Raw genomic sequence first — 72089 nt, forward strand, 5'->3', positions numbered from 1 at the left:
AATTAATAAAATAAATAGACTAAAAATTGAGGTGTCAACAAAGTGTTTACGTCAAATACATTGGTAATGCAATATTGAATGTTGCAATTACTGCCTTGCCTCTAAATGATGTGCTGATTGTTCCTGAGATTAAGAAAAATCTTCTATCAGTGTCAAAATTCACTGACGATTACCCATGTTCCTTTATTTTTGACAAAACTGGTGTGTATCTCAAGGACAGCACAACCAACACAACCATGAAGCTAGGAAGGAAGGTTAGAGGGTTATACAAAGTAGACCCTTATGCTGCAGAAGCTTATTTCACACAAAGACAAAGAATTGTTGCAGAGAGTATTTGGCATCAACGTCTGGCTAATACAAATAGAGTATCTTGAAGCAATTGAAGGCTCAAAATTTGATTCAGTATAACAAAGAAACACAATCTGTATGTAGAAGTTGCCAAATAGCTAAGAGTACTACTCTACCTTTTCCATTGTCGAATTTTACAGCTACAAAACCTCTACAACAGATTCACTGTGATATCTGGGGACCTTCTCCAGTTAAATCTTTTCAGAGTTTCAAGTACTATGTCATTTTTGTTGACAATTTCTCTCGGTTTAGTTGGATATACCCATTAAAGTTGAAGTCAGATTTCTATAGTATTTTTCTCATGTTTCAAAAATTAGTAGAAAATCAGCATAACTGTAAGATCAAGACCTTTCAGTGTGATGGTGGAGGAGAATTTATCAGCCAAAAATTCAGAACCCACTTATAGAACTGTGGCATTCAATAGCATATCTCCTGTCCATATACACCTGAGCGGAATGGGATACCTGAAAGGAAGCATCGGCATATAGTTGAACTTGGTCTGGCTATGCTATACCATGCAAAAATTCCACTGAAATTTTGGGTAGATGCATTTGTAATAGCTAACTATATTGTTAACATTCTCCCTACTCAAAACTACAAGATGCAGTCTCCTTTCAGCAAATTATATCAGCATAACCCAAGATATGACCATCTCGTAACCTTTGGCTGTGCTTGCTATCCTTGTCTTCGACCGTATGCACAGAATAAGCTTGATCCACGGTCACTAACTGTGTCTTTCTTGGATACAAAGTGATCACTATAAGGGATATCGATGCCTTCTCCCTACTACTGGTCATGTCTACATTAGCCGGCATGTAGTGTTTGATGAAACATTTTTCCCATTCTCTCAGAAATTAGCAACAGTCTATCCTCCCTATACACACTTATATAAATTGTGGACAGAAGAAGAGCAGTTTCTAGCTTCCTCTACTACAAATCACACAACTCATTCAACTTCTCAGTATACAAATTGGGAACAAGAAGCCATAGTGAATCACACAAATGGAGTAATCTCACCTGAATGCACAGAACAAGCAGTTTCTATCTCACCAGCTGAAGTTACTATGGAACAAGTATCCACCACTACTCAAGATAGTCCACAACAAGTTGAAGTACCTGTTTCCATAATTGAGATATCAGATTAATCAAATCTGGAACAACACACTTCAAATAATCAGACAGATTCTCAAGGTACATTACCTACTCACCCTATGAAGACTAGGTCTAAGTCTGGCATTATTAAGACCAATCCTCGGTATGCATGTCTTGCTATATATGAAGTACCTCCTGAGCCAAAAACAATCAAAACAACATTAGCACATAAGGGTTGGTATAAAGCAATGACAGAAGAAATGGATGCACTTTATCATAATAAAACTTGGGAATTAATCCCTCGAACTGATCAAATGAATATAATCGGCTGTAAGTGGGTATTTAAAACGAAACTTGCAGCCGATGGTAGTCTTGATAGACTTAAAGCTCGGTTGCTAAGGGGTTTCATTAGGAAGAAGGCATTGACTTTATAGAAACCTTTAGTCCAGTCATTAAGCATGCTACAATTCGCATAGTTCTATCAGTAGCCATGATGAAACACTAGCCAATTCATCAACTAGATGTCAAAAATGCATTCTTACATGGTACATTGAATGAGGTAGTCTACATGGAGCAGCCTCCTGGTTTTCAAGATCCCAAGAAACCTCATCATGTATGTCTTCTCAAGAAGTCTCTCTATGGACTTCGACAAGCTCCTTGAGCTTGGTTTGACAAGTTCAGCAACTTTCTGCTTGAATATGGGTTCTTTTGCAGCTCAACTGACCCATCCTTATTCATCTATCATACTGATATAGGCACCATTCTTTTACTACTATATGTTGATGACATTACACCGACCGGAAGCTCCTCTCGTCTCTTTCCAACCTTATTCATTCTCTAAGTCTTCGTTATATGAAAGACCTTGGACCATTACATTACTTTCTTGGCATTGAAGTTAAAAATACCTTCGATCATCTATTTCTGTGCCACACTAAATATGCCAAGGATCTTCTTACTCGAGCTCATATGCTTGAGTGCAAACCAATCACCACTCCTGTATCATTGAAACCAACTATTCTGATAAATGATTCTGCTCTACTCTCCAATCCTGTCGAGTATCGAAGCTTAGTAGGTGGCCTTCAGTATCTGACTTTAACAAGACCTGACATTGCATATGCTACAAATCAACTATGTCGAAATTATAGAAACCAATCAGAGAGACTTACATAAACTCAAGAGAGTTTTGAGGTATGTAAAAGGGACTCTAAGTCTTGGAGTCTTCATTCACTCGAAGCTCTCTTCACTTATATGGGTTCTCGATTGATTGGGCAAGATGTGTTGAGACAAGAAGATCAACAACAGGTTTTTGTACATACCTTGGCTCCAATCTCATATCTTGGGCAGCAAAGAAACAATCCACGCTTAGTCGATCTTCTGTGAAGCCGAGTATCGTGCACTTGCTTTCGCATCTGCCGAACTTACCTAGATCAGCTTTGTTCTTCGTGATATAGGATGCTCATTGACTTGTCCAACACAGCTCTTCGTGACAATAAATCCGCCATCTCTCTCACTATTAATCCTGTTCTTCATGCTCGGACCAAACATATTGAGATAGACTTTCATTTTGTCAGGGAAAAAGTCTCATCAGGGTCATTACAAGTGAAATATGTTCCAAGTAACTATCAAATTGCTGATATATTTACAAAACCCCTCTCTCATACTACACATTATCAGCTACGAATCAAATTAGGAATCGGGTTTTCACCCATTCCCAATTTGAGGGGGGCTGTTAAGAAAAGCCAGAAGAACAAAAGCGAGGAAAAAGAGGCTTCTCAGCTAATGCTATCAGCGATACCAGGAAGAACAGGGGAAGCTAAGAACAGAGGAAGCAAGACATACAAGAGTGATAAAGAGAAAACATATGTAGAAGAGGAACGAGAATATGTACATGCTGCTAAGAAGAATGAGAAGAAAACCGGTTGTGAAAACTCTGTATAATGCTGCGAGTCTTGACTAGTCTCGGCAGTTAGTCTAGAATAGTTCAGTTCTGGAAGTTAGTCAATGTTTGCTTCAGTTAGTTACTTTTTCTTCAACTGAATCAATACCTGTAAAACAGTGTTTCAGAGTTAGTCCTTGTATATAAAAGGATAACTCTCGATTGAATAGATCATTAAGGAAAAACAGAATAGAAAGGAAGTTCTTCATCTCAAGATCTCTGTACAGATTCTTCATCCTATTTTTCTTCTCTGCGCATAAACTTCTTCAAGTTTCTGTTAAATTCGAAGGCATACCAGTGGAGTTTGCATATTATTGATTGATCGGTTGGTCATTAAGCATGATTTAGTAGAATTTTACTCATCGACCCAGACTGACACACCTATTCCCGTTCTATTCCTATGTTTGTCTCTGTGGTGATGGATGGCAATCGATGACGAGTAAACGGATTCGAGTTAATGGCCGGAGCGTTGATCCATTGAAGCATTCGGGTCAGTCTGTTTCTCCAATCTTATGTTCTGTCCATTTCCTTTACTGTTGCGATTGTGGAGGATTGAGTTGATGGTGACGGAGGACGGCCGTAGTCACTGAATTGTACTGATTTAGGTGAATATCTATTGATAATTTTAGTGTTTCATCTCTTGAACTTCGACAATAAATGGATCTGGGAATGGTGGACTCGGCGTCAAGGATGAACAACGATCATAAAAAGAGAGGAGAATAACAAAAAAGAGAAAATAGGTCATTTTCAATGGAAAATAAGTTTAATGTGGGCTTAGTATGTATTTGTCATGGGGATGGGTTTAGTGCGGTAATGTTCAGGAATGGGTTTAAGATATGATTGGGCTGAATCCGGTTCTAGCAAATTTGTATTGATATAAATGCATTGAAAATCCTAAAACTTACCATGAAAATATAATTTTTTTTTTGGTAAGTACCATGAAAAATATAATTGAGTTCTAAAAATTTCAAAAGTGTAATTAAGTCATGAAATTTATCATAAAGTATAATTAAGTCCTAAAACTTTCAAAAAGAATAATCAAATTTATCTTTAGGGATGGACCTCTCAAGAAAAGATAGGTTTAGAGGTAATGAATTTGTTACGAAAGTAAAATCAAGTCTTAAAATTATTGTTATTGGCGTGAGTGCGGGATTGAATTTTTATAGGTTGATATGGCGATACATCTTTGGCCTCGTGTGCCTAAATATTTTTTGGTGTTACTCACCGGATTGATTTGAAAGTTCTGAGACTACAGAGAAAGATGACATCACTACTTCTATGAAGGCCTATGAAGCTTTTGAAATAATTGCAAGCATCACCCATGACTCTTGCTCTTAATAGATGCAGAAAATGTTACTTCCTGCGGTTTTTGCGCATCTATGCCACGAAAGAGAGATGCATAGAAGTCGAACGCAAGTTCCAATTCAACGGCAAAGTCAACTATATGCTAGTAAACATCACATTCTTCAACAAACCTTCAGCGGAGTACAACCAACAGTCGATAACGGCAAGTTTTAAATTGGACAACTGACATAAAAGTTCTCGAACTTGAGGGCTGACAAAGCAAAAGAAAATTTCCCGTGCACAAGGTCAACTTATTAGATTTCTAGCGACCAGAATGGAGCCTCGGCGTCAGGGAAATCAAAAGATACGGTGTATCCCGCAATCAAGCAAGAACTTTCGTATATATCCTTTGCCAGACGTATGTAGCAACCACGCATGAGCCTCGTGGTCAGGTAAATCAGACAAGAAGCACACGGCAAAGAGAAGTCCATAGGTAACACAAACAGAGACTCACATCCTCGAAACTCTGGGGGAATCTCTCCGATGCCAGACTCAGCGCCACATGAAAGGCTACGAACAGCCCGTGCATAGCAATTATAATGCAACCTTCCACGGTCGGAATATATTTCGGCTTTTGACCATAGCTGTACGTTAAACTTACAAAATGTAAGAATATTGCCGAGACGGAGAAAATGAACGCCAAAGAGTTAGACGTCACAAAGGTTCTAAAAAATGGCCTGCCATTATGAACTGCCATTCCATCGTCATTATAACCTCCGGGAACTGTGAAGGCCGCGGCGAAGCTTACGGTGGCTATCAGCCCTGCCACTAGTAGTTGAGCATCCATAATGCCTCCTTTTGACAAAGTGAAATTATCTCTATTGGCAATATTACTTCCTGTAGTTATCAATATAGAGGGTTGACCCTGAGCAAATTGATTGTCTAATCTCTTCTTGCCATGTTCAACAAACCAGCCTTGAAAACCCGGGAGTCCATGAGATCCTTTCAACAGGTAATAAACTTTCGTAGCGTCGTAGCCAATCTAAAAATGTACAGAATATATCAATTAACATGTGAAAGTTTTCCAATGAAATAATTCAAGAGCCTCAATTTACACACTCAAAATCCATATATAACAAATAGAACTCCTATCAATTATTAAAACGTCATGGAGAATTCATTCATATCATCTCTTTTAGATAAATAGAGTTTCCTAAAGTAAACATTCTAATTACAAGTGTGCTATCCCGGTCCTGATTTATTCTCCATTTTTCTTCTCTTTTTCCTTTTCTTTTCTTTCTTTTTACTCTTTATGGTATACCCTAAATTTAGAGAATTTCCATACTAAATGTTTGCCATGTTTTCAAGATAACTAAGATTTAGACAACTACTTTTGAACTAGTTGAAGACCCCTGTGTTGCTCGGATTTGAAACTTATTGAAAAATTTTGCTTATATGATATGATATGATCATACAACGTAATAGTTACATATGTACATGTATCTATCAACTAATCAACAAAATTAACTAATATTCAAATTGCTTTGCTAAGTGATTTGTCATAAACTATACCTTCCTATTTGAATAATTTGTCACTGAATAATTTTAATAAAGCAAAATATTCAATCTTAAAATTGTTTTAAACAGCGTATATTTAATGCATTTAATTGTTGGATATTAATACAATTTTTTTTTTTTTTTCATGAAATCGGATTGTAAGTTGGGCTTTAATATGTGGGAATGAGTTAGATGGTTAAAAACTATAAGCATTAAATGGATTATAAAGACTTCTATTTTGAAGATTTTTGCAATAATAGCTACTGGTAAGATAATTATTATGCCTATAAAATTTCTATACGACAATGCAAATTCCTAGCTATGTTATAGACTGGAAATAAAAATTCGGATACAACTTTTCAACTACAAATTTTTGTTATTTTGCAATACTCATAAATATTGCCTAATTAATTTTTCCATTAGTCTATACATAATTCACTTTTTACTTCGTCAATAAGTCGTTTTTGTCCACACATCCAATTTATAGATAAATTAATATTTTTAAGAAGAAAAAGACGAAGAAGAAGATATGACAATACACATTTAGTTAATGATAAAAAAAATACAATATATACCAACTCGTATCCAAAAAAAAAAAAAACATAGAGACTTCAAATCATGAGTTTAGGTTTGTTGACTATTATATCAGATCACTTCTAAATTCATAAGCTATATGAATTGATGTTGATATAATGTTCCTTCAAATCATGAGTTTAGGTTTGTTGACTATTATATCAGATCACATTTAAATTCGTAAGCTATATGAATTGATGTTGATATTTTGTAGGAACGTTAATGATAAAGAAAGACTTTATTTTTTGTCCAATTAAAAATAGTTCGTTTGCTAATTAATGTTAGGTGAGGTGGGAGGCCACGAAGCCTTGTGATAATGAGGCTCAACCACAAAGTTCAATTCTACCCAATTTTCTCATTCTTTATTGTAATTTATGAATTGTGAAATCACTTCACTCCGAGGCCCTTTTTCAAATGTGTGTCCAACTGATTTGGAACGAGAATTGAAAATATAGTTAATATGCTTAAACATTCGAATAAACAAAACAAAGTTGACGCAAAAAGACTTCAATTGGGTAGTTTGTTTGCACATGAAATGAGTATCACTCGGGCCACAGTTTCTAAATGATACTGAAGAAATTTCTCTAAAAGTGAACAAATCGAGCTCTATAATGTTCAAGCAAGCATACCTCCTTATAAGTATCAAAAATGTCAATTGCGGTCAAATGATCCTTATTTTTAGCCAAATGGTCCACCCTCTTGTCTTGTGCAAGTATGAATATGATGTTGTAACTTCTATGAAGTGCAGCCAAATGCAGAGCCGTGTTTCCATCGGTGTCTTGTTCGTTGATGAGATACTTCAGGTTTGGCATTCGTAGTATGTACTTAACTACATTCACTCGTCCACCGACAACAGCTGCATGAAGAGCCGTCTGCCCTTTGGTGTTTATTATGTCAAAAGCATCAAGACAGGATCTAACAAGCTCATCAATGACCTTGGCATGGCCTTGAAATGCTGCAAGGTGAAGAGCCGATTCCCCCGCATTGTCTAAATCGTATGTCACAGAAGTATCATGTTGGAGGAGTACTCTAACTGCTTCAACTTTGCCCAAGTAAGCAACGTAATGAAGAGGAGTCCACCCCATATCATCTCTTTCTCTGATCGCTTCTGGTCTTTTCTCCATGATTTTCTCCCAAACTTTGCATATAAAATAGGAAAATGTTATGATTTAGTCTGTTTATAGCATCTAGACATAGATACTAAAACTGCGCTTCATCGTGTTAAGTTTTTCCCATTTTGTGTGTACTAGGAAGGACTATGTCATGGTAATTTGAAGTTTTTTCTGGCGATCTTGTGTAACACTTGTAGAACCTGACTGCTTTCAATCTAGCATAATGCAGAAATTCATAAAGTTTATCAATTGAAAAGTGAAATTGTTAGAAATTCGTTAAGCAGTTTGAGAAGAAGTTTCTCATATTTTTGGCAAGGCATTTGCACTGTCAAGGCTAGAATAAAAGGCTAAAATTTACTCCAATGCCAATCATTTTATGGAAAATATCCTGTCCAACTCAACTTTATAAGAGGATTTAGATAATGAAAGAGGACTAGCACCTTCTACATTTTCAAAAGTAAAATCATTGCATCCCTTTCCTTTCAAGTCATCATAATTTACCCTCAAGGATTAAGAAATTTAGCATATATACCCTGATCCTTTGTATATATATTGCCACGTGCCTCATCATCACTTGCAAGCTGAAAATATTGGTATAGTTTAGGAAATAAAAAGTAAGAGAACAAGATCTAGAAAAACGTGTAGAAAGAAATTAGCGTGTGCGAAATGCTATTACGAACATTGTAAATAGCAATTTTTCCGAATTGATGGATAATCTAAAATGGATACTATTTTTTTTTTTTTTTTGGTCCGTGTTTCAAGAGAAGATGAATCGGTTGGACTTATTTTATAGTCGATAAGTAAAACAATAAAGAAAATGCAATGAGAATTACAACTCAAATCTTTCCAAAACATAACCCTCGTATATTACTAATCAAATAGCGTGTTCGACCTCTCCCCAAACTAAACATAATAATAAATAAATATGTTTTGGATTTGCTATCACTGGGCTTATTATCTTGTAATACTTACTGGTCAATGAGAGAGAGATTCCGGCATGCAAAGCTGTCAAACCCTTAGGGCCCTTATGTGAGGATGACCATGAGAAAACACCTAAAATCAGCTCAGTGGCATGAGAAAGTTCTTGATCTGTTGCAAGATAAAGTGGAGACTCATTAGCAGCATTAATAATATCACACAGTTGAGAATCCTCTTCAATCAGCAACTGCACCACCAAATTATGGCCTCCTCTTATTGCATGGTGCAGCGCCGTATCCTTATGCAAATTCTACTTTCGAAGTAGCTCTTTGCATGCATCAACTTGTCCGTTCTCAACAACCCAATGAAGTAATTTTGTGAAATCAGTGAAGACTCGAACCGCTTCACAACTTCCCACTTTAGCAGCAAGATGCAGGGGAGTGTCTCCTTTGTCGTTAACTTGCCAACAAAGGGACGGTCTTGATGAACATTGAAGAAGACCTTCAATGAAATTTACTTGCCTGTATTGAGCCACAACATGAAGAATGTTGTTCTCCTTTGGTGTTGTTTGGGGGAAAAGGTCCTCTCCATTTCCTGAAATTATTGTCTCCAAGGAATCAAAGTCTCCCGACTTTACAACCTCATACACTTTAGGATGCACTCTCACTGTCTCTCTACCTTTCTCAAGATATAGAGTAGTTGTGAGTGAACTTGTGTATATAAAGAATGGGGAAATTGTCCAAAAAGTCCTAAACCTATTGCATTATTACCAATTCAGTCCTAAACCTTATAACTTTGCCAATTTAGTCCTAAACATTTTTACTTCTTGTTGATTTAGTCCATCCGACCAATTTTGGCCGGGAAATGCTAATGTGGATGCCGGCGATGCCACGTAGGACTATCGGTACTGACGTGGATAATTTTTAATAATTTTAAATATTTTAATATTTTAATATTTTTTTATTTTTTCCCTTTTTTTCTTTCTTTTTTCTTTTTGGCTTTTTCTTGGCCTTTTCGGTGGCTGGCCACTAGCCACAGATAGCTAGCTAGCCTCACCCATCACCGGCAAGACCCGGCCGCACAAGGAGGAGCCCCGGCAGGGGAGCCCTCGCCTGTGTGCGGCCCGACAAGGTTGCCGGGTGAGGCCGACCCTCACCCAAGCCAAGGCAGCCTCGCCAAGAGTCAGCCGGGCAACGGCGACGCCAGGCAAGGCCGCCCTGGCCTGGGCAAGGGCCGGCCTCACTAGATCTGGTGAGAGGAGCCCTCACCAAGGCTAGCCCCCGCCCAGGCATGTGTCAGCCTCGCCTAGACCAGATCTGGCACGAGCTTCGCCTGACGGCCCCTCAGTCGACATCGTCAAGTTGAACCTGGTAAGCCCTTGCTTGTGTTATGTTTTCGCCCTGATTAGTGCACATCAGGCCGAAGCCCGCAATCGTTCGACTCACGTGAGCTCCAGTCCCGCTAATTCCCGTTGAGTTGTTATGTGTTACCATTTGCTTGTCGAAAGTTCCGGTGTGTACTTGGGTCTCAATCAAGCCGAAATCCCTCTTTCCCATAGCCTACACTAGGTGTTCGATGTAATGCCACAATGAGATTTAGTTTTCTTTCGTTGTCTTGGCCATAGTCAAGTCGTCCGGGTTTCGTCCCGGTGAACCGAGTTTTTTTCTTCACGTGATGGTTAGCATTCCAAGCGTCTGGTGGCGGTCGGACTGAACGACCGACGTTGGATGGTGGCTCTGATGCCTTAAAGGTCGGTGAAGGGATCGTCATAGTGGTGGCGCTAGTTTAGGCAAGGGAGCTATAGAAGAGCATTTGGTGAGGAGAGGGGGCTCATCGAGGAAGAAGACAAGTGTGGAGAACAAGAGAAAAAGAAATAAAAAGAAAAAAAGAAAAGGAAAAAAAGCCAAAAAAGAGAGAAAGAAAAGACAAAAGGAAAAAAAAAAAAAAAAAATTACATAAATTCAATAAAATAATAAAATATTATTAAAAATTATCCACATCAACGCTATTGGTCCTATGTGGCATTGCTGGCGTCCACGTCAGCATTTTCTAATCAAAATTGATTGGATGGACTGAATCGGCAAGAACTGAAAAGGTTTAGAATTGAATTGATAAAGTTTAATGGTTTATGACTGAATTTGCAAAAAGTGCAATAGGTTTAGGACTTTTTGGACAATTTCCCCATAAAGAATGAGCTCAAGTGGGAGGAATTTATTTCATAATATAACTTTAGAAAATCCATATTGCTCTAATTCTTGGAAGTTTCCGTTCTGCCACACATAAATTAAAAGGAAAGCACAGATCTCCCTGTAGCTTTTTTTTTTTTTCTAAACTTCTAAGGCATCTTGTCTTCAACTTTTCCATAAGAAGCAAAACCATTTCACATCCAGGATACTTCCTGGAACGTGGTAACTTTAGACTTCTATGCCTTCCCCATGTGAGGTAGGTAGCAACGAGAACCACCCTTGATAGTTCTTCAGCCAAATGAATGTCTAAGCAACCTTCAAGGATGGAGTCATTGGATCGTCTCATCAAGACTAAATCAACTACTTATGAAATTACCAATTACTATAGCAACCACTGTTGCCGTTACCAAGCACCCGCCCTACCCCCATTTCTAACATCCCACTATCATTCCAAATCTAACAACATGCCACCTTTGTCACTAAATTTAACATTGCCACCAAAATTATGATTTTTTCTAGTCATTTATTACACTAAAAATTAGGGATTGGGTTCAATCCCTAAACAAATAATATCAACATAGCATAGTTTTCATAATGGGGAGTGCGTACCATGGAATATTACGCATGTGACTTTTTCTTATTGGGTGGTGCCACTTAAAATTGAAGTAATTTTGTGAAATCCGTGAAGACTCGAACCACTTTGCAACTTAAAAGGAAAGCATAGATCTCCGTGTAGCTTCTTTTTTTCTTTTTCTTTTTTCTTTTTTCTAAACTTCTAAGGCATCTTGTCTTCTGCTTTTCCCTAAGAAGCAAAACCATTTCACATCCAGGATACTTCTTGAAACGTGGTAACTTTAGACTTCTACGCCTTCCCCATGTGAGGTAGGTAGCAACGAGAACCACCCTCGATATTTCTTCAGCCAAGTAAACGTCTAAGGAACCTTCAAGGATAGAGTCATTGGATCGTCTCATCAAGGCTGAATCAACTGCTTATGAAGTTACCAATTACTATCACAACCACTTTTGCCGTTACCATGCACCAGCCCTACCCCCATTTCTAACATCCCACTATCATTCCAAAGCTAACAACATGCCATCGTTGTCATTAAATTTAACATTGACACCTAAATTATGATTTTTTCTAGTCGTTTACTACACTAAAAATTTTGGATTGGGTTCAATCCCTAAAAAAATAATATCAACATAGCATAGTTTGCATAATGGGGAGTGCATACCATGGAACATTACAATGCGAATTTTTCCTATTGAGTGGTGCCACTTAAAATTGAAGCAATTTTGTGAAATTAGTGAAGACTCGAATCACTTCGCAACTTAAAACGAAAGCACAAGTCTCCCTGCAACTGCTTTTTTCTTTTTTCTAAACTTCTAAGGCATCTTGTCTTCCACTTTTCCCTAAGATGCAAAACCACGTCACATCCAGGATACTTCCTGGAACGTGCACACTTTAGACTTCTACACCTTCCCCATGTGAGGTAGGTAGCAACAAGAACCATCCTCCATAGTTCTTCAACTAAGTGAATGTCTAAGGAACCTTCAAGGATGGAGTCTTCGGATCGTCTCATCAAGGCTGAATCAATTGCTTATGAATTTACCAATTACTATCACAACCACTATTGCTGTTACCATGCACCAGCCCTACCCCAATTTCTAACATGCCACTATCATTCCAAATCTAACAACATGCCACTGTTGTCACTAAATTTAACATTGACACCTAAATTATGATTTTTTCCAGTCGTTTATTACACTAAAAATTAGGGATTGGGTTCAATCCCAAAACAAATAATATCAACATAGCATAGTATGCATAATGGGGAGTGCGTACCATGGAACATTACGCATGCGACTTTTTCCTATTCAGTGGTGCAACTTAAAATTGAAGTAATTTTGTGAAATTAGTGAAGACTCGAACCACTTCACAACTTAAAACGAAAGCACACGTCTCCTTGCAACTTCTCTTTTTTCTTTTTTCTTTTTTTCTAAACTTCTAAGGCATCTTGTCTTCCACTTTTCCATAAGAAGCAAAACCATTTAACATCCAGGATACTTCTTTGAACGTGGTAACTTTAGACTTCTACGCCTTCCACATGTGAGATATGTAGCAAGGAGAACAAGCCTCGATAGTCCTTCAGCGAAGTAAATGTTTAAGGAACCATCAAGGAGAGAGTCATTGGATCGTCTCATCATGGCTGAATCAACTGCTTATGAAGTTACCAATTACTATCACAACCACTGTCGCCGTTACCATGCACCAGCCCTACCCTCATTTCTAACTTCCCACTATCATTCCAAATCTAACAACAAGCCACCGTTGTCACTAAATTTAACATTGACATCTAAATTATGATTTTTCTTGTTTATTACACTAAAAATTAGGGATTGGGTTCAATCCTAAAAAATAATATCAACATAGCATAGTTTTCATAATGGGGAGTGCATACCATGGAATATTACACATGCAACTTTTTCTTATTGAGTGGTGCCGCTTAAAATTGAAGCAATTTTGTGAAATCAGTGAAGACTTGAACCACTTCGCAACTTAAAAGGAAAGCACAGGTCTCCCTGCAGCTTCTTTTTTCTTTTTCTAAACTTGTAAGGCGTCTTGTCTTCCACTTTTCCATAAGATGCAAAACCATTTCACATCCAGGATACTTCCTGAAACGTGGTCACTTTAGACTTCTACGCCTTCCCCATGTGAGGTAGGTAGCAACAAGAACCATCCTCCATAGTTCTTCAACTAAGTGAATGTCTAAGGAACCTTCAAGGATGGAGTCTTCGAATCATCTCATCAAGGCTGAATCAACTGCTTATGAAGTTACCAATTACTATCACAACCACTAAAGTCGTTACCATGCACCAGCCCTACCCCTATTTCTAAGATGCCACTATCATTCCCAATCTAACAATATGCCACCGTTGTCACTAAATTTAACATTGACACCTAAATTATGATTTTTTCTAGTCGTTTATTACACTAAAAATTAGGGATTGGGTTCGATTGCCCACTGGGAAAACCTGGCTCTTCCCCAGACCAGTTCAAGTAAACCCCATCGAGCTCTTGATGCGTTAACTGAGTCCAGTAGCCTCGGTCGAGCTTCCACCGCGCCTATAATTTTCCTGCAGTATCCAAAGCTATTCCCGGTGAACCAGCGAATTTCAGCAAGCCCTGACCTTCAGCCTTGCCTTCTTCGACTTGCTGAGTTCCCTGCGGTCAACTTTAGGTGTCTCCACCAATCTCCGGCGATTCCTGCTCAGCCCCGCTGCATCCCCAGCTACATTTGGACTTGCTGGCTTTGCTTGGAACCTCTTCCTTGAGTCAACCTAGCTTTTTGGACATCCCTGCAGCAGCTTCACGAGCGTTTATTACCTTTGTCGCGCTACTTCGATCACTTAGTTGCCACTTTGATTCTACGTAAGCTAAGTCTTTGATGTGGTGGCTTAATTTTTAGTATATAATGTTAAGTTCGTGACATTTAGTAAAGCCTTAGGATATCTAATTCTGCTTTTTATATTTTCCTGCATTAGTCAAGGAATATTAGAGCGTTGGACCTTTGGGCTTAAAGGTCAGTTCCTTAGTGTCGCCCCTTCATTATTTGTGACTATCACATATCTTTTTATGCATGATTGGTTGGAAAATTTTAGATGCATCACAATAATGTCTTTGATTTTTAATAATAAACTTCGGTAAAACATATAATTTGATGCTTGACGATCATCATGTATAAATTGCATATCATAATCTCGCATACATATTTAGAGCTTAGGGTGCACTCATAATTTCATATTTGGGGCAATGCACTTAATCTTAAAATGCATATAAATTTAGGATAACGCCTAGTTTTCATTAAAATAAAATGTCATTAGAATATGTAGATTGCATGTAGGTTTCGAGTTAATCAGTCCCATAGCATGCGTATCATATAATACAAGGCTTTTAGCAGTAATCATATGGATAACGTTAACTATTAATGGCATTACATGCATCATCCATAGCATATAATTCCATAATCACTAATTGTTCGTTAGGTCTCGGATTTTTAATTTAAAAATTGCACTCCATATGGTCTTCATATAGAATAGATTCATGATTTCTATAGACCACTCATTTTTGCTAATTAACTAAGAATAGAGCATACATTATTTAAAATGTTCCATATTGCATATATAATATAAATCGCATGCTCATTTAATTTATAGACTTTACGGTCATCTGTCTTGTTGTTAATTTATAAAAGAAAAAAAGAATAAAAAGTCAAATTAGAGAGTCTCACGTAGATTGCATTAATTAGGCTAACTTTTTCTAAAATTCATATCGCCTACTATTCAGTAGATTCAGTAGATCATGTAGGATTAATTCTGACTAATGTCCCACATAGATAAAATTAATTCCATCATATGTCATTTAAAACTAATCATGCATATCATGTAGCTGCATCATTCTTGCATGTCATTTAGTTGTTTTATTAGGTCCTTGGCTTATCGGTAAATTTCTTTTAACATAGAACTCTAGGGTTTATTTGTGTTTTTCTTCAATCATTGTGTTGGTTAAATAATAAAAAATTAAAAAATTAGAATATATTGCCTATTAGTTAGTCATTGACTCATGCAAATCATAGACACCGTTCATGCATTATGTATGCATATATTCCTAGCTAATAGTTTGTAGAAACCACTTGGTGATGGATAGTTATATGCTTTGCTTTGGTTTGGTGAATCCAGGTTCTTTAAATTTTTTACAATCTATTTACTGCTTTGATTATTGAGTGTTACTTTCTTGATTGCACACTCACATGATCACTATCTCTCATACTAGCGCATTGCATAAAATCAACTAAGATTGCTTGCAAAAATATTTTCAAAATAATAAGAAAAAGTACCAAAACGGCATTGGATTAATCTAGTGTAATTAACTCCTCAAATCCATTTGAATATATGATTCGAAGAAGCAAAATATACTCTCACGTTTTACTTGTGTGTCTAATCGACCCATGAAGATTAGCGGCGGCTCCAAAAGATAAGATAAGGTAAATTACATGTCTAATCCCAAGTTAAGATTGGTGGGGCTTGGGAAGAGCCCATGCTAAACACAAGCAATTGCCTCATGAGGAAACCTTCATTCCCATTAATAATCCATTAGCCTTCCCCTAGTGGTTCACTATTGGGAAGGTCGCGAAACCTACTACCACTTAGCAACTCCCCCACCATAATTGCCACTTCAATCTCCACTATAACCCTATTTTTGTTGTTTAATATTAAAGTAGAAAAATTGTGGAATCATGACTAGCTGTATGGAAAAATTAAAATGTTAGAGTATGATGTGTACCAAATTTGATAGTATTATAATGCATGTGTGAGTTGTGCTAGAAAAATTTACATTGGAGAATTGGTATGTTATTGAATAGTTAATAATCTTAGTTGACCTATAACTTATTAACTTAATTTTTTTAATGAATATAGGTATAACTGAATATATTCACGAGTTCAGACTTTGACTCTCTCTTAGTGATCTTTCCAAATGAAGGTATTGATTTTGATTAAAGATTGATCCAACTGAATATATTGATAAACTCAGACTTATGCTCACCATTGCTAATCTCCCCTAGACAAAGGTATCATATGGTGATTTTAGTGCAAAGAAAGTTTACATCTAATTGAGACATTTTCTTCATGGAGACATGAGTTTTTCAAGCTATGAGATAATTCTCAGTGATTTCTTTTATCATGTTTTATCGAGTAATTACATGAAACTAAATAGTGTATGTTTGAGTGTAATATAGGGTCGGAAAACACTTAAGCATAGGAGTAATTATAACTCTATAATTCTGTAATTGATTAATAGATTATTTGTTATTAACTCTCTCTGTGGAGTAGAATTAGACACTTGGATCAAATCATGTGAATCTCTCATTTACTTTTTTTGTTTCTCATTTATTTCACCGGTGATTTCATTCTCTCGTATTGATTTAATTGCAAGATCCATTATCTTTAGCAATATTTTACAATAGATAGCTTAACATTATCATTGTATACACCATATAAAGATCTCTTAATTACTTGTTGAATAACATTTCAAGTAAAATAAGAATATAGATTTATTCGTAGATTTAAACCACTCAACTAAGTGATATTTTCTTTTTGGTTGTGGAATATGAAATGCTTTGAACTCCAAAGGTATTTTTCAGTACACTAAAATAAGGTTAATCGGATGAGACCAAAGAAAGCCCTTTTTCGCCCAGAAAAACCTTCTTAGTAGAAATCTATCATTCAAATTGGAATTTAAAAAAAAAAAAAAAAACTTGGGGTACGGATGTGGAGATGTAGTTATTCCGAGGCTTATAAAATATCTCGTAGTCGGTGAGATTTGAATATTTAGTTTACGATCTGGAAATCTCTGTTGCCATAGCTTTATGCTGCTATTGACAACATCTCCTCTAGTTGATCAATTATGAGACAAGAAATAGAAAAAAAAAAAAAAACGCTTTCTTCCCGTCATATCATATTTCTTTATGTGTGCCAATCGATTTCATTGATCAATTTTTTAGAGACTTGATCAAGATACCAACTCGAATATATAGTGAACAATTGGCCTAAAACTTCTTGTAGTTCTGCAGTATTCATCAAAATCTTCAGGTATTTGATTAATCCCCACTAGATGAAGGTAGTCCTCACAAACAGACAATTTAAATTTGAATACACATTCAACACTACAAGAAAGTTAACACGAATCCGAAAATCTGTTACGTGATAACCTTCATAGGATGCTTAATGCACCTGAAAATACATCATTCAAAGACCATGTCTGCTTTTTGAACAAGCAAACAAAGCCAAATCAAAACTTTAGTTGGACAAATGGACCCTCTATAAAGAATAGATAGACTTGCTTTGAGGTGCCAAAAGAAAGTCAAGCCTTATCATGTTCTTTATTTTCAAAGTTGTCATAGTTTCTAGAGATAAGTGTTTCGTAAGTCCTAAAACTTATTATAAAAGTGTAATTGAATCCTAAAATTTTCAAAAAGTACAATCAAGTCTTAAAACTTATTAGCGCTTTCCATTTGCTAAATTGGATAGAGTTAATGGAATGATTTAATTGCACAAGTTCAATAAGTTTTAGGACTTAATTAGACTTTTTGGAAGTTTAGGACTCAATCACTTTTTCATAACAAGTTTATGACTTGGTCACACTTTTTGAAAATTTTATGATTCAATTGCAATAAATTTTAGAACTTTCCATACTCTTATCCCTATATTTTAATATGAAGCAACGTTGCGTGGTAGACAATTAGGGGTACTTTCTAATCAGTTTTAATTTTTCATATGCAACTATTAATGGACAATGAAGATATTAAACTTCATTTAAATAGTACATGCTTTGTCAAGACATTACTCTGGTTACCATTCCCCCACTTGTTAAATTTCGTGGATAGACAAATGTAATGTGTTGACCCAATAGGTCATGAGTTTTAATTTAGATATGTAGGCTACTAGATATCCCTCTGATCTCACATTGCCATATATGAGTTGTAGTTGATAGATAAATCTCGTGAAATCTCAAATTAATATGGTAGGCGCTTCCGCCGTGTCGGCATGAGTGAGCTAAAGCCAAAGTTAGAACTTTATGTGTTGGCGCAGCGGGCTTGTGTGTCATTTCCTATAGTGGTATAGGCAAGTTAGTCAAAATAGAGATGTTAGTGATTGTTTTTAATTTCACAATCCCATAAATGTAAGACATATTGTACTGGTTAGGAGTGTGTAATAGGAATTGCCCAAATTGAGAACTGCCTAGACCAGACCGGACCGGCCAATTCTGGGTAGTTTCCAGAGAGGGCAGTCCGGTTCTCAATTCTAAGGTGGGAATCAGACCAACGGGACTGACTGGACCGGACCAATTAATATAAAAAAATTTAAGAAAAACCCTTTTGCCCATTTGAGGTTTTCCTTTCCCCTCCTTCCCTTTTTGCTTACTGCTTTCCCCTCCCTTCCGCGTTTTGCTTTCCCCTCCCTTCCGATTAACACAAGCTGATAAAAACCCACTGAAAAAACCGAAGCTTTAAGCTTGATTCTTGAAGACAGAATCGGTCGTTGTGGTCGCAGTCCTCCTGAGGCTGGGCGAAGGACCGTCGTGCAATCAAAAGACACGCCGAACTACACCAGTTTAGGCGTGGGATACATGGACGTGGGAGAAGGAAAAAGGAGAAATCATAAGTAAAGGGAGCAAAAGGGAGGAGCATTTGGAGGTGCGCGTCGTAGTCGGAAGGATTGTTGTAGAGCTGGGACTCCAGGGCTTCAATCCGGAGCTTGTCCTCAGCCTTGGAGTCGAAGTCGGAGTTGGAATCGGAATCAGAATCGAAGGCAGAAGGGGAAGAATCGGCAAGGACACCCACGGGCTCGTCTGGAGGTGAAGGCATGGCTGAATCTTGACCTTCGCCGGCCATCTCCTTCTGGTCTGCCTCTCCGACCATCTCCATCTCCGTCTTTCTTTCTCCTTCTTCTGGATTGACGATGGCGGACGCTTTTTGGATCAGAGAACACCTCGCTAGTCATTAGTCACTGCTCTACCGGCGACAAACTGAGAAACGTTGCGACGGAATCTATGAAAGGCAAGTTTATTAGCATCACACCAGCTCCTTTGCAATTATGCTGCGGTTTATGAATTGACAACAAGGCCATGCAGCCACTGAACAAAATACTTTCTGGATGATCTACAGAAAAAGACAGAGCTATCAACAAAACAGTGCACTCTCGTCAGCCCATCGACAAGACGGGGTCACTAAAAAAGGACCAATCCAATTGAAACAACTACTTATCTCCTCATCCTTCACTGCATAATCGGAAGATCCTCAAGCCACAAGCACTAACTCATCCAACACGGCGACAAACAAATGACAAATTATCAATTCCACCAAACCGAACTGGACCAATCAGTCAGTCCGATTACTAGTTTCAGGACCGGTTGGGCTCATTTCCCGATCCTAGAGTCTGGGAATTGGTCCGCCTGGTTTGATTCCTGGTTCTACCTCGCAACAGGATCGACCTGGGAACCGATCAGTCCTAGTACTGGTATATAACTCTAGCGCAATGAAATTAGAATGATGCATTTTAATGCCGTGTGAAGGTAGATGAATCGCAGTTAGAAAGGGCAATATCATGTTGATGGTAAGGTCGCAATATTTATTGTTTTGGCTAGAAAATAAAGCATACATACTGGAAGACATCCTTGTAGACACCGCCAATAAACCCATTTACAACTTTGTCCTCTCTCACTTCACTTTACTAATCAAAAGAAATTCTTGCAAACACTAACGTGTTGAAATTAATCAATTTGTAACTTTTCTCTTTATATAATCTAGGGCTACGAAAGTGAGAAAACCTGGTTATCTGGAGATTCATAAAATAATGTACAAGTCTCGTATACCGATTAAACTTATACTTTAGCATTGCAAATAGCTAGTATTCAAAATAATTTGCACACAGTTACAATAAATGAGGTTATAGATACGAAAGTGGGATTATATCCTTTGGAAAGTTAATTTTTGACCTTCGGCAAGCAGCACCCCCACTTCGCGCTAGATTTGTCCTTGTTCTTGAATAAAATACTAAGATAATATGAGTTTGCGAATTACTCAGTAAATCAAGAGAATTTTTTTTTTAAATTTTTAAACATGACATTCCCGTCTATTTAAGTTGATCACTACTCAGACCAAAAAAAAAAAAAAATTGATCGCTACGTGTTAGTATTATTAAATTTTATTATGTTTTTTTTTTCAAAAAATAATATATCGCTGTAATTAATCTGGGAGAACGAAAGAGAATCATGGTATCAAAGAATCACAATAATCTCTCCATAAATTAACCTCAAAAAGATAAAAAGAAAGTAAAACCAGCAACTTTTTAGAATCTTCTTAGTCACTAGAAGCCAATGTTATTGTGTATATTTTATTGGTTAATGATAAGTAACTGGTATATGGTATTAGGCCTTAATTTTCTTTTAATTGAAAGGTTACATTTCATTCATTTCCACAAAAAGACAACGCATCCAACTGCAAACCAAAATAAACCCTAGATAGTTTCAAAGCAAAACAAGTTCCAAATAATAAGATGAATCATCAAAACAAAGTTAAGAGCCACATGTTCAAAGAGCATATCCGTGATTTTTTCAAATCAAAATTGTTGATCGATCACTGAATCCGTCTTCAATAATGAGCACACATCGAGAACTCCACAAATTGCTATGGCTTTGTCTTTCGGTGGTGTGCGTCTAGGTTCGATGTCCCCAGCCATCGCCATTCAAAGTAAAAAGGTTGTTCGAGCACATATCTAATTGAACAAAGCCTTCACAAAACTACTACAATGTCTTGCAACTCTAGATTTGTACAACAACTAAACTCGAGAGAAACGAAACCATGAAAACATAAATGCAAAAATCTTCAAATCTAAATTAAATTGGAATGTAAACCTTCACAAATTGGGAGAGAGAAGCTTTTAGATTTAGATTAGATCAGAAGAGAAAAAGCCCCCCAAATGAGAAGGAAACAACAAAAAGAAAACCAAATCAATCAAAGAAAAAGGGAGTGAAGAGAGATCGAACTCAAGCCCTTCCCTCTATGGAGGTTGAAGAAGAAAGTTGCATGGAGATGAGAGAGAGAGGAGAAGAGGAGGCCGGCAGCTAGGGCTTGATACAATCTCGTATTAGGCCTTAATTAAATGGTGATATAAGTATGTGGTGACCTATAGGATAAGCAATTGCTTTTAATTTGAGTGATTCAAACTTTAGAATTTGTTGTCCCATCTTTACAGTAGGTGTACTCAGTCGATTAGGCATGCCACTGGGTTGAACGGATTATTTGATAATAAAACTTGCACCTTTCGGAGCAATATTTTTGTTAGTTTTTTTTTCTCATTTTTATTACTTGGAAAAATGATAAGAAAAATCAGAAAATATCAATTCACTAGGGAAACTACTTGCCATGTGGCATTTGCAGTCTCGGATTTATAGGAAAAAAGATTTTAGTGTAAGAGTGGTTTGTAGGAGGAATTGTCATGGAAGTTTTCAATCAATTAACCTGTCCCATGCTACCGTCATCAAAATCTTTTGGAGCTAATTCACATTGTTATTACCAAATATTTTTCTGCCATTCAGCAAAAGAGACCGTGCGTGTATCGCGGAGGAATTTCTTTGGGCTTTCGAAGAGGAAAGGCCAAAATAGTTGAGTGGGAATTGGGGCACTGCAGAGCAGTTTCTTCGAGATTTCCTAGTGGATCGGACAGCATAGTTAGTACATGAAGAAATTTCCTTGAGTTTTCGAAGAGGACCGGGAAGGAGGTTATGACACAAGACTACTGTACGGACGGTCCCCCCTTGGACGGTTGGTGATGCTTTCCTGATTCTTCGCTGCGGTGAACCGGTGCGCTCTCTCCCTACCTCCGGAGTGAGTGCGCGCCTTTCTGGATTCAACTGCATTGTCCATGCAGCATGAGTTTTCGGTGTAACTTCTCAATATTTATGGAGCCACTCTCCTTGTTCATTTCCATGGGGATGTTTGCATGGTGGATTAAGGGCACATTGAATTTTCTCCGACCAAAAGCTAGGATCAAAGTGAACGCCAAAATTAACCCAAAAAAAAAAAAAAATCATAAATCTGTTGTATGAATATCAATTCAACCTTCCAAACAAATTTTTTTGCCTTATCAAAAAAATATCAATTCAATATTAAAGCTTTCAATTTGATTAATCTAGCTTTAATGTAGTCATTCCAGCCAAAGGTGATGTGGATGACAACTATCCTACTTAACATAACTAGCACTAATGTAGATAATTTTTACAAATTTTTTTTTATAATTTTTGCGGATTTTATTTTTTCTTTCTTGTTTTATTTTCCCTTTTACTTCTTTTATTTTCTTTCTCCATTTTATCAAACTCTAACCCGGCAACCCTTGCCGGCCACTAGGTGAGGAGTGCGAAGCCCTTGGTTGCCCATGCCACGTAGGAAAGCGGCATCCATGTCAATAGTTGCCGATCAAATTGGCGGAACAAATATACTAATAAATTGCCAAAGGTTTAGAACATAATTTGTCAAATTAAAATATTTAAAACTGAATTGACCGTGTACAATAGGTTTATGATAATTATCCCCAATTATAACTATTGGGGGTTCCAAGAAATCTTTTTGATACTTATTGTTTTGTGGATGAAAATGTGATTGGTATCAGCGATCAAAATGATATAGAATATATCCACATATCTATTCCTACGTATGTGGATATATTCAAATGTATTTAGGCAATTAGGAACAGCTCCTTTTGGATCTCGCACCAGATACCCAGAGAACTCATGCAATGAGAGCTGGTGTTTTGCCCGATCACTTCTGTCCATTTATCTCTCGATCTACATGCTTCTTTGGCAGACCTTTCAACAAAGAAATCAACATACATGATCAAGGAAGGGATTCTCATCCCAAAGCCAATGTATTAATCATGAAGCATACCTTGTGCATCAGCTTGAAAGCATCATGCACGATCGTCCTTACAAATTCAACATGCTACTTTCACACATCAAAAGAAAAGGAAAAGCAAAAAGCTTTGGGCCCATTTTCATCTCCATGGGTCTTCAAACTACACCTGAGCCTTTCCAGGGCCAAGGGGAAAAAAAACCAGGATTTTAATTTTTAGGGTTCTTGGTGAGTTGGGCTTTTTAGTGATCGTCGTTGGCACATCTTTTTAGGGTCAAAATCGTCGTTGTCACTTCAATTGGCAAATTGTCTCCGCAGTCTCTTTTTCGCTTTTGATAAATGGCTCGTGCCCTCACCCTTTCAAACCTTTCGGTGGTCTTCTACACGGTGGTCTCTCATACGATCTGCTTATATCCTGCGGCTGAGGCCCTTTCAGCTTTTTTTTTTTCTTTTTTATTTTTTTATGATCGAGAGACCGCTGGAGATCACCCTTCGAGAATCACATGACCCTCTGGTGTTTGGTAGCACCGATGGGATCTCGCCACAAGCTGCTATTTAGATGTAAACCCTTGAGAAGCTGGCCAATAAAGGACCCCGACTTTAGTCGCGAGTATTTGGAGATTCGAATTTTTGTTTCTTTGGTGATGAGGTAGTAAAGTCCAACCATCACGGTTACCTACGAGTAGGTCCCTTTCAGCTTCTTTTATATATCTGCAGTCGTTTAATGTCCTCAGAGGCATATTCATATCTTTTTGTCTATAGATGACTTGCTATTTTGTTTCGAGCCTACTAGCAGGGCCATTAACATTGTCTAAAGCAACATTATTGTGGCCTCGCAAAGAAGTTACCAATTTCATAATAGATGAGCTGTTTTTCAACAGTTTACAACGATTCAATGTCTATGATGATGTTGAATTACTGGAGTCAACGGGAGAATAAAATTAAGGATAGGAGGTTGGTAACCCCAAAATCACATTTAGATATGTAAAAGAAGAAGGAAGAAGAAAAAAGAGTTTGATGAAGTCAGTGTGGGGCCCAGTGTGCACACATGGCAACTAATGAATGGACTACTGTAAATCCTATATGATACTACTCGAGCACTCAATATTTTCTTGACCGGAGAGTGGAGACTGTCCTCCCACAATGGATAATTATGGAAAAGTTCTAGTAAGTCTGCAACAGATTTTCATATATGGGACACTTGAATTTCCTAATGACCACAATCATGATCATGACCATTGGAAAACGGAGAACTTTGGATGGAACTCGGTAGTTCTGTGAATTTTCCTTCTTTGCTTGTCGATATCTCAATGATTTGTAGCAAATATTTTCCGACATTGCAGACGTGAAGCAACGTGACGTCACAAATTAGATCAGCTGCAGAGCTTGCTAAGTTCTTCTTGCTGCAACTGTACCCAATATAATTTATCAATTTGCTAACCAACCTTCTCGACATCGTGGTCCTTTTTGCTGTTATTGGCAAAGGAAAAGAGTATCCTATTGCTTAACCCGCTAAGAGAGCCATGTAGATTCATACTATTTCGCTTGGATTGAAATTTGCAATTCGATGGATGAAAGGAAGAGCATATGGTAAAAGAGAAACAGGGTTGTGATGGTACAACATCATACCACGTCTCATTTAGAATTTCTGATGTAAAGTGAAAAATTAGTGGACTTGTGGAAAAGAAATTCAGTCTCTTATATTTTGGATAATCCTCCGATCCATGTAAATGGGGGGAAGAAGGAAAAGAACAAAAGAAAACAACAAAGTTATGTGTGCTCCACTTGTCTTTTTTTTTTTTTTTGGATTGAATAGAGGAGTTTGCCATGGTTCAGTTTCTTTGCTTTGACATCAACTACCTATTTGATGGTTTTCATATTGCCGTTTTAGTCAAATACCAAGCAGCGAGTCATTCTCTTAAATTTTTTTATCCTTATCACTCAATTCATAAGTAAGCAAAATTACTCTTCCAGATTGCTTTTGTTAATGGTCCTAACAGAGGAGGCTTGCTTCTCTGTTTGTGGAATACGTGAAGAACTTCATGACTATGGCAGGTATCCACGCTGGAATTGCATCTATACCGTTTTGTGGAGTAAGTACTTCATTCCTTTCCCGTTTGATCCATTCCTTTCACCAATTATTAGAAGATAAAAGGAAGCTTGTTATATTTGTGATCTCATAAGCGAGAAAGTTAAATAGCCTTTCACAAAATGCAAAAGACTTCTTGGTAAGTTGATATATTTGATGAAGAGATAATCTGTTTGGCTATTCTAGAGTAGTTCTCTCTGGTAGAATCGGACATGACAAAGGCAAGAAGAAATTGTCTTCTCAAGTCTTTCCCAGATTTATTTCCAAATATCACTAATTGCATTTGTAGCGAGGTTTTAGATTGATTTGGCATTAGGATGCACCATTCTCTAGTGGTCTCTTGGTTGAGGATTTGTAGCGAGGTTTTAGATTGATTTGGCATTAGGATGCACCATTCTCTAGTGGTCTCTTGGTTGAGGTCAGACTGGGATTGGAGTTTGCTTTTATCACTGCAGTTCAATTTTTTTGCCTTCTTTTACAGTCTGTTATCTTCCGCATTCTTATGGACTATTTGATCGGGCTACGAAGGGTCTCCTCTGAATATGTCCAGATTTTGCTCAGTCTTCCTAGTCATTTTCTAATTTACATTACCCTTTTGCTATATCCAGGCTACTTTTTCTACAGCATCAACAACTAGCTTCTTTGCATGTCCACATGCAGAAACACTGCGCCAAACTAATTGAGTCTCTTCGTTCATACTTCACTGTGTAACCGTGTCTTCTTGTTTTGTTCGGGGACCTTCGTACAAGCACAGGAGCACTTGGCACCCGCTGGTTATATGAAAATTCTGACTGCTGTGTTAAGATAGCATATATTTAGATAGGATGATTTTTGTTTATATCTTCTTGAGGGTCCTAATCTTCTACATCTTACCATATTATCCAGTCAGGAAATTGTATAACCATCCCAAAATAGGTGTGGCCCACGATACTCTTCGTATAAGATAGGAGCTATGCATGTGTTCATAATTTCCTGTTTTTAGCTTCATGTGTTTGATTTGCCAGTGATTTTTCTCAATGCGAAAACTCATTTCACTTGCTATTGTGTCACAAGGTCTACATGTTCTTTCAATTAAGCATGGCGTGAATTGCTTTTTGTTTCTGCTGGACCTTGCTAACTATCTAAAAGATTGTAGATTTCTCCCAGAATTAAAACAATGAGAACGTCCATCACAGAATCTCAACCTACAAGGGAAGATTTGCTAGTTCGCAGAACCTAGTCCTTATTATGGTGATTTTTTTTCCTTTTTTTCTTTGCACTTTGCACGGTAGGAATAGAGAACAAGTTGAAACATTTTCTAAGCCTTATATATGAATGATTGACCATGTTGAAAGTAATAACATAATTAGGAAAGCAATATCTTTAGCGAGCTCTTCCTCTACAATCTTATGGTGTAGGAGGTGTATATCCACGACATGGTCTGCAATTACGTTTTGTAGTGATTTATGATTTTCATTTGATCACTGAGCATTCAACTTTGAAAATTCGATAATCTAAGCAATATTACATTTACATGAGACAAATGAACTGAACAGAATGGGCAAGAGAACATATTGTAAGGTGGTATTGTCGTTGTGGGGTAAGATTGTCTTCACATGCTTTTGCCCTTACTCGATGCTACAATTTGCAACCTCTCACCATTAATCCAATGGAAAAAAAAGAAGATGAATGTGCCTTACCGATCCATTTCCTGTAGAATGAACTTTACATCTAGGACTGGATTGGATTGGGGACTTTGGATGAAGCTGGGAAAGTCAAATTCATCAACTACCCTGGGAACCATCTCCAGATTTCTCTCGCTGACATGCAAAGTACCTTACTTGGTGGATGATGCAGCCTCACCGAAGAATGTGGCAACAGGAACGGCAAGTAGTTGGACCCCATGGGTTCAGGGTTAGTATCGAAGAATGGTTAGGCTGTTCGAGGATCAGCCACTGCTCCTCTCCGCGCATTAGCGAGTGATGCATGTATTCCATGCATGAACGCGAAAGATGAGGCGAAATGATTGTTTATAGCGTGAGTGGGCGATTGAATTTTTTTATATTGATTTGATGATACATTCCTGGCCTTGTATCTGATTATTTGATGATATTACTCACTAGATTGACTTGAAAGTTCTAATATTACCTTATCAGAAATGAAGAATCTTGCATCAGCCATGACTCTTGCTCTTAGTAGATGTTGAAAATGTTATGGTACTCTCTGCAGCTTTGCGCAACTATGCCATTGAAGGGCGACACATAGAAGTCGAAGGCAAGTCCCACTTCCATGGCAACTTCAACTCCACGATAGTAAACATCGCATTTAGCCACCCAGAAACTAGTACACGTGATAAATTTATCATGAATTATTTTTTTTATCACCAAAAATCTCAAATTGATACATCTTTGACAAATTTACCATATACTAGTACACTTGCAATAAATTTACCATCTATTAGTTTTCGTTAAATTTTACTATCAAATTACTAGTTTGATAACACGTAACAATTGACTAATGTACTAATTTAAGATTTTACTCTTTGTATATCACGGTTGTATAATTTTTGTAGTTTTTATGGTATTAATTCAATTTAACGAAAGGTATATTTGTCACTTATATACCATTTTAGGGTTTTTGGCTGTCGAACAAATTAATTTGAGATAAATTTGTCATAAATGTATCAATTTGGGGTTTTTTGTGGTAATTTTGGATACATTTGTCACATGTGTACTAGTTTGGAGTTTTGCATGATCAAAAAATTAATTTGAGGTAAATTCGTTACACTTGTACCAGTTTAGAGGTTTTTAGGATATAACCCAATTAATTATCACGTCCGCAACTTACTAACCTCTTACCCAATCAACTTCTAAAATTTAGAAGTTGTTAACTTACCAAACAATTTGACATGGGTAAGTTTATTACAATGTCGGCAACTTATTAAACCTTTATCCTATCCACCTGTAAAATTTAGAAAGAAGTTAGTAATTTACAAATCAGTTTGGTTTTAGTAAATTTTTTAAAATGTGGTTGACTTACTAACCAGTAGCTTGATTTTGCGAATTTACATCATAAATTTCTTCAAACGTCCACTGAGGTCGAAGAATGTTGAAGGAATTTATGGAAATTGAAGTAATGGCAATCGACAGGTAGAAACATATAAAACTCATTAATGCTACGAAGAGCATTTTGTTTAATTAAAATACACACAAAATCCAACACTTTCCTTGCAACCTCAAGATAATCACCAAACAAATACCAACTTGGCAGTTCAACCGCAATAGCTCCGCAACTGCTAATAACATTTAGTTAACCGGGACGCAGTCGAGATGAACGTCCTCCACAGTCCACATACACGAAAGGTCTCGACTTGTTGGCCTCGGTTGCGCTCATATCATCTGGAGCACAGCAAATTCTGCTGGCGCTCAATCCAACGGGTCGACGTTGACAGGTTTTAAATCGGACAGCTGACGACTGACAAAGCAAAAAGAAGATTTCCTGTGCACAAGCTCACGGTACTATTAAACCTGCCCAGCTAGTAGCAGCTTTCTTAGGGTATCCGACGATCAGGCCGTGGATTTTGGGAGGAGATCACCGGGACCTGCCCAGAGCAATGTAAAACGACGGTCGGGGTCCCAGAAAACACCTATGAGGTAATAAATCCCGAGACATCCACATATAACCCAAGGAACGGTTGCGAGCCCAATGGTTCTGGTCAACACTACAAACGTACCAGACGCAAAGGCTAGCACCATCCCCAACATCGCAATGTAAATGCAATTTGCGGCGTTGAGGTGAAATTTGCCTTTGCACGATCGCTTAACACAAAAGTATCAAATTGTAAGAACAATGCCATGGTGGAGAAACTGAACGCCACAGTGTTGGTTATCACAAAGGTTTTGAAAGCTACCCTGCCAGCAAGAGTCGCCATTCCTTGGTTGGGTCCGTCATTGCTATAACCTCCTGGCATCGTGAAGGCTGCGGCAAAGGTCGCTGTAGCTATGAGTGCTGCCACTAGTAGTTCAAGCTCAATAAAGCTTTTCAATGACGAATCGCTTCCTGTGGTTGGAGGAGCAGCTGGTTGATCCTCAAAAAGTTGCTTGTCTAACCTCTTTTTAATATCTCTCACAGCCCACTGTTGAATAGTCGGGAATCCATGAGATCCTTGCAATGCACGAATAGCTAGAAGTCTTGAGAGATTGTTCTGAAGAATGTACAGAAAGAATCAATTAACCCGTGGTTTTCCTGGCGAAATACTTCAAGACCCTCACTTTATTCGCTCAAAATCCATCTATAACAAATAGAATTTCTGGCCAAGTCCTAAATTATTATTTTTCAATTCAATTCATCTCCTTTGGATGAGGTAGCTGGTAAATGAAACCAGCAAATAGAGTTTTTCAGGAGTAAACAATTACATCTTGGGCTATGCCATAGCTAAATGAAATTATCTAGGAATTGTTTGAAGCCCTTTTCTCAAATTGGGCAGAGTGCAGGTTGTCTCTTTTATCTCAAAACTTATTTGAAGGGGGGCAGAAATAAAACAGAAGGATTTTGGCTGACATTGTACAAATCATTCTGCTTCTCTTATATGAATGGGGCAGAATAGTTGTTTCAAAGTCAGAAGGTGCAAATAAACTTTTCGATTGAGGTCCTCTCAAGTTCCGGCTCACTATACGAGATAGTGGTTGACATCTCGGCACAAGGGCCATTAAACAGGCCGGATTTATTCTCCATTTTTCTTTTATTTCTTTTTCCCCCTTTACCTTATCCCCTACATAAGAAGCTCCCAATCCTTAAAGTTTTGCATAGGTTTCAAGATAAACAGGTCCCACATTCTGCATACTTTTTAATAAAACAAAATATTCGACCTTAAAATTGCTTTATAATATTTTTATTGTAAGCAGTTATTTGTTGACTATCGATACCATATAAATATTTTTTTTTATTAGTTTGTTTGTTTGCACGTGAAATGAGTATCAATTGAGCCGCAATTTCTTAACGATATTGAAGAAATTACTCTACGAGTGAACAAATTGGGCTCTTATAGTGTGCAAGCAAGCATACCTTATCGTTAGCATGTATAATGTCAAGAGCGGTCAAATCATTCTTATTTGTGGCAAAGCGGTCCACCTTCTTGTCTCTTGCAAGTATCAGAGTGCTTTTGTATTTTCTAAGATTCACAGACAAATGCAAAGCCGTGTTTCCATGAATGTCTTTTTCGTTGATAATATTCTTCAGGTTTGGCATCTCTAATATGTACTTGACTACCTTTACATCTCCTCCGAGAACAGCTGCATGAAGAGCGGTTTGCCTTTTAAAGTTTATTATGTCCCAAGCATCAGGATGGGATGTAACGAGCTTGTCAATGACCTCGATGTGGCCTTGAAACGCTGCAATGTGAAGAGCTGAATTCCCCTCTCTATCTAACTCATATGCAACGGAGGTATCATGTTGCAAGAGCAGTTGAACTGCATCAACTTTGCCAAAGTGAGCGACATAATGAAGAGGAGTCCACCCTCTACACTCATCCTTTTCTCTGATCAGTTCTGGTATCTTCTCCAAGATTTTCTTGCAACCTTTACAAATACAATAGGAATATGTCATGATTTAGATCGGTTTTAGCATTTTGACATTGATATCTTAACATTGCATTTCATCCCATTTAGCTTTCCCCCCTTTTTCTCCGTACTAGGGAGGAATATGTCATGGTTATTATGAAGTTTCTCTATTGATCTTGTGTAACACATGTAGAATCTCACTACCTTGAATCTAGCATAATGCAGGAATTCCTAAAGTTTTTCATTTTTATAAGTGAATTTGTCAGAAATTCGTGAAGTTGACGAAGAAGAAACTTCTTTTCTATTCAGCAAGGCATCTGCTCTGTCTAAGGCTAGAATAAAAGAGTAGGGTTTTCTACTATGATGCCAATCATTTTACAAGAATATCGTGTCCAACTCAATTTTATAAAATTTAAACTAAATGAGGACTTAGCACCTTCTACATTTTCCAATGGTAAAGTCATTTTACCCCGCTTTTTCCAAGTCATCATAATTTTTCCCTGGGGAGTTAAAAAAGTTTTGAATCGATTTTTTGGAAATATATTGCAATGTGCCCTATCATCAATTGTAAACTGAAAAGCAAGTAATCATAAGGAGAAAATGACGAAAAAAAAAAGAGGAATACCAAAAATAAATAAATAAATAAAGGAACTGGATGAGAGAGAAAAGGGAAGACGTTGGGGTATGATGGTGATGGTGGTTGCCACCACTGCCACCACGGGAGACAGGAGGGTTTGATGATGGTGGTGCCTGGAGAACAAGATCCAGAAAAATTTGAAGAAAGAAATTAAGTACAAGCGAAATATGCACTCCGTGTCACAGTGTTTTTAATCATAACGTCCCGTATGTGGCCGGTCAAATGTGCTGTCCTTTTTGTTTTTAATCTTTTCTTTCCCGGCGGGTGTCACTCTCCTTCTACCTCTTTATCTTTCCAAGCCTCTAGTGTCCCTCTCTATTCCCTCTTTTCCATTTTTGGCTTCCGACACGCCATTGGAGCAAGTATAGACTCTAGAAGGAGCATTGATGGAAGAGAGATTGGGCCAAAGGTGCCAGAACTTTGATGAGAAGTCGAGGTAGAGAAGGCGTTGCACTCTAGCTGGCAAAGGCATTCACGGGAGCAAGGGAAAAGGGCCACCAAACAGCATTTGTCATTTGCTAGTCCCTATGATCAGATAACTGAGGAATCGGCCACTGAAGCAGCTCGCAAACGCAGAGTTGAACGACCATGAGGCAGATCGAACTTGCAGGACACTGACTGACCGTCCTCAAACAAGACGATGTCTACAATTTGATCACCGGTCGTCCCCTCACTGGATCTTGGCTCCAGGACTCCTCACTCGTCCTCTCCGATTGGCTCTCCATCGAAAGTCACTTCCTATTGTTCCCTCTAACCGGCAAGAGCGTCATCGAGTTCAGCCCTGAATCCGCGGGCATCCTGGGGTTCACAGCGGCTTGGCTTGGGGGCCAGCCGTGTTGTCCTCAATGACGTCGCGCCAACGTCGGTGAGAGAAAATTGGGAGAGAAAAACAAAACATGAGACATGAAAGGCATGTCTGAAGAAGAAAAAAATGGAAAAAAGGAGTAGAGAGGGGCACTGTAGGTGGTAAGACACTAATAAAGGCCGAAAAGATACGAAGAAGGAAAGCGGGACCTACGGGGAAAGAAAAAGAGGGACTCCGCATTTGACCATATAAAAAATTAAACAAAGGAGAGTAATGCTAAAAGGTGAGTCACATCAGGGACGATATGATGAAAACACTATAATAAGGAGTAAAAATCGCAGCCCATTAGTGAATATATTTACTATTATATTTACAAAGTACTAGTGTAGAAGGGGGCATCGCTGCTACCACCAGCAGTCTCGCCCAAGGGAAGTCTCGCGCTAGGGAGAGAACTTCGGTTACTTGGGTTATCATTTGTTTAAAGTGGGTTTAGAATCTTGTGATACTTACTTGATAGTGGGAGGAGCCCTGCAGCATTCAGAGCTGTCAGTCCATTAGGGCCCTTACGAGAGGATGGCGACGAGGAAGCACATAAAATCGGCTCAATGATATCCTGAAATCTTCGATGTATTGCGAGATAAAGCGGGGATTCACCAGCAGCATTAACAATATCACATAGGTGAGGATCTTCTTCAATAAGCAACTCCACGACCCCCTTGCAATGTCCTCTTATTGCAGAGTGCAACAAGGTATCTTCATCTGAATTTGATATCCTAAGTAGCTCTTTGTATTCGTCAGGTTGATGTATTGCTTTCGCCCGATCAATAAATACTCGAACCATTTCATAGCTTCCTAGTTGAGTAGCAACATGTAAGGGAGTGTCTCCTTTGCAATTACATTTCCAAAGAAGGGATGATCTTGGTAGATCTTGAAGAAACTCTTGGATGAAATTTGCCCGCTCGAATTGAGCCGCAACGTGAAGAACATTGTTTCCCTTTGGCGTTGTTTGGTGGAAAAGGTTCTCTCCATTTTCCAAACTTATTGTCATCAGGGAATGAAATTCTCCCGACTTTGCAGCCCTATACACTTCAGGATGCATACGCAGTATCTCTTTCATTCTCAAGACACGCAGTAGTTGCAAGTGAACTTATCAATATAAGCAATGAGTTCAAATGGGAGGAATTTCTTTGAGTTTTTCAAGAGGATTGGTGAAAAGGGAAAATGCTGGAGAGGAAATTGAATTGAGCTTCCTAGGAACTAAAATGGGGACATTTATATGCATATGGTGGTTCTTCAATTGTTTCGATGAAATTGAAATAAATTTAGCAGGTTTAGAGAATAGTTTCCAAAAAGTCTGATTGGTATGCGTTTTGGACTTCCTGCTTTCCACTTTTTATCAAAATCAGAACATCCTTCTAGAAGAAGAATCGGATATGATTAACTTGTTTATTAAAGCAATAATATCCGTTCACTTTGAGCTGTAATTTTTTTTTTTTTTTTTTATGAATTGAATCGGATCTGATTTAACTTATTTATTAAAGAAATGATTTCGTGGGCCCACTTTTAGACGTAGTCTTCTTTTTTTATTTTATTTGTTCATCGAAAAGTCCTTTGCTCTTTTTAGTCTTCACGGTCCAAGTTTGTCGTGAGCATGCATTCTCATCATGGTGCACATGGTGGACCCTACCCAAGCTTGGTCCCACTCGAAGATTTACATATGTAATTATTATGGAGCACGAACTTAGGTAAAATTCAACCAATAAAAAACTTAGGTAAAAATGAGTTGACGACCAATTTGAGCTCATCCAATAATCACCTCTACTTCTATAATCCATTGACAAAAGTTGGAGCTCATAATGATATGTTTTCTATTGTAATGTTTGCACAATATTCTATAACAAATAAAAATCTATCAAAAATTTATGATCGTTCAATGACTATCTATCATTTTTAATATGTGGAAGAGATACACGACAAAAGGGTAAATTTAAATAAATAAAAAAGAGAAGGCAAGGCTGAAGTTGTTCTACTTTTTTAGCAAGGGCCAATGAACCTTGTCGAGGTCTCAGTGAGGGCCAACAACCCTTGCAGGTCTGTCCATGGGCAAGGGCTCGCAGGCCCTCATCTACGTCACACACAGTGGTCTTCATTGTGAAATAATATGTAGAACTAAATTCTTAAGACTATTTTCTCATATTTGACCTTCATAGAACATTAACCTTAATTATGTCTGCAAATTGGCAATTAGTGTCCTACCAGAAACCCATCAACATTATGTGTATGTAGATCTGAATTCTTTGTTAACAGCAAAACTGCACTGGCAATGGGTTATTTTTTCCTTTTTTTAACTCAACCCGTTCTTATGTATGTTGGCCTAGGCTCTGCTCCCACATTGGTGCCATGAATAATTTTTTATTAGTTCATTAGAAAGTGGACTTATTTTTGTTGATGGACTCTTTACACCGTCTCTGACTTTGAAGAGAAATAGGAAACGGCTCATGGGACTCATGGACTATGTCACTTCTAGAGCAGGTAATTTCTCATACGACTATTGCTTGTTATTTTTAATGATTTGCATCTGATGTCCGTGACGATCTGTTATGTTCCTTGCCTTCCAAACTGCCGTTGCTTGTGCGAAGGTGTTGACAGTTGCTGGTGAGATATATAGTCTTGTGGTACCTGAAGTGTATCTATAAGTCTACACAAATGCTTTTGAAAGCTTAAAAAATGAAAGTTATAGTAGCCATTATTTACCTAAAAACATGGGGTTTAGATGCTGCAATGGTCAGCTCTTTATAATTATTCTGTGCCCTTCCATGTTATACTCCAGTCTTGGGTAATATAACCAGCATACTAAATTAATGTAGTACATCGACAAAACATTTAGCTCAATAAGTGGCGAATGGATAAATGGCAATGCTGTAATCCATGTATTCTTACCGTTGTTTTTGTCCTGTTGCCGTTTACCTAGTTTCTCATGTTCATGGTTAGAGTTATCTGTCGACCATCATTGCAACTTACCTGCCTATCTCAGCAAGCACCGTGATTGGTCGAGGTGTTGTTGAATTTCGTGATAGAGGACCTCTAGTGAGAAAAAGTGCTGCAATGAGTGAGTTACACATTTCCGTGTCATGCCTTCTTTCTTTTCGATATTGAGGTGAAAACATGTGACGAATCACTTTATACCGTTCGGAGATTTTGTTCCCCTTTTTCCTTTCACAAGTCTTATAGTATTCTTCTTTATTATATTACCGACCAACTTTTGAGACACACACATAAAATTCTCTTTCTTGTCTGTTCGTTCCCTAAACATGTGGTTGAAGTATAATACTTTGAGTCTGCAGAGAAAATGTGATTCCGCTTTGCAGCATGACACTTTGCCAAGCCATGCTACTATGGTGTAAATTTCTGCAACTTCTAGGAAAAAAAAAAGAAAAGATATCATAAATGCTATAACTTTCGTACGGCATTCTCTCTTTTTTTTTTTATCATTTAAATGTTATCACTTATGTATGGCACTCTTTTAAGTACCATAATTTTTTTTCACAATCACTTGAGTGCTATATAACTTTTTAATCAATTACTTGATTGTTATAATTTTTTTTAAATGTTCACTATAAGCGCTAAACTACATCAAATTTCTGGTATTTGAGTGAACACTCTAAAAAAATTTTTTGACACTTAACTGATCAACTAAACATACTTTTTTAGAAATAATGGCAATTAAGTGATAGGAAAAAAAAAGTTATAGCACTTTAGCAAATGCCGTATAAAATTTATGATATTTATAGTGTCTTTTATCCATAACTTCTAGTATAATCCCAAAGGTGACACTTGATTGCAGTCGTGGGCCTTTTAACAGCAAGTCTCTTCCTAGAACATTGTGCCTATGCTAGTACTGCTATGGGCCTAGACTATGAACCTTGACTACGTTGGCATAACCCATTTGAAGCTTTTCAATGTGGCTTCTTTTTTTAAGCAAGATATCGAGGAAAGAGTATCTAGAGAGAAGAGGAACGGTATCTTATTCTTGGTGAATGATTAAGTAGTAATTATTGACAGGAATGATTTCCATGCTACAAAGGATTAAATTCCTCATAGAGGAATGTCGGGTTTTAAGGATGATGCAACAAATCGTCGATCATAACCCTTTTGATGTTTGCTTTACATTTGTGTAAACAATCTCCAAAGGATCTGTGGCACCTTGCTGCACTAATTTCCAATCTCCAACCAATTTGCGAGATATTTTGGAGAGTTTTGGATGGGACTTAGTAGGTATATCTTTTTCCTTCTTTAATAGTCAGAAATCTAAATGGTTCATATTAAATATTTCTCTACACTGTGAACATCAAATAACATAATGTCACAAATTAAATCAACTGTAGAGCTTGCTAAGTTCTTTCTTGCTAAAACTGTACCTAATATGATTGATAGATCTATTGACCTACCTTCTTGATGTTTTGGTCCTTTTTGTTGTTATCTGCAAAGGAATAAAGTGTGCTACTACTTAATCGGCAAAGAGAGTTACTTTATTTTATACTCTTTCACTTGAATTGAAATTCACAATTCATTTGATGAAAGAAGCACAAATAGTAAAAGAGAAAGGGGGTTGTCATAGGACAGTGTCATATAATGTCACATTTAGAAATTCTTATGAAAAGTGAAAAATTAGTGGGCCCACAGAAAAGAAACCCAGTCTCTCCTGTCTTGAATAATGACACTTCAGTGCCAAGTAAAGGCATAAAGAAGAAAAAGAAAAGAATAATGAAAGAAAAGAATAAAGTTATGTGTGCTTTTCATTTGTGTATTTTTTTTTAATAAATGGACAATAGGGAGGTTTGTTTCCATGCTTCTTTTACTTGCCATAGACACCAACTACCTATTTGGAAAATTTCAAACTATCGTGTCATTCAAATATTTAAGCAACAAACCATTCTCCTAAATTCTTTGATTCTTATTACTCAATTCATTAGGAATCTAAAATACCTCTCCAAAGTACTTTAGTTAGCTATTTTAATTGACCGTACTTGTTTCTATCCTAAATTCGTGATCTTCCGATTCGTTAATTTGGTTACTACAGTAAAATCATTTTGAATCAGTTATTGGTTAAATGCCACAAAGATGACGGAGAATTTTTTTTTTTTTGGGGGTGTGGGGTTGGAGAGAGAAGCCCTGTTGTATTGTTCACGTTGCCATGTTAGACGAAAAAAGTTCTGCATTGGACTCATTTTTTATAAGAAAAGCCATGTATTAATAAAAATTTCATATACAAAACATAGAATATGTTGGAATTTACAACTAGAAGCACTTGAGTAATCGTTTTTCCACCAATATAACACTTGAGTAATTACTCAAAAAATTTTGGCACTAAAAAGATATGACATTTAGTGTTATTTTCCTACCAATGCTCTTTGAAATAGAGATTGATAATGATTGGTAAAGTATTTAAGCTAGATCATGGTAGAATGTCCTAATGGTTTAGAAAGCATGCATTTTGAATGGTTCCATTCTTTTGAGAATTATTTTCTGCACTCAAACCAATTCCAAAATTAAGAATTCACTTGAGAAGTTGCACGCGCATAGATAAATGAGAAATTAGGGGATTGGAATATTTTTAACATTAACATTGACTTGGACTTAACTGTTCTATTTTTTATTTTGGGTCTATGTCATTAAAAATTCGAAACTTGTATTCACATAATAAATTTATCCAAACTAGTTTTCGTATCACATAAAAACCTTCAACACATTTTACCCCAAACTAATTTTTGTCTTATGAAAAATCTCAAAATTGATAACCTGACCAAAGATTACCTTGACCGTTTGATCCTAAACTATTAATGGATGATATATTTGACTTAGGATTCTGCCTTGGGCCAAATATGTTATGAGGAATTAGTTCAAGATTGTTTGCAAGATGAAAATAGAGTTTAGGATAAATGTATTATGAGGTATTGATTTGAGATTTTGATGGTAATAAACCTATTTTTGTTGCATCTTGTATGGCCAACAAGATATAACATAGAAGTATTTGAAACGTGTTCTAAGCCTTATATATGAAATTTAACCATGTTGAATTTAAGGCTGAGGATTACGAAATCGAGTTTGCCGAGCTTCCTCCTCTACAATCTTATGGTGCAAGACTTGTAAATCCATGACATGGTCCGCGATTACATTGTGCAGTGACTTATGATTGTCATTTGATCATGGGGCACCCAAGTTTGTAAAGTCAGTGATCTAATGAAAATTGCATTTACACGAGAAAAATGGATGTAACATAACCGATGAAAGAGCATATAATGATATGGTGTCGTCATTGTGGTGTAATATTGTTGTACCATGCTTTTGCGACTTACTCAATGCTACCATTTGCATCCTTTTTAACCTTTGATCTATTGGGAAAAATAATATGAATGAATCTAACTGATGGATTTCTTGCAAACCAAGCTTTACATCGAGGATAGGATTAGATTGTGAGAGTGCTAATATGAACACCTTGAGGAGGTGAATAGGTGTATAAAATAAACCTTGGCAAGAATATGCGGAATAAAATAAACTTCGAGTAAAACAAAAGAGTTAAGGAAGAGAATAAAAATACAAGATTTATAGTGGTTTGGCTTAATCCAAGCCTACGTCCACTCTCCCACGCTAACAGCCTTCTTGGCTGGATTCCATTATGCAATCAACAAGAGATTACAACTTCGAGTGCAAACACTTAATAGTAGATCACACTATCTCACTAAGTCACTCTTTTGGTATTTCTCTCACGATCACAAACGTTTAAGCTCAACAAAGACAAATGTATGATCGAAAGTCGCTCAGACTTTGGAATTATAAATTCTACGCTCCGTCTCTTACTTGCTCATCGGTCCTTCATCTCCTTAAATACTCCTCCACTTCCAAACTACACGTTGGACAGTATCCCGGAGAATCGTCTTCCAATATACCCATTGGACAGCTCTGTATCTAGAAGATTTGGTAGCCGTTAAGTGACAAAGGTAGAATCCCAAATTGATTCCGATTGCCCATACAAACGAAATCTTGGTTTCCATAAGTAAAGCTTCTTCGTATAGAAAGTTCTTGTCTTCAAGATCAAATCGTCAATCAAATGGATTGAATCAATCAAATCAATCTTCATGTGGAATCCAAACCAGATCACTAACCGTTGTATGATTGGGCTTGAGTTACGTTCTGTCGAATCTGGATGTAAAGTCTGATAGCCATAGACTTTACAAGCTGAGTCTGAGTGCAATAGACTTTACAATCTAGGTATGAACATATCTGCTTTTGAACAGATTTAGCTTTAAGGTCTGTACCTAGTTCAGCTTCAGCATAGAGTCTGTCTTCTGGTTCATCATTCACGTTCAGTCTAGAATTAGTTAGAGTTGACAAACTTTTAATGTAGAACAGACTTTGACACTAAAGTCTGGCAGTCTTCAGACTTTGAGTCTTGAGTCTGGCAGTCTTCAGACTTTGATACAAAAGTCTGGAAATCTTCAAAATATACTCTGGACATATGTTACGTTCAGTCTTCTAGCCGTCTTCTGACTTTGATAATATCCTTTACATTTTCTATCATCTGCATGGTCTATTACTCAACCATCAAACATATTAGTAGCCTTTGATTTATTTTGTCATCTTCAAAACATCATAAGGGATTTCCCTAACAGATTGAAGAACTTGGGTGAAGCTAGGAAAGTCAAATTCATCGTCTCTGTGTTGACCCCTCATTTGAGTCAATAGTTTAAGTATTTATTCTTGTAAAAGTACCCCCAAAAAAACAAAAAAGCAAGGGAATAGTAAAAAGAACTAAAACGATAAATAGGCAAACAAATAATAGTCAAATCAACAAATAAAAAAGGGATCTAATATGGTCTTGGTCTATTTTCTATAGCCCCGATCAGCTGGCCCGGCCCATGTCCAAATTCGTTGATCACAAGAGAAAAAAGAATAGAAGAAAAATTGCCCTCGAAGAGAAGCTCCGTTCGAGAAGCTTCCGGATTCTTCCCCCACCACCGTCGTACGTCGCCCACCTCCTCCGGCCGTCGGACGGCGCCCGCCACGTCCAGCCTTCGTCGATCCTCAGTCTCGGGAAGACACTGATCGAGAGAAAACCATTTTTGAGGCACGCATGCACACCTGAGAGAAAAACACCCGGGCAAGGACGATCGAGCAAAGGGGGAAAACTTGCACCCCCTCAGCACGTGTCTTTGGAGTTTCTTTCTCTTCGGTCATCCTCATCCACCGGTGATCAACACGGTTTACCATCGCCGGCCATCAACTCACATACGAACTGTAAGAGAACTAGAACATAAGGCGACGGTTGAAATCACTCTAGAGGTTTTGGAAGCATCCAGAAGACTCTCTTCCAGTGATTTCTTCTGAATCCTCTCCCGCCTCTTCGTTTTCAATCGTGTTTTTGACCGTGAAGACTTGAAGCAATTTGTGTTCGTCTGAAAACTTCATTACCGGTGCTCATCCTCACCAGCGACGTTTTCCGGATCCTCCTTAACTAAAAATCCCAAATGACTTTTAGGGCCTGGACCCCCAAAGTACAAGTTTGACCCATATGCGAACCGGATTCATAAGCCTAGCCCACACCCCTTTGGCGAGGGCTGGATGAGGCCGCCCCTCATCAAATCAGGCTAGGGGCCCTTACTAGCGGCTAGCGAAGGAAAGAGAAAAAGAAAAGAAGCAAAAGAGAAGGAAAAGAACGAGAAAAAATTCAAAAAAAAAATTCAAAAAAATTTAAAATTTTAAAAATATTCACGTCAGCGCCAATTGTGTCACATAAGATGGTCGACATTTATGCCAACAATTTTTTTATTATTAAAATTGACTAGGTTGACTCAATTAGTACCAAAGTGAAAAAGTTTAGGATTAAATTGGTCAATTGATATGTTTAAGACTCAATTGACATCAATGCTATAATCTTTTTTTTTTTTTGGGTACTTTTCTCGTTCACAGTTTGTATTGATCAATGGCTAGGCTGTTCAAGGGCCGCTGCTCCTCTCATTGCATTATATTCCACACACAAACACGAAAGACAGAGAAATAATTGTTTTCAGCATAAGTGGATGACTGAATTTTTATAGGTTGATATGATGACACGCCTTTGGCGTCGTGTGCCTAATTATTTGATGATGTTGCTTGCTCACTGGATTGACATTCAAAGTTCTAAGATTACCTAGAAAGACGACATTCTCATTTCTATGAATGCCTTACGAAGCTTTTGAAATAATCAGACAGGAAGGATCTCACATCACCCATGACTCTTGCTCTTAACAGATGCTGAAAATGTTACGGCGCTTTCTGTGGTTTTGCAGAACTATGCCAAGAAAGAGAGATGCATAAAAGTTAGAAGACAAAGTCCCAATTCAGCGGCAACTTCAAGTAAAAAACTAAACATCACATTCTTTGACAAAACTCCAGGGGCGTGCAAACCTTCATCTTGAGTATGGCAATCGAGCAGGTGATCAATCCAACGATGGAAGTTGACAGGTTTTACATCGGACAGATGACATGAAAGTGCTCGAAATCGATGGCTGACAAAGCAAACACGAAAATGTCCCTGTGCACAATGTCACGGGAAGCCGGCCCAACTCATTAGCTTGTCTAGCGACCAATCAATAAGCCTCCGAAGGAAATCAGTCCATCGTGTCGTACACTTAATCATAAGCCTTCGGATGTACCTTTTGGGAGAGCCACGTAGCGCCCACGAATGAGCCTCGTGGTCGGGGAGTTCATAGGCGAAGAACAAAGCCAAGAAACCTCCACAAAAAAAAAACAAATATCCATTCCTTCCTCGGTAGTCTTGGTGGGTCTGACCGATATGGTGGCCGCCCCGAGAAGATAGGCTAGTATGATCCCGCCTGACGCAACATAAATGCAACATCCCACGGTCGGGATGTGTTTCGGCTCTTGACGATAGCTGTGCGTAGAACTTAGACAAAGAAGGAGTATTGCCCCCATGGATAAAGCGAACGCTATAACGTTCCATAGCATAAAGCCTTTGAAAGATCCCTTGCCAGCATGAATCGCAACCCCATCATTGTTATAACCTCCGGGCACTGTGAGAAGGCCGGTGAAGCTTAATGTAGCTACGAGTCCTCCCACCAGTAGTGGAACATCCATAATTCTTTTTATAGACAAATTAAAGTTATCTCAGTTGGCAATATTACTTCCTGTGGTTATAGAGACAGATGATTGTCCCTCAACAAATTGCTTGTCTAACCTCTTCTTACCATATTCAAAAAACCAGCCTTGAAAGCCCGGAATTCCATGAGAACCTTCCAGCGGCGACCAAGCATTCCAACTGTTGTCCCTCTAAAAAAGCACATAATAGAATGTATCAATTAACGAGTGAAAGTTTTCCAATAAAATACTTCAAGACCCTCACACCCTCAAAATCCATTTATAACACATAAAACTTCTGGCAAGTGCTAAGAGGTCATGGAGAATTCATTCAAGTAACATCTTTTGGATAAAGGTAAATGGTAAATAACACCCGTAAAGATTTTCCAAGAGTAAACAATTACAGTTACTAGGAATGTGCAAAATACTCGGGAATCGCCCGAACCGCCCAGAACCGGACCGGAACCGCCAAAAACCGGCGGTTCTTGAGGGAACCGGTCCGGTTCCGGTTCCAATTTATGGGAACAGGTAGGTACTGGTCCGGTTTCCGGTTCCATAGGCGGATCCGGCCGCCCGCCCGCCCGCCCACCCGAACCGGACTAATTAATTTTTAATATTAAAAAAATATTACTAAAACAAACCCCAGATCTCTCTCACCTTTGTCTCTTGCTCTTCGTCTTCGGTTCTGTTGTTCTCTCTCTCTCTCTCGCTCTCTCTCTCTCTCTCTCTCTCTCTCTCACTCTCTCTCTCTTCCTCGGTTCCTCCTATCGCCCTTCCTCCCCGAGCGTTGATGCCGCCGCTGCTGCTCCTATGCCACTGCTATCTACCCCCTCGCGCCGGCTGCCACCTGCCACAACCTTTGCTTCGCCCAGCAGTGACCCGTGACGCCATAGCTCGCCTCCGCGCCGACCACCGCACCAACAGTCGCGAGCGCCCTTCACCCGCTCGCCCGTCACCGTGATCGCCTTCGCTTCTGTTGCTTTCCGTCTGAGTACCAACTCCATTGCTTCTGCTTCGGGCCCCCTCTACCAGCAATTTGACGTCGTTGTAGCCCCTACAGCCTCGACGACCAATGCCAGCAAATCCCAAACTGGTCGCTGTGTCTTCGTCACTGCTCCGCCGCCCCTCCGTGCGATCCCCTTGCAACCCCTACGACTTTGGTTTCCCTGTCTGTTGCTGGTTCGTCTTGCTATTGACGCCACACCTCCGTCGATTTGTAAGTGTCCCCCCAATCTCGCACCTTTCCTTGTTTTTTTTTTTCCTTTCGTCTCCTCGTTCGAGGTTTGTTGCACAAGGAATTTGATCTCTTGCCACCATTAGAATTTGCCGATAGCTTGTAGAATTTCGGTGGTATGAGTTGCAATTCATGAGCTCTGTTGAATGTTAGGCAAAGTGAAGCTTAAAGGAGGGAGCTTTATCACTGGGTGGGTAGCTTTTCTCCTACATAAGTTGGGGATTGCAGCAGGGGGCTTCTTACTGGAGTTGATAGCTCTTGTAGCTAAAGTTTCTTCCGCGTGTTGTTTGAGGCAGCAATTATGTATATGAAGCCCAATCCAAAGCTGCAATTTTGGTGGTTCTTTGGTCCATTGTGACTTTTTCATAGATTGTGTGTAAAACATAGAAGCTTTGTTGTCCCTAACATTATCATCGAATTTCTAAGATGATTTGGGCAGAATTTTGACATAAAAGAATTCATTGTTGCATCTTATTCATAACTTCCAACACATCCTCTAGTAGGCTTGGCAAAATGCAGTTAAGGAAAGTGGCAATGGGAAATCCTGTCTTATAAATTTTTCCTTACTTTTACCTATTGAGATCTATGAATTACTAGAAGTATAGCAAATATTCCTAGTCTCTGCAGATTGCGTGGAAATTGTCCCCTTCCATATTTTGCAAGTTTTCTAGGTGCCAATCTTGTTCCTTCCCTTGTGCTCATTGGTTCTAATCATCTGGTACTCACAAGATTGCACTTTTGGTTGTTGTTTATTTAACTTGTGTTGGCTTGAACACAGGGACATGGAGCTTGTGCTTTCTTTCAATGGGCAGATTCTCTGGCAGAAAATGTGGCCTCCAAAGATGTTGCGACTTCTGTTGTTGCATCTCTGGAAGTCATGGAAATTGAGTCAACAATGGCATATGCTACTAAAGATTACGAGGTAGATCCATTATCGATGATGGATAGTGAAGAGATTCAAGGAGTCATTTGTAGATTCTCTGCACCGGAACGTGATGTGAGGGGTTTGGAGAGTGAGAGTTTAACTCCCGAGGGCGATTTGAATACTCAAGAATTGACTATGGAGGATGTGGATTTGGGGGAGTCTACTCCAGAGCAGCTTGTTTCCTGTCTAACATCTCTAGCTAGTCTTAGACAACAAGAATACTTGAGGCGGATACAGTTGCTGGTGGCATGCTTGATGGAAGTAGAGTTACCCTATGAGTCATCTTGAGGGTTTTTTCCCCCACCGCACTTGGTTTTTTTTGTCATTTACGTGTAGCTGACTGTTATTTAATGTTGAGCAATCATCTATTAATCAGCTGCTGGTGGCATGCTTACTGTCCACATCTCCACGTACTTAAATTTGGTTTTTCTTTCTTTGGCTTGCTTTGATGTCATGTAGTCGTTCTATGTTGAAAACCAAAATTGTTTCGTGTCAAGATCGGTTCCATGGATTCACTCGGGAATCGGATCACGGTGATCCGGTTCCTGGGTGGATCCATGCAACAAATAGGTGGATCTCAGTTCCAATTTTTCGGAACTGATCCTCAGCGAACGGTTCTCGGTTCTAGGTCAGGAACTGCCCGCCCGGACCATGCACACCCCTAACAGTTACGGGTATGCTATCCCAATCCTAATGTATTCTCCATTTCTTTCCTTTTATTTTCTTTCTTTTTTCCCCTTTTGGCATCGCCTAATTTTAGAGAATCCCAACAAAAAATGTTTTGCAATGTTTTCGAATTAACTAAGATTTAGACAATTACTTTTGAACTAGTTGAAGACCCGCGTGTTGTCCAGATTTGAAACTTATACTTACTGAAAATTTTTGTTTTGATATGATAATATGATAATAAAACATAATATTAACAAAAGCATATGTATTTATTTATCGACCAATCAACAAAATTAACTAATTTGAAACGTCGTAAAGTAATAAACAGAAGCATTGTATATCGACACACATATTGGAACAACCATAATGACTCCTATAATGAGTTTAGATTTATTGACTATTATATCCTATAACATCCAAGACATTGATATTGATCGACCCAAAAAAATATATTGATATTTTGTTGTAGGAAAGATTAATGATAGAGAAAGCCCTCTTGTTTTTGTCCAATTAGTAATGGCTAGTTTGAAGCAGCTACAAATAGAAGTCAATAGAATAAATAATTCTCATAATGGATAGTGCTTTCATTTTTTTTTTTTTTTGTGAGTAGATATTTTATTTGATGAAAATTGGGAAGTCAATGGAATTATGATGAATCGAATATATTCATTGGATAATTTCATCTCTCCCAATATCACATGAGAATGCTTCCTTCTTTCACTAGATCTAGATCGGTATCCTCCATTTGAAACAGTTATAATGCAATCGATGGAAAGAATTTTTCTTAGGGACTACATTGAAAAAAATTTAAGAAAGTCGAGTCAATTTTAGGATTTCTTATTCTCCGAAGGACCACTTGAGAAAAGACAATTTGAAGGACAAAACAAAATTTTGATGGAATAATCTTGACTTTAACTCCATTAATGGATTGATTTTTCGATCAAAAGTAATGTGTTAGTGAAATCTTCCTTTTTTTTTTCCCTCTTTCTCTATCCCCATTCCTATCGTGTAGGTACAACCTTTGAATTAATAGAAAACATTTTCTTCTATGTCTGTATGAATCGATATTTATAAGGTAGATATGTTCCAAGTGCACTAGTTCAAGGGCTTTTAAGGTGTATTGGAAAGCTTAAGGTGGCCTATTTAAGAGAGCATGGTTTAGAATTTTTCGTAGATATTTCCAAATATTATCTAACTAGCTTGACTTTTTGTTTAAGGTGGCTTATTGCTGAAGGTCTTGATCTATTTTCTATAGCCAAGAAAAGGAGTTTTGTTCGATTCGCCAAACATGTAAGCTTCAGCCCGAATCTGTTCGCACAGCCCATGTCCAATTTCAGTGATCACAAGAGAAAAAGGATAGAAAAATTGCTTTGGAAGGAAGCTCCGTTCCATAAGCTTCTGGATTCTTCCCCCACCACCATTAGACGTCGCCTACCTTCTCCAGCCGTAAGACGGTACTCATCCCCTCTAGTCGTCATCGATCATCATGTAAGAGTTTTTCTAATGTGGGCCACATTAATTAAGATTGTGATTTACCGTTTTTATGAAATTGATATAATAAAGTAAGATATAAAGTTTCTTAATAATCGAATATGGCTTGGCTTGTGTGTATCGAATTAAGCTCAGCCAGTGATGAGAGGGTCCACCAAAACCCTATAAATAGCCTAGGGTCCCTTCTCTAAACCTCACTTTGGCCATTCTAAAATGTATACACCCGCTACCTCACATAAGGAACGTTTGTGAGGGACAGTCTCATCAAGCCAAGGTATCAAGAGAGAGTATCGAGAGTGATAGAGGAGAAATTTTTAGCGTCGAAGGTTCGGATTGCTGCCATTTCACTCCAAGAATCATGAATTCCAAATCAGATATGCAAATCTTCATCTTCTCCTCCAATGCGTTCGAGTTTCTAACAATGTCGATCTTGGAAACTGTATCGACGGCCAACACATCAGTCTCAAGGAGACACTGATCGGAGAGAAAACCATTTTTGAGGCACGCATGCGCACCTGACAGAAAACAGACGGGCAAGGACAATCGAAAAAGAGGGAAAACTTGCACTCCCTTAGCGCGCTTCTTTTGAATTTCTTTTTCTTTGTCATCCTCATCTGCTGGTAATCGCCATCGGTTTACCATCACCGGGCACCGACTAACGTATGTACTGGAAAGAGAACTAGAACAGAAGGCACCGGATGAAATCATTCGTCTTTTGAGATATCAGAAGTTACTCTATCAGAGATTTCTTTTGAATCCTTTCATGCCTCTTCATCTTCAATAGTGTTTGAAGCCATTCGCATTTGTCTGAAACTTCACTATCGGTGCTCATTCACCCAAGCACGGTTTCCAGATCTTCCTCGTGCAAAATCGACCAGTAATTGTGACCAAGAATTCCTCGTCAACAAGGCTATCTCTCTTCCCTACTATCCTCTGCTTTCGATGAATAAAAGTAACTGAAATGGCACGTTCTAGATTAGGATAGAATCGGCTTAACTGCATATTCATACTGATGATTGCATCCTTGGACTAATTTTGTTTGAACCTGATCTCTAATCCAAAGTTATTGCGCTTTGTTTTGCTTCTCCGCCAAATACGCATAACATGTGCATCAGTGAGTTTCTGCTAAATCCAAAGACAAACCAGTTTAGCGTGCACATTATTGATTGATTGGTTGGTCGGTAAGCATGATTTAGTAGAATTTTACGCATTGACCGAGACTGACACACCTATTCTTGTTCTATTCCCGTGTATGTTTGTCAATGGCGAGTAAATGGATTCGAGTTAAGGACTGGAGTGTCGATCCATTGAAGCATTCGTTTCGGTTTGTTTCTCGATTCTTATGTTCTGTCCGTTTCCTTTACTGTTGCGATTGCGGAGGATCGAGTTGATGGTGACAGAGGACGGCCGTAGGCAGGGAGTCTATGAATGGTACTGTTTCACGGATGTTCTTGATTTTAGTGTTTCGGGTCTTGAACTTGACAAGAAACGATTGGGCTGAATCTGGTTCAGGTGAATTCGGATTTGATGAGTTCTTTTAGGGAATTTGGGCTTAATTCGACTAGTTAAGTCCAATTCGATTTTTTAGGGGAAGAATCTAGATAGATATATAGCCCAAAGGACTTTTACGGCCCCGACCTCAAAAGTATAAGTTTGACCCATACACGAACTGGGCCCAAGGGCCCAGCCAGCGTCCCCTTATATAAAAAATAATAATAATAAATTTAAAAAAATTGAAAAAAAATTGAAAAATATAGAAAATAAGAAAAATGGTTAGAAATAGGGGCCTTGACTAGGCCGTTAATTTCCAGCACTAGATTTGGCTTAGTTTCATTTAGTTAGCATATATATAGTTTAAAGAATTTAGTAACTTTGATATAGTTTAGTTTTCGCGTATTGATCTTTTGGACAAGGAATTGGATTCAACTCTTATTTAGCGCATGGGGATTGCTGTATGAGGGACTTAATGATGATCCTTTGCTTGATACTTTATTGAGTTTACTTCTTTTTACTTTACTTTATCATATCGATTGTGATTGTTTATTTGCTCTTGATTTTGCACTTATGGATGGATATCGTTTAGTGGCATAGGGTACTAAAATGGTTAAAAGATTGCATGAACATCTTAGGTACCAAACCAATCTAGCTAAGGTATTGAAAAAGCATTAGGTAGGCAATTAGTGTAATCAAATCACCAATTTTAGAATATCTAGTTGCGTAGAAAATGAGATATTTTTCCATATCTCAATTGGGCTAGTGGCAGCTCCTTCTTTTAGGTTAAATTGCACCAAAACATTGAAAATTCTAGAGTCGCGTGAGATAAGGGTTAGGGAGAACTCGAGCTATTAGGTAACCATTGGTCCACTGTTGGCATTATGTCTAAATCCGTCTTTCTCTGAACATGTCGGGAGGGTCACAACACTCTGGAAGCCATCTTTAGATCTCTCTCTCACATGCAAAAACATATAGTACCGTACTTGGTGGATGATGCAACTTTAGCAAATGCATGGCAACAGAGACGGTTTCTAGTAGTTGGACCCCTAGGCTTCAGGGTTTGTATTGAAGAATGGTTAGGTTGTTCGAGGATTAGCCGCTACTCCTCTTTGTGCATTGGCGAGCGATGTATGTGTTCTACGTACGAACACGAAAGAAAAAGCGAGATGATTGTTTTTGGCATCACTATATGATTAAATTTTCATAGGTTGATATGGTGATACATTCTTAACTTTGTGTACCTAATTATTTGATGTTGTTACTTACTGGATTGACTAGTAAGTTCTAAGGTTACACTGAAAGATGACATTCCCATTTCTCTGAAAACTTATGAAACTTTTGAAATAATCGAAAGGGAAGGATCTTGCGTCAGCCATGACTTTTGCTCTCGACAGATGCTGAGAATATTATGATATTTCCTGCAGCTTTGCTCAACCATGCCATTAAAAAGCAGTGTATAGAAGTCAAAACCAAGTCCCAATTAACGGCAACTTAAAAATATATGGTAGTAAATATCACATTTTTCGGCAAGCCTTCAGCTGTATACTAACCTTTATCCGAGCCGACTTGTAAAACTTAAAGAAGAAATTTGGCGTTGGTAAATGCATTACAATAGTGCTATCTTACTAACTTTTAACTGCGCTCACTTGTAAAAATTAAATGGTTTGGTAACTTAATTCATTTGACATTGATGTCTTCATTACCATGTCAGGAACTTATTAACCTATTACTCGATCTGCTCATAAATTTAAAAGTTGTTAACTTCCTTACGATGTCGATAATTTATTAATCTCTATCATGTCCACCTGTAAAATTTAAAAGAAGTTTGTAACTTACATATCAACTTGGTGTTAGTAAATTCATTACAATATACTGGAAATTTGCTAACCAGTAACTTGATTTGGCCAATCTACCACCGTTGAAGAATGTTCAAGAAATTCATAGAAATTATAGTAATTGTAATCGACAGTAAAGACAAATAAAACTCAATATATGCCATGGAAATCTTTTTTTTTTAATTGAAATTCTGCAAAATCCGATACCCTTGCAACCAAACATCTATCAACAAACATTAGACAATACCAATTTGGCAGTTCAACCGCAATCGCTCAGCAGCTGCTAACCCTCTTGGCTTTCATTTGGTCAACTGAGAAGCCGTCGAGTTGTATATCCTTCACATACACGAAAAGCCTCAACTTGTTGTCCTTTGCTGCTCTCCAGACATCTTTGATAGGGTTTAAATCAGACGGCTGACATAAAAGTGCTCGAACTGACAAGGCCAGAAGAAAATCTCCTGGGCACAAAGACATGGGACTGTAGAACCGGCTCAATTTATTAGCAGCTTCCCTAGAGTATTTTATATTTAAACAATAAGTTTCGGACATATCTTCCCGGATAGTGAGGTGGCCGATTTACTATAGGGTCAAGTGAATTACCGATAATGTACATAATCATGATACATCCGCCAATGATAAAAGGAGAGATTCCAAGCTTGATGGTTCCGGTCAATACCACATACGTACCACAAGCAAAGGCGTAAATAAATGAAGCACCATTGCCCATATCGCAATGAAAATGCAAAGTCCCATCGCAATGGGTAGGTGTATCTCACCTCGTAGCGAGGGCCCGGGACCCAAGGATCAAATTGTATGAATAATGCCACGACTGAGAAACTGAACGCTGTAATGTTTAATACCACAAATGCTTGGAAAGCTGCCCTGTCAGCAAGAATCGCCATCCCTCGGTTGGGTCCATCGTTGTTATATCCTCCGGGCATGGTGAAGGTTGCAGCAAAGGTCACCGTGGCTATGAGCGTTGCCATTAATTGTTGAAGGTTGATCAAGTTTTTGTTGATGAATCGGAATTTTCTCGGTTGGCGATATTACTTCCGGTGATTATAGATGCACCTGGTTGACCCTCAACAAATTGCTTGTCCAACATCTTTTTATTTTTTCAATAACCCCACCTTGGAAATCCGACATTCCGCAAGATTCTTTTAATAGATAATTAACTTTGGCAGCACTGCAGCCGACCTAAAAAATTTACAACATGTATTAATTAAAGGGTGAACTCTTCCGGCGAAATACCTTTACGCACTCAAATTTCATTTATAAACAACAGAAATCCCGGCGAGTCATAAAATATTATGAGGCAGAGGGTAGGTTATCTCTTTTATCTCAAGAATTGTTTGAATGGGGGCAGAAAAAAAAAACAGAAGGATTATAGCTAATTATTGTTAAACTATTCCGATATTTTCATGTGAATGTGACAGAATAGTTGTTTCAAAGTCAGAAGGTGCAGATAAACTTTTTAAATTGAGATCCTCTAAAGCTACATCTAATCTAACATTTAAAGTCACCGCTGTATGGTTGACATCCTAGCACATAGGGGTCATTAGACGGCACATATTTATTCTCCATTTTTCTTTTGTTCTTTTTTTCCTCCCTCTAGCTTATCCCTTAACTTTGGAGGGTCCCAACCCTAATGTTTTGCATTGTTTTCAAGATAAATAAGATGACAACTATTTGTGAACTCTTTGATGACCCGATTGTCGCACGCATTTGAAATTTTATGCTCAATGAAAGTTTTTTATTTGATGAGATAATATGATTATAAAATCCATATTTACCAACTTCATACATTATATTGTACACAAATAATATACATTTATCAACCAAACAACATAATTAATTACTATTGAATTTTACTTTATTGAATTCTTTGTTACTGAGGTCCGCTCTTCCCACATGGAAAGAGACAGGTGGGGAGTTTATTCTCCAACTTCTCATATGGATAAAAGGTAAGAAGATTCAGTTTTAAGTGTGGGGTTTGACTCTCACACTTTACAAAGAAATAGGACAAAAGTCTGAAAATGATTCAAGAGTTAAACTAAGTCTGAAAAGGAGTAAAGAGTTAAACTAAGATAGGCAACTATATATATAATCAAAAAAAATTCAGACATATATTTGTTTTAAACTATTTATTTTATAGTGTGCAGTTCATTGTTGGCTATTAATTCAATATTTGGCCTTTTTTTTTTTTATGCAATTAGATATTAAATAGGGCTTTTACATGTGCAAATGAGTTAGATGATTTCAGACTATAAGTATTAATTAAATTATGAGGACTTCAATTTTAAATTTTACAGTAATAACTACTGGCAAGATAATTATCTTGTAAGACATAATTTCTATATGATGATGCAAATTCATCACCATGTTATAGATCAAAACTAAAAAATTGAAGACAACTTCTTTAGCTACTGCTTTCTGTTAATCTTGCAATACTCATTAATATAGTTTAACCAATTTTTTTCAATAGTGTAAAATAGTTATGCTTTACTTTGTCACTAAATCGTTTGTGTGCTCATATCCAATTTATAGATTAAATGGTTATTTGAAAGAAAGAAATTATATCCCTCCACATTTAGTTTATAATAAGTGGATATATGAAAGAACCATAAATACTTTAAATCACGAATATAGATTTATTGGCTATTGGACCAAATTACATTCAAGTTGTAAGCTATGGGAATTGATGTCGATATTTTGCTGTAGGAACATTAATGATAGATTAGGTGGACAAAAAAGCCTTTCAATTTTTGCCTAATTGATGTAATAATTAGTGTGTCGATTAATGTCAAGTGAAGCAGGAGGGAATGATTGTAAATGGCTTAACCATAAAATTCAATGCTACCCAAATTTATTATTTATGGTTCGATATGACATCACTTCACTCCAAGTCCCTTTTTCAAATGCGTCACGCTTACTAGAGCTATCTATGCTACTATCAACTCAAACAATCGACTAAGCAAAACAAAGTTGACACACTAAAACTCCAATTGGGCTGTTTGTTTGCACCGACTATCACCTGAGCCACCGTTTCTAAACAATACTGAAGAGATTACTCTACAAGTGAACAAATCGAGCTCTATAGGGTTCAAGCAAGAAAGCATACCTCATCATGAGCCAAAAAATGTCAAGGGCAGTCATATGATCATTGTTTGTGATGAAACGGTCTATCCTCTTGTCTCGTGCAAGTATATCTATGATGGTGTAGTCCTTATGAAGTGCTGCCAAATGCAGAGCCGTGTTTCCGTCAGTATCTTGTTCCTTGATAAGATACTCCAAGTTCAGTTTCCGGAGTATGTCCTTGACTACATCCGCTTCTCCACCCATCACAGCTGCGTGAAGAGCTGTTTGCCCGTTGATGTTTATGATGTCCCAGGCACTAGGACAAAATTTAACAATCTCATCAATGACAAGAGAGTAGCCTAAAAACGCTGCAATGTGAAGAGCTGATTGTCCCTCTTTGTCTAAGTCATATGCCACAGAAATATCGTGCTGTAGTAGTTGTTGAACCGCTTTGAATTTGCCCTTGGAAGCAACATAATGAAGAGGAGTCCAACCCATTTCATCTCTTTCTCTGATCAATTCCGGTCTGCTATTCAGGATTTTCTGCCAGCCTTTGCAAATACAATATGAATATGTCATGATTCAGACTATTTTTAGCATCTTGACATAGATATTAGAATTGCATTGTCTCCCGTGAAGTTTTCCCCTTTTTCTCCTTACTAGGAACGAATATGTCATGGTTATTACGAAGTTTCTCTAGTTATCTCATGTTAACGCACGTAGAATTTGACCACCTTCAATTCAGTATAATACAGAAATCTGTAAAGGTTTTCTTTTTGATAAGTGAAATTGTTAATAGTTGGTCAAGTTGATCGACAAGAAGCTTTTCCTTTTTTCAGGAGGGAATCTGCTCCGTCAGGGCTAGGATAAAAGACCAGTGTTTTTTTCTCTGGTGCCAATCATATTGCAGACCAATCGTGCCCAACTCAATTTCATAGAAATTTCAATATCGAATTAGGACTTAGCGCCTTGTGCATTTTCAATGATCGTTGCACTCCCATTTTTTCAAGTCATCATGATTTGCCTTCAAGAATTAAAAAAATTTACATGCATACCTTGATCTTTCGGAAATATAAAGGGTTAACATCACAAAAAATCCAAACTAATTCACATATAACAAATTCACCATAAATTAATTTTTTGACTATAAAAAATTCCAAATTGATATACTTGTGACAAATTTATTCTAAATTAAATTTTTTACTACAAAAAACCCACATTCTGATATATCCGTAACCATTTTATCCCCCGTTAGTTTCTACTAAATTGATTTGATATCACAAAAGAATATCCAAAGTGGTACACCTATCCACTATCACATGTCATACAACTAATTAATTTGTAATAGATGTACTAGTTTGGAGTCAAAAAAATTAGATTTGGATAGATTTTTCACAAATGTATCAATTTCGAGTTTTTTGTAGTATTGACCTATATTATATATATTGCATGCCATGCCATGCCATTTATTGTAAAATGAAAGACAATTAATCATAAACACAAAATGTCGAAACAAAGAAGGACACAAGAAAAGATAATTAAAAAGAAGAAGAAGGTAAAACAACCGAACTGGAGAAGAGAGGAGAGGGAAGAGGCAGTGGTGCTATGGTAGTGATGGTGGCTGCTGCCGCTGCCACCGAAGGAGTCGAGTAAGAGTACAAGATCTAGAAAAACACTTAGAAAGAAATTAAGTGCGTGTACAAAGTACTTTCTTAAAATAAAATGATTTTCCTGAATCGATACGTAAACCAGAATGTAGTTGAATCCTTTGAAAAACTCTACTCTTTTTTCCTTAGTCCGTATGCTAAGACAGGACAAACCAGTTTGAACTTAATTAATAGTCAGTGAATATCCGGCCACAAAAAAAAAAATTAATGAATAAAACAATAAAGTCAAATGCAACGAGAATAACAAGTTAAAATTTTATTCAAATTATAACCCCCATATATAATTGCTCAAGAGCCATGTCCTTGGGAAAATGTATGGCCTTTCAACACAATAAAAGTAGCAATCAAGAAATAAATAAATAGCGTTGGCGGCCATCACTGCTAACATCATCACGTCTCACCTAAATGAAGCCTTGCACGAGAGAGAGAACTTTAGTTAAAATTTGTTTCGGTGGAAAAAACCTGTGATACTTACCAGCAGTGGGCGATGGATGGCAACATGCAAAGCTGTCAATCCCTTAGGGCCCTTATGAGAGGATGGCAACACAGAAGCACGTAAAATCAGGTCCATGATATACAAATGCCCTCTATCTGTTGCAAGATAAAGTGGGGACTCATCAGCAGCATTAGTAACACCACCCAATTGAGGATCCTCTTCAATCAGCAATTTCACCACTGATTCATGGCCTCCTCTTACTGCATAGTGCAGTGCAGTATCCTTATGCAAATTTGGCTTTCTAAGTAGTTCTCTACATGCATCAACTTGTCCGTTTTCAACAATGCTGTGCAGTTTCACCATATTAATAAGGACTCGAACAGATTTCCAGCTTCCCATGGTGGCAGCAATATGTAGTGGAGTATCTTCTTTGGAGTTACCCTGCCAAAGAAGAGGCGGTCCCGATGGATGTTGAAGAAGATTTTCGATGAAATTTACTTGCTCGTGCTGAGTTGCAACATGAAGAATGTTGTTCCCATTTGGCGTTGTTTGGTGAAAAAGATCCTCTCCGTTTTCCGAAATTGCTGTGATTAGGGACTGAAACTCAGGAGATTGAAAGTCTCCTGACTTTGCAGCCCTATACACATTAGGATGCATACTTAGGCTCTCTTTCATTCTCGGAGTAAGCGGTAGTTGCAAGTGAACTTATCAATAAAAGAAATGAGTTCAAATATAATGAACTTCTTTGAGCTTTCTAAGAGGATTGATGTAAATGGAGGATGTTGGAAAGGAAATTTAGTTGAGCTTCCCAGGAGTAGTAGAAAGGAGATATTTATATGCATATGGTGGTTCTTCAATTGTTCCTATGAAATTGAAATAAATTTATCAGGTTTAGAGAATAGTTTCCAGAAAGTCTAATTAGTATGCGTTTTGGACTTCATATTTTACACATAAGCAAATAATAAGGAAGTGGGGCAACTCTTGTTTAAAGGAAGGAGGACGAGTACAAATAAAAAATAATAATGATAAATAAATTATATAAGCATGAAATTGAATTAGCGGCTGCTTTCCACTTTTCATCAAAATCAGGACCATCGAAACATGCATGATTCAAACATTCTTACTGAAGAATCGAATCTGATTGAACTTATTTATTAAAGCAAAGACATTCGTGGGCCCACGTTTAGCTGTAGATTTCCTTTTGCTCCTTTCCTATTTTTTAACAACAAGTCCTTAACTCTTTTTAGTCTTTATGGTCTTAGTCCGTCGTGAGTCGTGCGTTCTCATCATGCTCCACGTGATGGAAGATTTACATACGTAATTTTTCCCCACTCGAAGATTTATATATGTAAAATTTTATGGGGATCGAACTTAGGTAAAAATTAGTTGACGCTCAATTTGAGGATCACCTCTACTGCTATGATCTATTGGCAAAAGTCAAAGCTCATAATCATATGTTATATATTGTAATGTTTTCATAATATACTATAACGAATAAAAATCTAAAAAAATTCATGATAGATCAAGGACTATCTATTATTTTTACTATGTGGAAGAGAGATGTAAAAGCTTAATTTTTTTTAAAAAAGAGAAGGCAACACCGAAGCTGTTCTGCTTTGTCAGCAAGGGCCAGTGATCCTTGTTGGTGTGTTGATGAGGGCCATCGACCCTTGTTGGAGTGTCCATGAACGAGGGTTTGCAGGATCTCGTTTGTGCCACATAGTAAAGACAACTGTGAATTTATATGTAGAACTGAATTCGTAAGACTATTCTTGTGATGTTCTGAACTTGTATCTCTATGGAACATTAGCTACAATTATGTTTGTTTATGGAATTGGCAATTAGTATCCTATCTGAACCCCAGTGACATTCTGTGTATGTAGAACTGAATACTCTGTTAACGGCAAAACTGCATTGGCAAGGGGTTATTTTGTTTAACTTAACTTCTTCTTCTTTTTCCCATTTATGTTGGTCTAGACTTTGCTCCCAAATAGGTGCCATCATTAATCTTTTTTCATTCATTAGAAAATGAAATTATTTTTGTTGATTTACACTTTCCACTGTCTCTTGCTGTGTAGAGAAATAGGAGACGGCTCATGGGACTCGTGGACTGTGCCATTTCTAGAGCGGGCAAGCTGTCGACTCTTGCCTGTTATCCATGATGATTTGTATATAATGAATCCGTGACAATCTGTTATGTTCCTTGCCTTTCAGACTGACATTGCTTGCGAGAAGGTGTAGACAGTTTCTGGTGAGATACATCGTCTTCTGGTATCCTGCATCTGAAGTTCACTTTCAGTGGAACAATTTTGATATCACAGGTGAAGAACATGAGCGGACTTAGCGATGGCTTCGACATAGTCGGGCTTTCTCAAGTAATGACGTTGAATGTCGATCTTCACGTTCTCCAGATTCTGTGTAGTAGTCATAGACAAGTGGGGAATTTGGTAGATCTACTAAAACAGTAATTCAATTGGACTTGAAATTGAACATATGGAGAAGTTTGTGATCCTTAATTTGATGCAAGAGAAAATCCGGCAGCTGTCAATTGAATAAGTGAGCAAATTGGGTCGACTGCATCGAAGAGCCTGGACTTAAACTGGCTTAAACTATAGGGACAGGACTAAATTTTTCATGATCTATAGTTTGAATAGTTTACATGTTACGAAAGAGAAGACGTTGATCATAACTGCACATTTTATAAACAACAATTTTACTTAAAATAGAATTTACAATTTTAAGTTGTTGGGGTAGTGAAAAAGTTCAAAATAATATCCTCATGGAAAACTTGAAGTATATCTAAAGTCTATGCAAAAGCTTTTGAAAGCTTGAGAAATGACACTCACAGTAGCTATTATTTACCCAAAAACATGGGGTTTAGATGCTGCAATGGTCAGCTCTTTATAATTATTCTGTGCCCTTCTATGTTGTACTCCAGTAATTCTTCGGTAACATAACCAACATACTATATTGATGGAGTATATTGACAACACAGTTAGCTCAATAAGTGGCAAATGGATAAAAGATAATGTTGTGTATTCTTATTGTCGTCTTTATCCTGTTACCGATTACCTAGGGTATGCATGGTAACGTTTGGGGACCAATTTCTTTTCAAAAATGGTTCTTTTCTATTTTTATTCCCTAAAACAATTTCTGAGTAAAATAATGCGTTTGGTAACTAAATAAAATTTTTATTCTTGAAATAAAAAAAAAAAAAAAGGAATGTGTTTGGTATGATACATAATTTTTTGTATTTTTTGTTTTTTCTTCTTGCTCACCAGCTACCATCATCGACTAGCCGCCGCCACTGGCCACCTGTTGATCGCCGTTGACCAACGATGGCCGGTGGGGGAGCAGTGGTGGGTGACTGCCTGCCAACGGTCGACGGCCGACTAGCAGCGACAATTTGCGGTGATCGGCAGGTGGCAATTGGCGGTGGGTTGCAGTAGTGGGCGGTGGCAAGCGGCAAGCAAGAAGAAGAAAAGAAAGAAAGAAAAGAAAAAATTGACTTTATTTCTAGAAATTGTTCTTGAAAACAAGAAGCTACTTTTTTCAACTTATTATTTTTGTTCCAAATCTATTCCCTGACTACTTTTCTCTTCTGGGAAATAGAAAAATTAATTGACATTACTAAATGGATTTATTTTATTTTTTTGTTCTAAGAAACAAAAAATAAATAAATCGAAAAAAATAAAAAAGTTACCATATAGGTCCCTAGTTTCTCATGTTCATAGTTAGAGTTGTCTATCTACCGTCATCGCAACTTACTTGCCTCTCTCACCAAGCACCATGATTGGTCAAGGTGTTGTTGAATTTTGTGATGGAGCATCTTTAGTGAGAAAAAGTTCTAAAAAGAGTGAATTACACAGCTTCGTGTCATGCATTCTTTCTTTTCAATATTGAGGTGAAAACATATAGAGATTCATTATAAACAGTTCATAGATTTTATTCCCCTTTTTCCTTTCACAAGTCATAATATTCTTTATTGTACTACCGACCAACTTTTGAGATAATGCACAGAAGTTCTCTTTGTTGTCTGTTGTTTCTTTACAGATGTTGATTCATAAAACTTTTAGTCCACAAAGAAAACATGATTCCATGTTGTAGAATGACAATTTGTTAAGCCATGCCACCATTGTGTAAATTTCTGCAACTACTACTTTGATCCTAGAAGTGATGCTTGACTGCAGTAGTGGGCCTTTTAACAGCAATCTCTTCCTATAACATTTTGTCGGTGCTAGTAATGCTGTGGGCCTGGACTAAGAATCTTGACTACGTTGGCATAACTCATCTGAAGCTACTTTTTTAAAGCATAATATAGAGGTAAGAGTATATAGAAAGAAGAGGAACAATATCTGAACAATATCTTGACAAATGTCTAAAGAGGAATCATTGATTGGAATGATTTCCATGGTGTAAAAGATTAACTTCCTCATAGGGGAATTTCAAGTTTTAAGGATGAGGCAATTAACTGTTGATCACAAGCCTTTTGATGTTTACTTTAAATTCGTGTATTTCAAAGGGTGTGTAGTACATTGCTGCGCTAATTCCCCATCTCCAACTAGCTTGCTAGATATTCTGGAGAATTTTGGATGGAACTTGGTGCTTATCTCATTTTTCCATCTTTACTAGTCGGATATCTCAATGATTCATAACATGTATTTTCCTGCACTGCAGACGTGAAATAACATACTATAACAAATTAAATCAACTGCAGAGCTTGGTAAGTCTTGCTACAACCATACCTGATGTAATTGATAGATATGCTGACCTACCTTCTTGATTGTGGTCCTTTTTGCTATTATTGGCAAAGGAATATTACTTAACCAGCAAAAAGAGCCACATTATTTTTCACTCTTTCAGCAAAATTGAAATTTACGTTTTGTTTCATGAAAGGAAGTGCGGACGATAAAAGACAAAGGGAGTTGTGATAGGACGATATCATATCATGTCACATTTAGAATTTTTTATGGAAAGTGAAAAATTAGTAGACCATAGAAAAGAAGTGTCAGTCTAAGTAAAGACAGTAAAAAGGAAAAGTAAAGTAGGATGAAAGAAAAGAATAAAGTTATCTATGCTTTCCATTTGTGTGTGGGTTTTTTTTTTTTTAATTAAGTGGACAATAGAGGAGTGATCAATAAAAAATTAAAGGTTTTTTTAAAAAAAAAAAAAGTAATTTAGCCCTAAATTAAGCATAAAAAATATTGCAGTTCCTTGGTATTAATTGTTCTTTTTTTTTTTTTTTGAGGTTTATGCCATTAAAAATTTGAAATCTTTATCCTCTTGGTACGTTTATCCAAATTAATTTTTGTCTCATAAAAATGCATGACACTTTTCTTTTAAACTATATATATATATATATATATATATATATATTTTGGTAAGGTGTCTTTTAAACTAATTTTTATCTCTCAAAAAATCCCAAAATTGGTAACTTGACCGAAACTTACCCTCAACATTAGATTCTAAACTGTTAAAGGATGTTAGATTTGGGTTAGGTTATCGGTTTGAGGTAATTGTGTTTTGAGAAATCAGTTTGAGAGATGAAAATATAGTATGGGAAAAATATGTTATAAAAAATCAATTTGAAATTTTTGATGATTGTAATCCTATTTTAATTGCATCTTGTATGGTGAACCAAGACATGCACAGAATTGAAACATTTTCTAAGCATTATATACGGATGATTAACCATGTTGAATGTAATACTGAGGATTACGGAAATCATCATCTTTACCGAGCTTCCTCCCCTACAATCTTATGGTAAACAAATAGCAAGAAGAACCAACACAATAAATAGGTAAACAAACAATATATATGTATAAGGGGTCTAATTTGGTCTTGATCTATATTCTATATAGCCCACAAGAGGAGTTTTGTTGGATTCGCTAGACAGGTCAGCTTCAGCCCGGATCAGTTCGCACGGCCCATGTCCAAATTCGTTGATCCCGCGAGAGAAAAAGAATAGAAAAATTGCTCTGGAAGAGAAGCTCCGCTCGAGACGCTTGTGTATTCTTCCCCCCGCCACCGTTGGACGTCGCCTTCTTCCTTTGGCCGTCGGACGGTGCTTGCCTCCTCCGGCAGTCGTTAATCATCAGTCTCAGGCAGACACTGATCGGAGAGGGAACCATTTTTGAGGTACGCAGGCACACCTGAGAGAAAACACACGGGCTAGGACGATCGAGAAAAAGGAAAAGCTCGCACTCCCTCTGCACGTCTTTGGAATTTCTTCTTCTTCGGTCATCCTCATCCACCGGTAATCGCCATCGGTTTACCATCACTGGACATCAACTAACGTGCGTACTAAAAGAGGACTTGAACTGGCGAGGTTTTTGGGCGTCCACAAGTCACTCTCTCGGTTATTTCTTCTGAATCCTTTCCTGCCTCTTCGTTGCCGATTGTATTTGAAGCAATTTGCGTTTGTCTTAAACTTCATTACCGGTGCTCATCCTCACCAGCGACGTTTTCCAAATCCTCCTTGTGCGAACTCGACCGGTAATCACGACCGAGAACACCTCATCGGCAAGGTAATCTCTCTTCCCTACTATGAATAAAAGTAACCGAAATGGCGTGTCCTAGATTACGATAGAATCGGCTCAAATTCGTATTCATATTGACGATTGCGTACTTGGACTGATTTCGTTTGAACCTGATCTCTAACCCGATAAACTGATTTTGTCTGAATCTGATCTCTAACCTGAAGTCATCGCGCTTGCTTTCACTTCTCCACCGAATGCACATAACGTGTTTGATAAAATGACTCGGAAGTGTATCAGTGAGTTTCTGCTAAATCCGAAGACATACTAGTTTAGTTTGCACATTATTGATTGATTCGTTGGTCATTAAGCACGATTTTGTAGAATTTTACACATTGACCGAGACTGACACACCTATTCTTGTTCTATTCCCATGTATGTTTGTCTCTGAGGTGATGGGTGGTGGTGAATGGCGAGTAAATGGATTTGAGTCAATGGCCGGAGTGTCGATCCATTGAAGCATTCGTGTCGGTTTGTTTCTCCAATCTTATGTTCTGTCCATTTCCTTTACTATTGCGATTGTGGAGGATTGAGTTGATGGTGACGGAGGATAGCCGTAGTCACTGAATTGTACTGATTTAGGTGAATACCTGTTGATAATTTTACTGTCTGAGCTCTTGAACTTCGACAAGAAATGGATCTGGGAATGGTGGACTCGGCGTCAAGGATGAACAACGATCGTAAAAAGAGAGGAGAATAACAAAAAAAAGAAAATAGGCCCTTTTCAATGGAAAATAAGTTTAATGCGGACTTGGTGTGTATTTGTCATGGGGATGGGTTTAGTGTAGTAATGTTCAGGAATGGATTTAAGATGCGATTGGGCTGAATCTGGTTCTAGCAAATTTGTATTGAGAAAATGTATTGAAAATCCTAAAATTTATCACAAAATGCAATTGAGTTCTAAAACTTTTAAAAAGTGTAATTAAGTCATAAAACTTATCATAAAGTGCAATTGAGTCCTAAAATTTTTTAAAAAAGTGCAATTAAATCTATCTTTTCCTGAACGTATGAGGAGGGATGGACCACTCTGAAAAAGATAGTTTTAGAGGTAATTAATATATTATAAAAGTAAAGTCAAGTTTTAAAATTATTGTTAATTAGTGTGAGTGCCGGATCAAACTTTTACAGCTTGATATGGTGATACATCTTTGGCCTCGTGTGCCTAAATATTTGCCGGTGTTAATTGCCGGATTGATTTGAAAGTTCTGAGACTATAGAGAAAGATGACTTCACTACTTCTATGAAGGTCTATGAAGCTTTTGAAATAATCGCAAGCATCACCCATGACTCTTGCTCTTGATAGATGCAGAAAATGTTACTTCCTGCGGTTTTTGCGCATCTATGCCACGAAAGAGAGATGCATAGAAGTCGAACACAAGTTCCAATTCAATGGCAAAGTCAACTATATGCTAGTAAACATCACATTCTTCAACAAACCTTCAGCGGAGTACAAACCAACAGTCGATAATGTGATGATAACAACAATCGGTCCCAATTGTCATGTAGGTGCTTTAAAATTAAGCAAAAATTAGGATATGTCGCTAATGTGATGATAACATAAAACAAGCGATTTCAACCATCCTTGAATTGAGAGTTTTTAACTTCTCATTCTCTCACTAATCATCATTTCAAGAATGGATAATACTATCTTTAGAAAAAAATATTTATATTGGTAATGCATTGTATAACTACTATATAATTAAGTAATGATTCTGATTGCTTTGCTTAAGTAATTTACTTCAAAAGTTCCTAATTCTCGACACTCGGCCAAAGCTGAATTAGTAAAAAGGGACCTTAGAGCATCACCTATATTTTTTCACCGCACATTCATCCGCTCCTCCACAGTATGAGAAGTTAAGAGATCCTTCTTCATCATTGGCATTAGGGCACCATTTTCTCCACTCTCTTGATAGAGGCTTGATGATCATCGCGGATACTTAGCCAAGCAGTGGAAGCACTGTAGCCAAGTGGACACGTTCATAAGTTGATGGACCCGAGTTGTAACATCCTCGATTTTAACCACTATTTTGGCCTTGACTAGTAGGTCAAAGCCCGATATGTCAAGAGCGAGACTTGGCCATGAGTTGGCCCGAAGCCCGGTCATGAGTCAATTGGCCATTCAAGGATTGGTAACCCAAGGTTGAGTTATAGAGTATTTGACCATAAGAATTGGTTGTGAGACGATCACGTACCATCATGGATTGACGGACGGTCATGGTTTGATTCCGCTCAATCGTTATGCTGGTCATGGACGACCATGAACTAATCCCATGATACCATGAGTTGATACGAATGGATCGATTCCACATGATTATATGACAATCAATAATCGACTATGGATTGAATAAACTCAATGTGGTTCAATTTCAAATTCATCATGAGTTGTGGTGTAGAACCTTGGACTAGTCATAGGACCGGCTATAGAACTAGTCGATTGGCCCAAGGATTGAGCACAATTTTGGTCAAGTAGAACTGACCCACAAACTGACTAGAGGACCAACCGACCGGGCCAGGACCTAGCTAGTAAACCCAACTGTGACCCATTTTCTCAATAAAGGGGATTTTGAATTCTGTTTGGCCAATCAAGCTGAGTTGTGTCTAGCTTTGTTTGGGCATGGCTTAGGCATGAACCTCAGGCTAAATAAGGTTGTCGATCGTGATCAAACTCAATTAATCCCTACCCAGTGACAAATCTTTTAAAACTTAGATATTTTCCTAAGGTGCATTCAATGCCTTTGGCTTGTAGTTAATTAATGCACATTGACTAAGGGTGGACACTTGGCATGAAAGACTTTTGCATTTGAAGACAAGTTTGAAACTTGGACTTTGAATCATTAATGAGGAGGACACCTAAGCCTAATTAGGAGATCTTGGAGGCCAAGAAATGGACTACACAACCATTAGAAGAAGGAGGAAGCAAGTCAAGCCTTCTTGGACAAGATAAGAGTGGATTATATACATTTGGCTTCTAGTTATATAATGTCAAGATGAAATGTCCAAGCTAACCTAAGATCTAGTTGGAAACTTGGAAGACAAGGATGCCCAACAATTAATGCTTCTTGACCAAGTGGGCCAACTAAGATTGCTACCTTTGACTTTTGAAATTACTGGACCTCCACTATTTTCCAATTTTACACAGATTTTTGTGGTCAAATTTAAAGAAACTTCCTCATGAAAGTTGTTCTAAATATCTTTATCTAAAACATACTTAAATTTCATGTTTTTTCTGAGGTGAAATGATAGGGACGAAGGCCCAATCATTCACCGTCTGGAACCTGTCCCGTGTAGTGAAACGGTGACCAGGTTGCCTTCTCAAATTTTTATAAAATTTTCGCTTTCAAATCTAACCATGATTCCTTCATGAAAGTTTTAAAGGACATCTATTTCCACAACATATAAAAATTTCAAATAGTTTTGTGAAGATTTAGATTTCAGAATGAGTCTCTCTCTGATTGTTGAATCTGCTTGACGAACAAATATTTATGTTGTGTTCAATGATATTTTGCTCTTTGCACAGCACGAATTTGACTTGACTTCCTTCATGAAAAATGTTATTTAAGGTCTTCTCCACAATATATTAAAATTTCATAATCTTTCAATTCCGTTTGATAAGGTAAAGACATTAATATAGGAAATTATTCAAAACTGTTTTTCTCAGTCAGGAGGTGTGAGTCATGCCCAAGCTTGGATTCAAGTCCTTAAATGCAATGTTGAGGTGTCCCAAGCTATCAAGCTAAAGCCGTATTCTACCTTGAGACTTGGTGACCAAGTTACCTTGCATTTAATGCTTCTTGATTTAGAGAGGAAGTCTTGACTTTTAAGGCTTCAAGAATAAGTTAGAATTGCCTATAAATATGAGGCATCCCTCCCTCATTCCCACAACACACCACCTTCCTCCTTCACTCTCTCAACCTCACCCTCACCATCGCCCTCTCTCTCTCTTTTTCGTGGCCGTGCCCCTCTTGTCCATTTGCTCGCTCGCACGTTGCTCCGTCACCTAGGCCGTTCCTTGAAGTGTGGTATGTAGAACTTACTAATATTTGGCTAGGACGTTGTGTTATGCTATTCTGAGCGTGTGACAAGTCCTTGACTAAAGTTGATTGATTGTTTGTTGCTTGAAGTTTGGCCGTATTTGCTTGGATTAGTTTAGACCTTGTTCCTTGATTGAGTTCGATCCTTCTTTGATGAGCTTTAGCTTAAGTTGCTTGGAAGAAGCTCGATTTGTGTGTTTATTTGATATGTTTTGGTTTTTTCTTTGATACAAACCTACTTTAAAAGTGTTTTATGAAAGCTTGCTATTTCTTCACAAAACTATTTCAAATCATTTTCACAAGTGCATGTTCTATTTCATGCCCCAAGCTCCGAAAAAAGGTTTTGTCGGCCTTGACGTACATGGGATCACGATGGATTAGTCCTCCCTTAGTCTTGGTGCGATATCGAGGTATATCATTCTCGAGCCAACTTTGGTACTAGGTCGGTGAACATATCACGATGGGCTAGTCCTCTCATGGTCTTGGTGTGGTATTGAGGTGTATCATTCTCGAGCCAAGTTTGGTACTAGGTCGGTGAACATGTCACGATGGGCATGTCCTATCATGGTCTAAGTGCCATATCGAGGTATATTGTTCCCGAGCCAAGTTGGTTACTAGACCGGTGCTCAAACGTGTTGGATCAAGTCGTGATCCTTGATTCGTGCTTAGCATGCTTAACTTCTCGGTTTCGGTAAGTCATTTCACACACTTATGCATGGCACGCCTTCAAGTCCTTGAACTAAAAGAAAAAATAAGAATTGGATTATGATGCTTGATGCATGGACACACGATAGACTAATTTATGCCGTCGACCGATAGATTCGGTGACAATGCCCCCTCACCAACGAGATGCCCCCACACCAACGGGATACCTCGTTAGAAGGACAGGATGTTGCGATAATTCTAGCCGTCACCCTTCGATTAGGGGACGTTGCCCGATTAAGTTCGGATGCTCGGTGGATTTTGGAGGAGTCAATGGATTTTGACTGTTAATAAATGAATATTGTGTGCATGAGCTCCTCACATTATGAAATAGATTTTGGTTATGCTTACATATTATTGAGTGAGGCGTGAGTTCCTCATACTATGAAATGGATCTTGTTTATGCTTGTACAATATTGAGTCAGGCGTGAGTTCCTCATGTTGTGGGTGAATATTGGTTTATGCTTGCATACCATTGATTGAGGATTTCTCATGATTCATCCAAGACAAAGCTTTTATTTTGCTATTGATCTATCATCGACTAATGTTTTGGATGAGTTGTATGCTTGTTGATAGGCGAGACATCCTCCTACCTGGAAATTAGTGGGTTTTACTTGCTGAGTTTATGACTTACCCCATTGTTTTTCATAATTTTAAGCATTGAGGCCTCCCACTAGTGTTGGAGTTGTAGTCTTGCTAGAGGAGCTAAGGTTTACTCGGCTTGTAGAGTTAGAAAATGTAGTGGTTATAAATATAACTGCCCATGACAAAGGGGCCTGTAAATGTAACTAAAGTAATTGTATGTTTTTAAATGGGTGTTTTCCTAGCTGCTTGTTGTTGTCCGGGTGTTATATATATGCTTCCGTATGTGCTTAATGAAAAAGATAAAAAGAAACGGGATGGCGATGCGCTTGAGATGTCGAGAAAATAACCCTTGCTGCTCATGACCCTGAGGATGGAGTTGGGGTCGTGACATAAGTGTTAAGAATTCACGCTTTGTTATTTGTCACTGCTTCAATGTTAGTCTTTCTTGGGGTCTCTGGGTTGTTTAGGCGATGCTGGGGCAACCATGCATTAGCATTGGTCCCATTCAGGGCCTATTGCCTTTCACCTACCATCATCGTGTCCACGCTTGGCCTTATCCAAAGCGCAACTTTTTGGAGTTCACATATCCCCATGTCGGAGGCTTATCTAGTGGTGGTTCTCGGAAATGCAAATTCCTACACTATGCACTGCATTGAGAACATTGAACAGTAGAAGTCATTTAATGCCAATTGCGATACTAATTGTTTCATGAGAAGTTGGACGATTGCTTCATACGTGACCTAGTCAATGTCAACATTGTGCACAGTCTTTCTTTCCATCATTTTATTGGTGAAAGTCAATGAAAGAGCATGAGCTTTGATGTTAGCAAGTAATTCTGTGATGGAGGACGAAATACAAGTTAATAGTAGACTATAGAAGCATCGAACACCAACTCAGCAATTCAAGTGAGATCTGACCCCCATGAATCAATCAACTAAAAAGGAGGTTTCTCTCATTCTGAACTTTCTTGGATGACTACTCTCAAAAGCTCTCTAGGGTATTCACAAGTTGTGTACATAATAGACATCAACATAGAATTATAATAACTAGTAAGTGCAAAATCAAGGCCACATTAGGGTGGGCCCCGACCAAGATAGGTAGATTTTATCAATTTGATTCTTTTCTTTTTTTTTTCTTTTTCTTTTTTCCTCTTCTCAAAAGCCATTTTGCTATGAAGACTAAAGTTATGGCAGACAAGAGAGGTTATTTAAACACTTATTGTTTGGTTTAGAAATTGTTTAATTAGAATCTTTTATCCTTTCGCTGAAAGAGAGTTGGAGGTAGAAGCTCCCTTTTTGCAAACATCAAAATTGTCAGTGATAAGTTAGATAAATGAGGCATAAGGCGTAATTATCACTTTGATGTAGGATGCCAATGTCACAGGTCGGCAGTTCCTTGGCTATGAAATAACTTGAGCAGCGCCTGGTGAGCGGAATTCGCCAAACCAACCTTCCTTCTATAGTTGTTCCAGTGAACAATACGGTGAATAGCTCTTTTATATGAGATCGTACCTCGCCCAGCTTTGCTCGGGCGTCTAGCCCATCGAGTAAGAGATCAGATCTCTTTAAGCTTAATAATTGGTTTCGGCCTGCTATGGCCTCATTAGGAGAGTAGCATCAGGTCCTGACTAGTATGTGTATGGGTGGTGAACCTCGCCTTTAGAGCTCCTAAGTAATATAATTTTTCTATCTTAAAACTCCTAACACCAATTGTCCTGATGCCACTTCCATGAATCAGTTGAGTTCATCTTCTCTACATCCTCATTCTTTACTCGATAATCCCAAGCTTCACTTTCAAAGGTTCACGGGTGTGGAAGAATCATAGACTGTGACACCGGCATAGCATTTAACATCATATTCCTTTTTAACAGTTGGACTTTCTTTTTCTCCGTGCTAGATTGGGAAACAAGTGACAAGGTTTGTCCTCCATGCAAAACGTGTTATCTTTACCCATTCTTCACAACTTTGGTCTTTTCTTATTCTTTGTTAGGATAATTATTTTAATGATAAAGCTACCTAGTTTTATCTTTGTTAGGTCAACTTTTTTAACAAAGCTTTCTAACGTGCTAGACAAAGACCAGATTTATGTGACTCTGAATGAAAGGCACTGGATTGATTAGATTCCTTAAGGTCTCCTTATATACTAGCTACACCCTCTCCACTGTGTTATCTCCATCTAAAACATGTTAGCTAGCCTTTTTTTCTACACTTGGTCATGCTTTTTCAATGTCAAGTCAAATTTTCACATTAAGCTTTTTGACATACAGGACAAAGTTTTTAGGACAATGAGAGGATTTATGTGGTTGTAACTAAAGGGCAATAGATTGATTGGATTTCTAAATTAGGTCCACTTATATACTAGCAATACCCTATTTAATATGTTATTGCATTGGGATAAATGGTCTGTAAATTTCAATTCAATGTGTAAGGTGATATTTCAATTTGGGCTAAATATATAATGTCATATCTAAACTTTTAATTTGTTCAATATAATTCTTGAACTTTTGGCCATTTAAACTTTTTGAACTACCATGTCTTGGCTGGAATAACTATATCAAAAAATCGTTAAAAGGTTTAGGAATAAATTGAATAAATTGAAAAATTTAGGATTGAATTGGCCGCCATGTAATAGGTTTAAGACATCGAGTAAGCTAGCCCTAGGATGCCCTGGTTGAGTCAGGATGCCTTGGTTGAGCCCGGATGCCTTGGTGAGCTAGCGCCAGAATGCCTTGGTTGAGCCAGGATGCCCTAGTTAAGTCTGAATGCTGAACTTGAAGCTGGATGCCTTGGTTAAGCCAAGAGGGCTGGTTGAGTCAGGATGACGGTAAATGAATTTGCATGAGTGCTAGTATATGCATGAGCATGATATATTGATGTGTTCATTGATATACTGAAAGTAAGCATGTATTGAAGTATGCGATGACGGACATCTGCATATAGTCGAGGATAGCAATAAGTTTGCTATTGATTTGCCATCAACATTACATTACGAGTGTTGTACCTATTGGATTTTGATGATGAGATATTCTCCTAGTAGAGAATTAGGGATTTTACTTATTGAGTCCATGACTCACCCCATTATTTTTCAAAACTAGAGGTATGGAGGAGTTGCAGTCTCAATAGAGGAGTTAAGATTTACTCCAACTTTTTTGAGCATAGAGCATATAATGATTATAAATATAATGGCCTATCACAAAAGAGCTTGTAAGTATAACTAATGTAATTGTGTGTTTGCAAGTGGTTGTTTTCTTGATTGCTAGTTGTTATCTGGGTGTTATAGGTACGCTACCGCATATGCTTAATGAAAAGATAAAAAGAAATGGGATGGCGATACGCCTGGGATGTTGCAAAAATAACCCTTGTTGCTCGAGACCTTGAAGATGGAGTCAAGGTCATGACAACTCCTCTATTGCAGCATTACAGTCTCGTCGAAGATCATGTCTCTGCTGATTAGAAAATTGGTGCACCATAACTAGTAGCCTTTCACTCCATGTGCATAACCCAAAAATATGCACTTATTCACCCTCGATTCAAACTTACCATCATTCGTATAAGAATTCGTAGGACATCTAAATATATATAATCCGGAGTAATTAACAGGTTTCTCTAACCATACATCCTTAGGAGTCTTCCACTCGATAGTAGATGATAGAAATCGATTAATCAAGTAACACACCATGTTTACTATTTTGGCCCAAAATTTCTTGCTAAGTCCTGCATGTGAAAGCATGCATCAAACTCACTCAAGCAAAGTTCTATTATTCTGTTTTGCCACGCCATTCTACTGTGGTGTCCCGGGTACTGTGCCGTGTCTCATATTCCTTTCTTTCTTACATAACTCAGTAAAATCTTTACCATAGAACTCTCTACCATTATCGGTTCTCACGCGCTTGATTTGTTTATCTGACTACTTCTCAATCAATGTCTTAAATTTCTTGAATTGATTGAACACTTCATATTTGTGCTTCAGAAAGTTTACCAATACATTCCTCGAATAATTGTCAATAAATATCAACATATATTGGGCACCTCCTTTTGAAGGAACCAAAAACGGGCCCAAGACATCTGAATGAATATATTTCAACTGGTCGTTTAGTCAAATGAATAAACTTAACTCGATGTTGTTTCTCAAAGATATAGTACTCACATAAGTTCAGCTTCCCTGTCTTTTGGCCCTTCAACAATCTCCTTTCACTCAGCATCATCATACCCGCCTCACTCATATGCCATAAACGCACATGTCATAACTAAGTCAAGTTAGAGCCTGACTCACTTGATGAAACTGTAGCGGTTTTGATCATAGTCTCTCCCAGTAGATAATAGAGAGAATTCACTTTCTTCCCATTTATCACTATCATGACACCTCAAAAGAATTTCAATACTCCACCTTCAGTGGTGTAACTACACTCGATGTCATCCAGTGTCCTCAAAGAAATAAGATTCTTCTTGAGCTCTAGTACATGCCTCACGTCTGTCAATGTGTGCACCACCCATTGTGCAGCCAAATCCGAATTGTCCCTATCCCCATAGCCTTGCAGGCTACATTATTTTCCAAAAAAACGCTACCACCATCTATAGTTTGGTAAGTAGTAAACTAGTTCTTATGAAGCGTTATATATAAAAACACCTGGAATCTAGCATCTATTCGTCTTCTGACGAAGTAGTATTCATACATAAAATAACTTATGCATCACTAGTGTTCCCCCTGGCAACGTTCGCCACATTGCTTGTG

General features: G+C 37.8%; 4 protein-coding genes across 4 annotated transcripts; all 4 read right to left on the reverse strand.

Annotated features, from left to right (window-relative positions):
* Window positions 1–6832: 6832 nt before the first annotated feature.
* LOC104442899 (transient receptor potential cation channel subfamily A member 1-like) lies at window positions 6833–8949 on the reverse strand. Its single transcript, XM_018872626.2, has 2 exons — window positions 8875–8949; window positions 6833–7928 (listed from the first exon to the last, which is right to left on the reverse strand). Exon 2 carries the CDS (start codon window positions 7912–7914, stop codon window positions 7375–7377), a length of 540 nt encoding a protein of 179 aa, XP_018728171.2. The 5' UTR covers window positions 7915–7928; window positions 8875–8949; the 3' UTR covers window positions 6833–7374.
* A 20158-nt stretch (window positions 8950–29107) lies between these two features.
* On the reverse strand, window positions 29108–33746 carry LOC104442887 (protein ACCELERATED CELL DEATH 6). The gene is made up of 5 exons (XM_039310829.1): window positions 33052–33746; window positions 30606–31117; window positions 29452–29745; window positions 29275–29359; window positions 29108–29187 (listed from the first exon to the last, which is right to left on the reverse strand). The coding sequence occupies exons 1-5, from the start codon at window positions 33656–33658 to the stop codon at window positions 29108–29110; spliced, it is 1578 nt and encodes a 525-aa protein (XP_039166763.1). The 5' UTR covers window positions 33659–33746.
* A 17701-nt stretch (window positions 33747–51447) lies between these two features.
* On the reverse strand, window positions 51448–53947 carry LOC104443021 (ankyrin repeat-containing protein BDA1). The gene is made up of 2 exons (XM_039311094.1): window positions 53445–53947; window positions 51448–51520 (listed from the first exon to the last, which is right to left on the reverse strand). The coding sequence occupies exons 1-2, from the start codon at window positions 53897–53899 to the stop codon at window positions 51484–51486; spliced, it is 492 nt and encodes a 163-aa protein (XP_039167028.1). The 5' UTR covers window positions 53900–53947; the 3' UTR covers window positions 51448–51483.
* Window positions 53948–55328: 1381 nt separating this feature from the next.
* On the reverse strand, window positions 55329–56179 carry LOC104442895 (receptor-interacting serine/threonine-protein kinase 4-like). Its single transcript, XM_039310830.1, has 2 exons — window positions 55544–56179; window positions 55329–55388 (listed from the first exon to the last, which is right to left on the reverse strand). Exons 1-2 carry the CDS (start codon window positions 56177–56179, stop codon window positions 55329–55331), a joined length of 696 nt encoding a protein of 231 aa, XP_039166764.1.
* Between the last annotated feature and the right edge of the window lie 15910 nt (window positions 56180–72089).

Source organism: Eucalyptus grandis, chromosome 4 (assembly GCF_016545825.1).
Source record: "Eucalyptus grandis isolate ANBG69807.140 chromosome 4, ASM1654582v1, whole genome shotgun sequence".
Taxonomy (NCBI): domain Eukaryota; kingdom Viridiplantae; phylum Streptophyta; class Magnoliopsida; order Myrtales; family Myrtaceae; genus Eucalyptus; species Eucalyptus grandis.

What these genes read in the sequence shown, in the direction of transcription:
- LOC104442899 (XM_018872626.2), bottom strand. Translation starts at nt 7,914, where the DNA reads ATGGAGAAAAGACCAGAAGCGATCAGAGAAAGAGATGATATGGGGTGG.
- LOC104442887 (XM_039310829.1), bottom strand. Translation starts at nt 33,658, where the DNA reads ATGAAAGAGATACTGCGTATGCATCCTGAAGTGTATAGGGCTGCAAAG. An exon ending in AGGGCTCCTCCCACTATCAA is followed by an intron (nt 31,118 to 33,051) that starts GTAAGTATCACA and finishes GTATTTGTAAAG; the next exon opens with GTTGCAAGAAAATCTTGGAG. An exon ending in TTATACATGCTAACGATAAG is followed by an intron (nt 29,746 to 30,605) that starts GTATGCTTGCTT and finishes TACATTCTTCAG; the next exon opens with AACAATCTCTCAAGACTTCT.
- LOC104443021 (XM_039311094.1), bottom strand. Translation starts at nt 53,899, where the DNA reads ATGGGTTGGACTCCTCTTCATTATGTTGCTTCCAAGGGCAAATTCAAA. An exon ending in ATTTTTTGGCTCATGATGAG is followed by an intron (nt 51,521 to 53,444) that starts GTATGCTTTCTT and finishes TAAATTTTTTAG; the next exon opens with GTCGGCTGCAGTGCTGCCAA.
- LOC104442895 (XM_039310830.1), bottom strand. Translation starts at nt 56,179, where the DNA reads ATGAAAGAGAGCCTAAGTATGCATCCTAATGTGTATAGGGCTGCAAAG. An exon ending in CCATCCATCGCCCACTGCTG is followed by an intron (nt 55,389 to 55,543) that starts GTAAGTATCACA and finishes TTGTGTTGAAAG; the next exon opens with GCCATACATTTTCCCAAGGA.